Here is a 72,089-nt window from a genome sequence, read left to right on the forward strand (position 1 = left end):
GAGTGGGCACACAAGGCATACAGTGGGTTTGCACACCCCATACTATTCTCAGGCTAATGGGCATTGTCGACATGCTTGGGAAGCCTTAGGCAAAGGTGGAAAAACTCACTGTATTAGTGCCCAATGGATAATTGATAATTTTTAACTTGATGCCCGGCTTCTGATCCAAGGCCTAGTTCTGGTTTTGTTAGGATCTTGGCAGAGCAGATGACTCTGGCATCCTGATTGGCAATGGTGACCCGTATGGACAACCAAGACTTGGACGACAGCACGGTGGCAAATGAATCCTGTGAAACTGGCATCATTCAGAAGAAAGTGATTGATCTTGGTGCTTTTGTGTTAATGCCACTTTAGGTCAACATTGAAGAAAGTGGCAACAGACTTAGTTAACTGGGTATGTTTGAATCTTCGTTGTTAGAATGGTCAATCAGCTTCCTTCAGTTTTGATTGTAATACATTGTCTGGTTGGAGGGTTTTTTTTAAGATTTGATTGTATAATCATCTAAGAATGACAGTCCACGAGTATAGAGACTCACCGGGACCGCACTCCCTTTTAACCTTGGAGGCAAGAGGTGACTGCACCACCACTTGAAGGAAACCAGCCGAATCGTGACTGTAGTCACGGGGTGGATTGTGTGGCAGGTGCACCTGATACCGAAAAGCCGGTCAAGGAAGAACTCGCTAAGACTCAGAATCAGAGTATTAGAAAGCAGGCATTCTTTATTGCAGCACTGGTGGCACGGGGGATCGCTCCTCCACAAGCGTGCACACCTTGGAACAAAAAGCAGCTCCTTTCTATGGTGCAAAGCGTTTACATATGCATTATAATTCGAGAATAGGGAGAGATATTACAATCAGTTTTGAGAAATCATTAACATAAATCCCGCCCCAAGTCCCTCTCTGTTGTGCCTGCGCAGTGGCTCCTGGTGGTCTTGGGCGGGGGTCTTCAGGATGAGGATTGGAGATTCCTCCTCTTCCTCTCATGACTTTTCACCCAGTTAGGTCTTTTCAGCATTTCCATAGTCATGACAACTCAGCATTCGTTGAGTCCCAATTCCTTATCTTGGGACTCAAGAGTTGCAGCTCCTTCCTTATCTCGAGAGCCCCTCCTGCTGAGAGCCCACCCTTTTATTGCATTATCCTGCCTGTCCAGCATCTCTCTTAGGTGTCCTGCATCCATTTTGTTAAGGTTCCTCACTTCACACCGCCCAATGAGAATAGGGCTTCTTGGCTGCTGAAGTGTAGCAGCTCCTGACTGCCTTTGCTCTCGGGGCTTCACGGTAGTTGGGGCCTTTGTCCAATGGGAGCCACTGTTGACTACAGGTCAGATTCGGCATGGGTATAAATGGAGTCCTCTGGGGAACCATTTTGAGTTCGTCCCCTGGAGCAGCAGCTGCAAGCGAGGAGTCTCCCCTTGGGTCAGGACGTTGCCCAAGGAAACTCCTCGAGGGGCCTTGGGTTGGGATGCTGCCCTGAGCAGGTCCACGAGGTTGAGAGCCCTCACTTGTCAGGTGAGTGGCAGAGCGTTTTGGTTTGTCGTTAAACCCTAGGACGTTGTTCTGTTCTCACCTCACAGACATTCAAACCTGTAATGTATGGAGAGCTAGTTAATTCTGTTAATTGTGTTAATAATGAATTTTTAATTTTTGGTTGTTTATATGAGCGCCTCCGTAACAAGTTCTAACTGTGAGCTCCAAACAAAGCAACTATGCATCAATAAACCAACAGGCAAGTGCAATGTGCTCAGAGATCCTTTTAATAGACTTAGAATTTATATTCAGACTTCAGTGAACATGTTTTCACACCTGAACCGTGGACGGGAAACCACTGACGTACAACACGAACAAAGTAATTTCCAGAGCCTTTTATTCAAATCAGATAATTTTTGGTTAAAACGTCACGGTACTCCTGTATTGCCCTGCTAAGGGGATCCTGGTCAACGTGGAAATGTTTTGAAGATCCACCAGTGGGTACCATGGGAGAAGCTCCGGCAGATCCAGTTTCAAGTCCAGCAGTGGCTGGGGAGAAAAGACACAAGATTCCTGGTGTTACTTTTACAGTAGACAGGCCCAGATAAGTCCCTGTTAAAAACATTACGGGTGGCTGGAGAGGCAACAGTCCAGAAAGAGATTGAAAAACTTCCAAGGGAACAGAACAGTGAAGGGGCTAGGCACAAAGGAAGAAGCACATTTTTTCCACATTTGCTTATCAGGCAACAGTATTTCTAAAGCTAGTGAAAGACATTCCAGAGGCTACCCATTGAACATCTTCATGGAACCCACAAATGACTCCTGCCTACGCCAGTGCTAAATTTAGCCCTCCGCAGAACTCTTCAACCTCAGGGGTCTGTTTTCCTTAAGCTTCAAACCAGTGATGTGCTGGAACACCACTCCTAAAAACCAGCTTCTGCGTTTGCTGTGAAAACTTTGAGGGAATCTGCCTGTGAAGAGGCAAACCCACTTTGCACTGCGGTCAGGGCGGGACAAGTCTCCCAGCCTGGCACCTTCTCTCACCCTGGCATAACCCTTTTACCTCCATAAAAATACGTATTGAATGGAAGGAAACCCACCTTTGCCATCTTTCTCCAGCCACCCTTTTCCAGACAAGGTCCCCAAACCAACCAGACTCTACGACTCCTCGCAGATGCGCACTTATGTTCAAAACGCGCGTGGGGGCAGGGCAGTGGCCTTGTGTCCCTTTGGACACGTGGAAAGAGCTATGAAGCTACAGCTGAACGCCCTGTACGGTTAAAAGCATAAGGGAACAGAAGGAAATGCTCCCAGGGGCTACCTGCTTTGAAATAGCACCAGTCACTGGCAAAGCAGTGACTGTGGATGAACGATGATGGTGAAACAGGTGGAATTCCTCTTTGGACACCTGGCCTCATATTCTAGAAGATGCTTTAAGCTATGCATTACAAGCATTCAACTCATCTTATGTTTGCCGAAACACTACTGAATGCTCTTTTCCTAAAGAAGGGATATCTTTAGTCACCCACTCGATTCTTGCTTATTCAAAGACGACTGCAACATATCAGATACAAATACAAGCAATGAATATGAGACACAGCAAAAGGAAGAACCAACAATAGAGGAGGTGTGTGGTATGGTCTAGTGTGGAATGCAGTTGATGTAGGTGGGAGGAGAAGCAATGGCTGAGGTCTATAAAAATCTTGTCCACAATGTTTTGGTAAGCAGGAAGTTTTTGCTTCTGAGTCTAAACTGGAGAGCTAGCAGAAAAAACCCTGCGCTTAGCACAGGAACTTGACGGCTTTCGAGTCGATGTTTTCGAACTAGGAACAGTCATCTTTTTCCTTAATAATGCTCCTAACATAATGACACATTACCCTCTTCAAGTTCTTTTGTGATTTTTTCATCCAGTTCCCGCCGTATCTAGAATTATAGAGAAAATACACAGTTAATATTTCAACAGTTACATTTTTGTAAAATTAAAAGCCTAAAACATTCTTAAAACCCACACAGAGCATGTGACAAAATCTAAAGGCACCATCCCAAATAGAGACATCTTGGTTTGGGGTTTTAGTTTTGACGAAGAGAAACTCCTGGTCAGCCAGGCTGTAACATTCTTATGGCTGATCAGCATTAGCTGTAGCCCAAAACACTCTGTAACTCACCAGCTGGATTATAACTGGGCATTTAAAACTACACAGGAAGAAGGCACAGTGGAGTTATTACAGTGAAGGTATGGCTAAAGTCCCTCGCCAAATACATGAGCAGAATGTCAGCTACGTGCTGCGACACACAAATGTCATTCATAGGGACAAATCCACCTGAGACTGGCTTCTGCAGCGTCACAAGAGAAGAGGTGCAGAAGTAGCTACTGCAGGACTGACATACGCCACTGTATAGAAAAAAGCCTGCGCCAGTATTTTCCCCTCCACCTTAAGATGGAAAATTGAAAGAACTCCTACAGATCACGCCAAGACTTTTCTTTCTTGTCATTGCAAATACCCTGACACGTGTATATAAAAATACAAAATCACACGCAGTATTTTCTTGCAAACTTTGGACTACGAAAAGATAGCAACAGCTACACAGCAAGTGCTGTGGGTTTTGTTACGTAACAGAAATCAGCTTAGATTACTACAAAGTCCAAGCACTATATGCTGCTGTTCACATTTGATGATACTTGTGACTCCTACGTTTTTTTCCATCAAGTCTGTGACCCACAGAAGTGAATTTCAAAAGAGATGCTTTACATCTTCCAGGCCTGTGATGGCCACGAAGATGCTGAAGGGCTTGGAGCCCGTGAGCTGTGTGGAAAGGCTGAGAGAGCTGCGACTGTTTCTTTACTGGAGTAGAGAATAGAGTCGAGTCTCCCAGCCTGGCACCTTCTCTCACCTTGGTAAAATCCATGAAAAAGGGTGAATTATCCTCTGCTTCTCTGTCAACAACAAACTAAAAGTCTCTGTCGGTTGTAAACAAGACCAGAGAGGACTTGAGGGGACTAAGTCCTACTGACAAAACTGCACTAGGCAGGAGAAATGCAGGTATATAAAAATGCCCCCAAACTACAAACAAAACCCCAGCTGACATCCGTAATTGGAGACCGGGGCAATGTCAAACCTAATTGTTCTTCAACTTCCTTGAGAGCCTGCTCAAGGCTGAGGGGTATTTTTTGGTTCTGTTTTTTCAGATCTTCAAAGTGAGGCCTCAAAAACCAGCACCGAAACCTAAAAGCATTCCCCAGCACAGCGATCCGTCACAAAATGCGAGACATATGAGGGACTTAGAAGTGAACAAATCCTTCTCACATTTTGTTCAACCAGCAGAATACATGAGGGATAGAACACTGACTTGAATAGAGAAGCTCCTCCAAGCCTCAGGCCTATGCTAGGTGGGAAGCAGATCACAACTACTGACATCTGGTTTCCAAATCTCATGGTATAACGTTACAATGTTCACCATTCGGTGAGGGATGGGCTATCACACCAACTGCTAATTACAGGGCATAATTTGACCAGAGGTAATGCAGAGGTTGCAGCACTGCTGGGCAATTGAAAGCTGTGAAGAGTTCCTGAGGAGCAGTTAACCTTAGCTTTTCACGTAATAACACACAAGCGGGAACTCAAAAACAAATCCCCTACACATAGTGTATGTCCCTCAGTGAAGTATAAAGTGAGAAGTTAATGCGATCCCGTTCACATCATGCTATTTTTGAAGCATCCCTGTGTTGGTACGAATGTACTAAAACAAGTTGCAGTGAAGAAACTGCTAAAATGAGGAACAGTGAAGAAGGAAAAGGTGTCTCAAACAAAGATGCCTGATGGAGCTTTGCATTCATCATAAAGTTAGCCCTTTTAAATAGGCCAGACGTACTGTACGTTAAAATTTAATGAAGACCTTAACTGGGAACGGTGTTCTTTTGTAGGGAAGAGTTTCTCTTGTAGAAGAACGCAATTACACAGTTCATTACTTAGATGTCAGCATTTTTTGGTCTTTTTGTCATGGAACCCTGGAAATTTGTTCAACCCCGATGACCAGCAGTCTTCACCTGTACCTCAGCTAGTTGTGTACTGGTTTGATGATTAGCAATTGCTTTGACATGTTAGACCATATGGTTTGGAGCGATGTATGGATTCTAACTTTAGGCTAAAAAAGGCACAAAGTTCCATGGATACCCTTTAGCAGCAGTTGAGAAGGGGATTTCAAAACACTTACCTTAGCCACAAAGTCTTCAACCCTTTTACTTGATGATAAAGGGTTCCCAGCTGGGCTTAGGCAGCTTCCTCCTAGGCTCAGACTTCTGTTCAGTGCCAAACTGTTGCCAAGCTGTCCCAGTTCAGTTGAATACAGAACTGGACTTGCAGCCAGGCCTCCACTGACAGTGCTGTTGGTGATTAAAGATTTGCTTCTGTGGCGCTCCTGCAGGAGCTTAGCGTTGGATTCTGCTAGTCTCTCATTAGCTCTGAAACGTTCAGAAGCATACAGAGAATTACCTTTGGTAGTAGCACTTTCGCAAAGCTATCCTGAAGGTCTTTTACCTGATTTCTGAAAGTGGAAGGGATTAAGGGCACCCAAAATGAGAACATAATTAGGTCTGAGTTTTTTTTGGAGAGCCTGTTTCTAAGAAGTCACCCTACCTGCAAGGAGCAGCAGGCGTTAGCAACGCTTAGGACTGCTCAGCATTAGGGCTCCAAAGCAATCTGTGAGTGCCATGTGTTTACCTAGCCTCTTCTGAAAGGTACGTCACCTGCGTAAGAACTCTGGGCTACCCTCCCTTTCCCAAGGAAAGTGCAAACTTCAGGCACACCGCTAAAATGGAAGCCAACAAAGATGGTTTTTTTTTTGGCTTCACAGAATCGAGTTGTGTTCTCTGAAGGGCCTACCCTTATTCAAGCAGCAAAGGACATGAAATTTATCTTTTCTGCCATACGCAGAATAAGAGGAGGAGATTATTAGAGACGGGCAAAAAGGCTGCCTGTTAAAACACCATCAAGTTTAAAAATACCCTATGAATGGCATGATTAGTGGTGCTGCTGCGGCTGCTGGAACACTAAAGAGAAAGGAAGACAGTTCTAAGGAAGCGGAAGGGTCTTAAGGTCCTTTCCTCACAAATATGCCATTTTATGCTTACATACATAATGCTGACCAGATGCAGAAGAGGGATTTTAGGAGGAAAATGCATGAGGAAAAAGTAGTATCTTATTACCAGTCCAAAAAAGCATGGACTTACCTTTCCAGTTTATCTTCTAGGCGTCTTCTAATTTTTACTTCCTCCAGATACAGCTCTTTGTACCTTTCCGCTTCTGCCTGTGTGGATTCTTTCTGAAAAACACTTTCTTGTTGGGTGTTTTTTATCCTGTCCAATTCACATTCGAGATCTCGAATTCTTTGCTTTAGCTCGTTTCTCAGAGAAGCATGATGACTGGCTCTGATTTGTTCCTGTCTGTCCTGGGAGGCTGCCTGTGCCTGAAGCAGATAATGCACTTTCAACCACGGCAGAGAAAAAGAGAACTCTCGGGGCGGTCACTTGCACATACCCAATATCAAGGGCCCGGCTTTACTCAGCGAGGCAACTGTGCCTCCTCACCACCATCAGCAATCAAGGCCGAACCCTGGAAGTACTGTGTTAAATAAGTCTCTTCATGCAGAAGGAACCCCGCTCTTAGCCCTCTTAGTCATCAGAGCTACCAATGAAAGAACACTGTGTCTGTGGGACAGGGCATATAGAAAAGGATTCCTCAAAGAAATTATGAGGATCCCTCACCTCCAGCCACCCTCCACCTCCCCCGCCGCAGCCTGAGTGACTTTGTCCTGAGCGCTTTCCCCCGTACCATGACAAAGCAGGACTGTATGTCTGGCCATGACAAACATGAAGTTGCAGCACCCATGCAAGGGTGAACAGCGAGAACAAGACCAGCGGGCAGCGATACCTCTCAAGAGCTGCAAAAGGAAATCTACCTCGGGCACGCTTTTGATTCGGGCACCTGCAGGCACATTACACACCCAGGGGAAAGCGCTCCTGCCCAACCACATTCGCTTCTCCCGCTGCCCTTCAGGAAAGTCAGAGGCACAGCACTAACACACAGAATCAGGCACCAAAACCAAAATATGAGAAAATGACGACGATAACAAAAGGATATGACAGACACTACAGACACAAATGAGAAAATCACTTACCTGCAAAATCAGATTGACTTCTTGCAGTTTTTGTCTTAGTTCTTGGCCAGCTCGTTCTTCTATCTCTTTTTTATATTGTTCTATTTGGCTATGATCCACCATGTTAGTCTCCAAATGGTGTTTCAGATTAGCCAGCTCTTCTTTCAGCTGGCATTTGCTCTTCTCCAGTTTTTCATGGTTCCCACGCATAGTGGACAACTCTTCTCGCAAAACCTGATTTTGTGCTTCCAGCTCCATGCATTTTTTAGACTCGATCTCCAGCTGCAGGGAAAGTTCACCAACCTGCAGACAGGAAAAAAAAAAATATTAAAAGGCACTCAGAGCATCTAAAATGAGTCAATTCTGTGAAAATCCTTCAAGGGGCTGGCCATGGAGACCGTATTTGTCATCTGCTAACTCAGTATTAAAACCAAAGTGAAACCAGGCTCTTCTTTTAAAACAAGAACAGCTTGGACATCTTTTCTGATAGGATTCCTCAGGATTCCAGCCTTGCTCAGTTCTTCCGCAGTAGGTCACAGGCCAAGAGGTACCAAACTAGCAGCATTTCACCCATGGAGCTCGGCTGAAAAGCACTAGGGCTATTCCTCGGTGAGCTGCTCTTATGGTCACGGGAAATCAAACATGCCCATACCCAGCCACCTTCTGGTTTCATCCAAAACCACGTGTATCATGCTTGACGGGATTTTGTACACGCTGTCAACACAGTCAAAGCTTCATTACAGAACTGTAAGAAACAGATACTCTTACATTGTAAAGATTACGTTGAAGGATTTGTAAATAGTGGTGCAGAACACAGCGTTTACAGCAGTGGTGGAGGAAGACCACTTTTTCTCTAGATCACAGATTTCTCTAGATCAAAGCTGCAGTTTATTTTCAAAAATTTGCAGGGAGTATCAGACTTTTATGAAGCCCCAGTGGGCACTACAGCTCTGTCCTCCTCTTCCCCCTCCAGAAAGACACCTTTTCTATACCTGTGGAACATAAACCACCATGTCCCGTCTTTTATTAAAAGAAAAGGGAGGAACCTAGCATAATAAGCACTTGAAAAACTCTCTAACAGCAAGCAGAAACTTTAGACTGATTTAGAACCACCTAAATGTAACGCGCTTCCCCATCATTCAGAATAACTCTTCCAACAGAAACAAAAAAACGCTACTAACTTCTGGACCGAAGATGAGCCACTGCAAAGGCATCTGACTCATTCTACAGTACCTTCTCAATACGAACCTAGCTCTGAACCATGGCTGCTCTGGCAGCAAAGCTGAGTAACAAGCAGAGAAGTAGTTAAAGGTTACCGAACAGCCAGAGCAACCTCAAAAGCACTGCTGGGAACTCTCCTTCTGGGTCCCCGTGACAAGGTCAAGATGGGCTGAGACAGATACCAGTCCACAATAAGTTACAGCAGTTTTTCTGCGTCACCTCACTGCATCGTGCCCTGGGAAGCAACGACACCATTTAGAAAAGCAAAACCTGCACTGCCTCCTGCTCATCTCACGCCCAAGGTGGGGCTCAAGGGGTGATCTTGGGCAAAAGCCAACTTTGTACAGTTGTTCCGAGTTACGGCGGTGTTCCGTCCCTCTCTTCCCGAGCAGGAATTCATCTGTCGGCCCTAGAAGATGCTGCCACTGCCTCAGGCTGCAGCCAGGCCCGTGCCAGGCCACGTTGCTCTCAGCCCTGGCCCTCACCGCATGGCCATGATGTCCTGGTTCGACAGCAGACCTGCGCATCCCTATGGACTGGCCTGGTGATCTGCACTCTTGGCTGACCCCGCTCACCGTCACCGGACCTGTTCTGCTCTTCTTGGAGAGGGCCTGTGGGACTGCTCCCTGGCCCGTGACGTCACGCACCCCGCCAGCCTTGCTGCGACTCTCGGCTCTCTCTTCCTCTACAGGACAGCTTGCCCTTGATGTGCGCTGCACAGATACTGCTTTGCACATAATGTTTTCATCTTTGCCCGTAAGGATATGCCCACCAGGATGAGTTATAGTCATCTACTACGGTGACAGTAGAAGGAGCATCCAGAAAGGTCAGTCAGTTCCAAAATACAGCCAAGAAAATAAATCAGCAACAGGAAAAGAAGTATAAGGAAAGAGTAACACAGGTTTCAAAAGAGAAAGCACCACCACCGCCAAACCTCAAACAAAGCCGTGCTCACCTTTGTTCTTAATCTACCAATTTCATTGACTGTTTCAGAATATCTGTTCATCATTTCTCCCTGCAAATGAAGCTGGGACTCTGCCTCTCTCTCCTCATACACCCTGAGTTTCTTCATAGCTCTGTTCAGAAGCATCTTCAACCTGCACAGCAAATGGGTCAAGAAAACAATGAAGGAACAACGGGCCTGTTTCACATGTTCTCAAGTAAACAGTGCAGACGTGCCTGCCTTCATCTTTAATGTGCTTGACACACCAGGAATTACTGAGAAAAACCAGCATTCCCACACCACAAGTCACTTGTAGGGTCCAAATGTCACCTGAAAAGGGGAATAAAAGGCTTCCTTCCCTCCCAGGAAAGCCACAGGGCAATCTGCATTTGCAGTTCTTTAGTCACTACTGAAAACTACAGGTGTGTACAGAAGCACCTTGCAAGAACTAATTCAGGGGGCTTGAATTTGCTCAGGGTTACGTGCCCCTAGTTTTACACTGAACTGCAATAAAGCTTGGCTTGGGCTCAGGGATGCCTCTTCACCACACTAATCAGCCATACCTCTTACAGTCCTTCTGCAGTTTAATGTTTCTTTTCATTTCTTGATCCAGACGCAGTTTGACTGGGCGTTTCAACTCTACCAGCTTCTTCACTCTCTTTCTTTCACTCTCACACTTTCAAAACAGAAAAGATAGGTGACACAGAGAGCATAGGAACAGTGTCTCCATGCAGTACGTGCATCTAGCGTTCTCCACAGAGAAGCTGAAGTACATCTTGACAAAAAGGTGGACCCGTTTCTCCTGGGTATTGGCTAGGTGCCTGGAGAGTTTTCTGGGCTCACCTGTTCCAAGAGCTCAGCCTTTTCCCTGGCAAGCTGAGCAACACGCTCCTCAAGGTGGGATCTGAACTTCAACTGCTCTTCCCACATGCTGTGCAAGTCCTTGGATGTCACAGCTTGCTTTTGCATCTGTGAAAGCAACAGTGGCAAAAGAAAAAGCTAAGGTGACCGGAAAGACAGCGCTGCGGTAGAAAGCAGTAACTGAAATGGAAACAGGCCTGAGCTCTCCTCTCCCCGTCCAAGACCTGCAGGTGAGGCTAATGTGGAGTGTAAATCACACCTCAGGAAACACAACCAAGAACAGCAGTTGAAGCTGGTGGAAAGAATGAACGCTCCAGAAGCAACAAGACGAGGTTGAACCTTTGGGAGATGACACGCACACACACAGCCACCCTACCGCTTTCTTCTAAAGGTCCTCTGAAGGTCATGAAGATACGTACTTGAGAAAAATTCCTCCAGTGCCCACCACAGAAGATACCCTCCCCTCTCGGCCTCTGTAACAGCTGTACATCTCCTCAGAGCAAGGCAATGTTTTCAAATCGGCAATACTATTTATGCTTCTACCCAAAGGGACAAAGACTTGCCTAACAGATGGATCTGAGCGGAACGGAACTTGCTGACTTTGTTCAAGTACAAAGAATGCAAGGTGACTAGATGTTTTTAGTGGCACTCTGTACAGATCTACAGAAAGTCATGAAAACCTCAGGACAAAGGCTTAGACAAAAAATCCTCACCTCGGGCTATACAACCTTCTCTAGTGTCCTTACAGAGGAGGTGTAACGCTGGGTCTTACAACAGAAGCTAACACGGTCTCAAGCGCAAGCTGTGACAAAGCTGCAAAGGTAACACGGATCTCCCAAGTCCGGTCTCCTCTCTCAGCTTTCAGCCACAGACCTCCCTCCTGCCCACAACATCCATCGTGTGCCATGGTTTAACTCCAGTAGACAGCTAAGCACCACACAGCCACTTGCTCACTCCTTCCCGGTGGGATGTGGGAGAGAAATTGTCAGCCAAATGGTGCTGATGAGCACGAGTATCTTGTACACCACCACACAGATACAAAACACAGCAGCAGGGAACAAGGAGATTTACAGTCTTTTCCCCTGAGGGTACCTTGCTCTAAAACCAGAAAGGTATTTGCCAGCTGAACTGTGCCTGCACAGCCCACCTGATCTTTTCATCAGTTACCTGCACACAAGAAATTCAAAGACTACAACAGTCATTCACGGCAGCCAGTGACATACCTGCTGCTGGTGGTCCTCTGCAGCTGCTTGTGTTGTCCGTAAGCCAGTTATCAAGTCTTCCAGGCGGTTATGAACCTACAGAAGCATTGAAAAAAGCAAGAAGATGCACTGTGACTTGCCAGATGGAAGTTTACACCTCATTACAAAAAATAAGTATTACACACGCTTCTTCACCTCTTCATTCCTGTAGTATTTACACCCAGCACCAATGATCAAAACAGCCTTAGTTTGATGCCACTGCAACATTGTCAGCAATCATCCCCTCTGCCATTTATTTCAGGGAGAGAGAGCACCATGCGGGATACAAAGCATCTCCCATGGAAACAGGAAGGAGCAGCTTTTCACAGTACACCTGAAAACCATGGCCTGTTAAGCAAAGGGGAAGGACCAGCGCTGTGACTGCCTTCCCTCTTCTCTTGTCGGTGTCAGTACATCAAAGTTCAACTTTCATATGGAGTTATTTTCAAAATCTCTTCAGCACTAATTAACAACTCCAGTCATAACAAGAACCCTAGTTCACTGGTTACCATACAAAAATAATTTGCTTCATACAGGCCACAGACGAACACCTCACCTGAGCCAAAATTAACCACTGCGCAGAGGCAGTGGCAATTCCAAGGCTCACACTCAGTGCTGCAAATGATACCACATACATTCCTGTTCACTGTTTCACCAAAGCAATCACACAGCAAGTGGCCAAAGGAAAAGCAATTCTGCACAGCAAAGGCTCTGTGGAGTTTTTGCTCCAGCCTGATGATGCCAGACCGGCCTCCAACATGAAGCGCTTGGCATCAATATCCCCTGTGGATTTTCCACAAGTTAACTCGATGAATACCTTTAATGACACACATTGCAACAAGCGTCTGAAGTAGCATCTGATGTCACGACGGGTCTAAAGCAGACAGTAGTTACAGCAGCGTATTAGTGTCAGATCCTTACCTTTTAGAGCATTAAGTGGGACCTGCTATAGGAGTGTGGGAAAACGCTCAAAGCCAGAAAGCCGGGGAACGGGCCAGGAAAGCAGCCTGCTTCAGGCTATGTTCAGGAGAACGCAGGAACCAAGCTCCCCGAGGCTCTCCCGGAAAACCTCATCTTAAAATTTCCCCACAGAAATAGGTAACTAGGCTGACAAAAAGGGAAGCTTGTGATCAGCTTACTGAGGCAGAGGCTTGCAGGTCTCTCTGAAGGGCTTCAATCCTAGTGCTCTCTTGCTGGACTGTGGCTTCCAACCTGGCATTTTCAATTTCTAGGCTTAAAAAGAAATACAGGTCTTAATGTGGAAATCTACCAGAGCAGCAGTTCTGAAAAATCAGCGTGAAATAACATAATCTAAGACAAAAGCATCCTTCAGAGTCGTGTATTAACACGCTGTGAGGCAACAAGGCTACCCTGTCGCTCTCACACAATCCCAGAAAGCGACAGACGCCTTGCTTCACTGCGCTACTCTCTTACCGTCGCACGTGCCCTTCCAGTTGTTTTATAGTTACCCTGCAGGTCTTTGACTGTTACCTGACTTATGAAAGTGGAAGGGATTAAGGGCATCCAAAATGAGAACATAATTTGGTCTGAGTATTTTTTGGAGAGCCTGTTTCTAAGAAGTCACCCTACCTGCAGGGAGCAGCAGGCGTTAGCAACGCTTAGGACTGCTCAGCATTAGGGCTCCAAAGCAATCTGTGAGTGCCATGTGTTTACCTAGCCTCTTCTGAAAGGTACGTCACCTGCGTAAGAACTCTGGGCTACCCTCCCTTTCCCAAGGAAAGTGCAAACTTCAGGCACACCGCTAAAATGGAAGCCAACAAAGATGGTTTTTTTTTTGGCTTCACAGAATCGAGTTGTGTTCTCTGAAGGGCCTACCCTTATTCAAGCAGCAAAGGACATGAAATTTATCTTTTCTGCCATACGCAGAACAAGAGGAGGAGATTATTAGAGACGGGCAAAAAGGCTGCCTGTTAAAACACCATCAAGTTTAAAAATACCCTATGAATGGCATGATTAGTGGTGCTGCTGCGGCTGCTGGAACACTAAAGAGAAAGGAAGACAGTTCTAAGGAAGCGGAAGGGTCTTAAGGCCCTTTCCTCACAAATATGCCATTTTATGCTTACATACATAATGCTGACCAGATGCAGAAGAGGGATTTTAGGAGGAAAATGCATGAGGAAAAAGTAGTATCTTATTACCAGTCCAAAAAAGCATGGACTTACCTTTCCAGTTTATCTTCTAGGCGTCTTCTAATTTTTACTTCCTCCAGATGCAGCTCTTTGTACCTTTCCGCTTCTGCCTGTGTGGATTCTTTCTGAAAAATACTGTCTTGTTGGGTGTTTTGTATCCTGTCCAATTCACATTCGAGATCTCGAATTCTTTGGTTTAGCTCATTTGTCAGGGAGGCATGATGACTGGCTCTGATTTGTTCCTGTCTGTCCTGGGAGGCTGCCTGTGCCTGAAGCAGATAATGCACTTTCAACCACGGCAGAGAAAAAGAGAACTCTCGGGGCGGTCACTTGCACATACCCAATATCAAGGGCCCGGCTTTACTCAGCGAGGCAACTGTGCCTCCTCACCACCATCAGCAATCAAGGCCGAACCCTGGAAGTACTGTGTTAAATAAGTCTCTTCATGCAGAAGGAACCCCGCTCTTAGCCCTCTTAGTCATCAGAGCTACCAATGAAAGAACACTGTGTCTGTGGGACAGGGCATATAGAAAAGGATTCCTCAAAGAAATTATGAGGATCCCTCACCTCCAGCCACCCTCCACCTCCCCCGCCGCAGCCTGAGTGACTTTGTCCTGAGCGCTTTCCCCCGTACCATGACAAAGCAGGACTGTATGTCTGGCCATGACAAACATGAAGTTGCAGCACCCATGCAAGGGTGAACAGCGAGAACAAGACCAGCGGGCAGCGATACCTCTCAAGAGCTGCAAAAGGAAATCTACCTCGGGCACGCTTTTGATTCGGGCACCTGCAGGCACATTACACACCCAGGGGAAAGCGCTCCTGCCCAACCACATTCGCTTCTCCCGCTGCCCTTCAGGAAAGTCAGAGGCACAGCACTAACACACAGAATCAGGCACCAAAACCAAAATATGAGAAAATGACGACGATAACAAAAGGATATGACAGACACTACAGACACAAATGAGAAAATCACTTACCTGCAAAATCAGATTGACTTCTTGCAGTTTTTGTCTTAGTTCTTGGCCAGCTCGTTCTTCTATCTCTTTTTTATATTGTTCTATTTGGCTATGATCCACCATGTTAGTCTCCAAATGGTGTTTCAGATTAGCCAGCTCTTCTTTCAGCTGGCATTTGCTCTTCTCCAGTTTTTCATGGTTCCCACGCATAGTGGACAACTCTTCTCGCAAAACCTGATTTTGTGCTTCCAGCTCCATGCATTTTTTAGACTCGATCTCCAGCTGCAGGGAAAGTTCACCAACCTGCAGACAGAAAAATAAAAATATTAAAAGGCACTCAGAGGCATCTAAAATTAGTCAATTCTGTGAAAATCCTTCAAGGGGCTGGCCATGGAGACCGTATTTGTCATCTGCTGACTCAGTATTAAAACCAAAGTGAAACCAGGCTCTTCTTTTAAAACAAGAACAGCTTGGACATCTTTTCTGATAGGATTCCTCAGGATTCCAGCCTTGCTCAGTTCTTCCGCAGTAGGTCACAGGCCAAGAGGTACCAAACTAGCAGCATTTCACCCATGGAGCTCGGCTGAAAAGCACTAGGGCTATTCCTCGGTGAGCTGCTCTTATGGTCACGGGAAATCAAACATGCCCATACCCAGCCACCTTCTGGTTTCATCCAAAACCACGTGTATCATGCTTGACGGGATTTTGTACACGCTGTCAACACAGTCAAAGCTTCATTACAGAACTGTAAGAAACAGATACTCTTACATTGTAAAGATTACGTTGAAGGATTTGTAAATAGTGGTGCAGAACACAGCGTTTACAGCAGTGGTGGAGGAAGACCACCTTTTTCTCTAGATCACAGATTTCTCTAGATCAAAGCTGCAGTTTATTTTCAAAAATTTGCAGGGAGTATCAGACTTTTATGAAGCCCCAGTGGGCACTACAGCTCTGTCCTCCTCTTCCCCCTCCAGAAAGACACCTTTTCTATACCTGTGGAACATAAACCACCATGTCCCGTCTTTTATTAAAAGAAAAGGGAGGAACCTAGCATAATAAGCACTTGAAAAACTCTCTAACAGCAAGCAGAAACTTTAGACTGATTTAGAACCACCTAAATGTAACGCGCTTCCCCATCATTCAGAATAACTCTTCCAACAGAAACAAAAAAACGCTACTAACTTCTGGACCGAAGATGAGCCACTGCAAAGGCATCTGACTCATTCTACAGTACCTTCTCAATACGAACCTAGCTCTGAACCATGGCTGCTCTGGCAGCAAAGCTGAGTAACAAGCAGAGAAGTAGTTAAAAGGTTACGTGCTACCGAACAGCCAGAGCAACCTCAAAAGCACTGCTGGGAACTCTCCTTCTGGGTCCCCGTGACAAGGTCAAGATGGGCTGAGACAGATACCAGTCCACAATAAGTTACAGCAGTTTTTCTGCGTCACCTCACTGCATCGTGCCCTGGGAAGCAACGACACCATTTAGAAAAGCAAAACCTGCACTGCCTCCTGCTCATCTCACGCCCAAGGTGGGGCTCAAGGGGTGATCTTGGGCAAAAGCCAACTTTGTACAGTTGTTCCGAGTTACGGCGGTGTTCCGTCCCTCTCTTCCCGAGCAGGAATTCATCTGTCGGCCCTAGAAGATGCTGCCACTGCCTCAGGCTGCAGCCAGGCCCGTGCCAGGCCACGTTGCTCTCAGCCCTGGCCCTCACCGCATGGCCACGATGTCCTGGTTCGACAGCAGACCTGCGCATCCCTATGGACTGGCCTGGTGATCTGCACTCTTGGCTGACGCCGCTCACCGTCACCGGACCTGTTCTGCTCTTCTTGGAGAGGGCCTGTGGGACTGCTCCCTGGCCCGTGATGTCACGCACCCCGCCAGCCTTGCTGCGACTCTCGGCTCTCTCTTCCTCTACAGGACAGCTTGCCCTTGATGTGCGCTGCACAGATACTGCTTTGCACATAATGTTTTCATCTTTGCCCGTAAGGATATGCCCACCAGGATGAGTTATAGTCATCTGCTACGGTGACAGTAGAAGGAGCATCCAGAAAGGTCAGTCAGTTCCAAAATACAGCCAAGAAAATAAATCAGCAACAGGAAAAGAAGTATAGAATAACAGGTTTCAAAAGAGAAAGCACCACCACCGCCAAACCTCAAACAAAGCCGTGCTCACCTTTGTTCTTAATCTACCAATTTCATTGACCGTTTCAGAATCGCCGTTCTTCATTTCTCCCTGCAAATGAAGCTGGGACTCTGCCTCTCTCTCCTCATACACCCTGAGTTTCTTCATAGCTCTGTCCAGAAGCGTCTTCAACCTGCACAGCAAATGGGTCAAGAAAACAATGAAGCAAAGGAATAATGGGCCTGTTTCACATGTTCTCAAGTAAACAGTGCAGACGTGCCTGCCTTCATCTTTAATGTGCTTGACATACCAGGAATTACTGAGACAAACCAGCATTCCCACACCACAAGTCACTTGTAGGGTCCAAATGTCACCTGAAAAGGGGAATAAAAGGCTTCCTTCCCTCCCAGGAAAGCCACAGGGCAATCTGCATTTGCAGTTCTTTTGTCAACTACTGAAAACTACAGGTGTGTACAGAAGCACCTTGCAAGAACTAATTCAGGGGGCTTGAATTTGCTCAGGGTTACGTGCCCCTAGTTTTACACTGAACTGCAATAAAGCTTGGCTTGGGCTCAGGGATACCTCTTCACCACACTAAACAGCCATACCTCTTACAATCCTTCTGCAGTTCAGTGTTTCTTTTCATTTCTTGATCCAGACGCAGTTCGACTGGGAGTTTCAACTCTACCAGCTTCTTCACTCTCTTTCTTTCACTCTCACACTTTCAAAACAGAAAAGATAGGTGACACAGAGAGCATAGGAACAGTGTCTCCATGCAGTACGTGCATCTAGCGTTCTCCACAGAGAAGCTGCAGTACATCTCGACAAAAAGGTGGACCCGTTTCTCCTGGGTATTGGCTAGGTGCCTGGAGAGTTTTCTGGGCTCACCTGTTCCAAGAGCTCAGCCTTTTCCCTGGCAAGCTGAGCAACACGCTCCTCAAGGTGGGATCTTGACTTCAACTGCTCTTCCCACATGCTGTGCAAGTCCTTGGATGTCACAGCTTGCTTTTGCATCTGTGAAAGCAACAGTGGCAAAAGAAAAAGCTAAGGTGACCGGAAAGACAGCGCTGCGGTAGAAAGCAGTAACTGAAATGGAAACAGGCCTGAGCTCTCCTCTCCCCGTCCAAGACCTGCAGGTGAGGCTAATGCGGAGTGTAAATCACACCTCAACAAGTGTCTGAAGTAGCATCTGATGTCACGACGGGTCTAAAGCAGACAGTAGTTACAGCAGCGTATTAGTGTCAGATCCTTACCTTTTAGAGCATTAAGCTGCTATAGGAATGTGGGAAAATGCTCAAAACCAGAAAGCCGGGGAACGGGCCAGGAAAGCAGCCTGCTTCAGCCTATGTTCAGGAGACGCAGGAACCAAGTTCCCCGAGGCTCTCCCGGAAAACCTCATCTTAAAATTTCCCCACAGAAATAGGTAACTAGGCTGACAAAAAGGGAAGCTTGTGATCAGCTTACTGAGGCAGAGGCTTGCAGGTCTCTCTGAAGGGCTTCAATCTTAGTGCTCTCTTGCTGGACTGTGGCTTCCAACCTGGCATTTTCAATTTCTAGGCTTAAAAAGAAATACAGGTCTTAATGTGGAAATCTACCAGAGCAGCAGTTCTGAAAAAAACAGCGTGAAATAACATAATCTAAGACAAAAGCATCCTTCAGAGTCGTGTATTAACTCGCTGTGAGGCAACAAGGCTACCCTGTCGCTCTCACACAATCCCAGAAAGCGACAGACACCTTGCTTCACTGCGCTACTCTCTTACCGTTGTACATGCTCTTCCAGTTGTTTTATAGTAGCATTATTCCTAGAAGATGCCAACAGGAGGTCCTGCAGTTCCTGGGAAGAAGCGATGACTTCCCTTTCCTTATTATCCAAGGCCGTCTTCAAGTCGCAAACAAAATGCTCAGACTGCAGATGCTGTTCTTCCAGCTCCTGCAACTGTAAAATCACAGCAGGAGTCTGCAGTCATGAGGTGAGCTTTTCTAGAGAGGAGTCACCTGCTGCTGCAGAATTCAAGTACTGCATATAGCTGTGCATAGCTGCAACCCAACGTAATGCAATCATTTCAAGTCCGTTCAAACCCTCACTCCTACTAGCAAACGAAGACAAACTGTGTTACTGCATCAGCCTTTATACTGGCCTCTGCCATCCCTGCCGTGGGCGCTACAGCACGGCTCTAAGCACCGACACGGCCCTGCCACCCTTTCAGTGACTCGTGACACTCCTTGTATCCACCTGTTTGCTCCTCCATGAAGACACAAATTAAAAAGTTCATCCTTCTCCTAAGGTGACTTCCCGCCTCCCTCACAGGGAGGTGAAGATGATTTTTCTTTCTGAGCTCTGAGGCCTCTATACTTCGGTTTTTGTAAGAACACTGCAAAAGGTGGTCCCCGCCTCAGAAAGTAGCTTACAGGCCACTTGCAATAAAGCTGCTTAAGGCAGGCAAATAACTGCAGGGCCAAGGAAGGGGGAAAAAAGATGCTGAGATGCTGCTTTGCATATACAGTGCAAACATCTCACCTGCAAATGAGCTCTGCTTCTTGCTTAGTTCAATCCAGATGGTTCTGTCACCTGTACTATTCAAAACCCCCAAAACCCAAACCCTAACAACTCTTTAGAAGTTCCTTCAACCATGAAGAAGGTCCCCAGTGTGCTACACACTGTGCACCCAAAGCAGAGACAATGACCTCACACGTATTTAGCAAGCTACAACTCAGGATCATCTGTTGTGTACAGGGCACGATAAAGAAAGAATGCAATATCCTGACCAGGGAAATCGTGCCTCAGAGCAGAGGCGATTTCTGAGAGAACAAACTGCTCTGTTCATACCTAGCCACCAGAAGGCTGCTCCTAACACACCGCCTTGCCTCTCCAGCTTGTGAGCAGTTCCCCGAAGGGCCAGCTGTGTTTATCACCAGGGGAGTTGAGGAAGAAGGGAAGAGAAGGGACATTGCTGCAATACTACCCCAGAGCCTGAACAAGAGCTTCTGCTGTGGGCTTGAGGAGCAAGACTGTCTCCTACTTGCCACAGAAGCCAGCCGGCTTTTTTGATGGTTCAGGTAACACTATCTTGCACACTGGAAGGGGAAGACGAGGCCACCGGCCTGAAGGTTTCACTGGCTGCATGAACAATGTCAGGCAATCCTTGTTAACTTCCTTAGACCTCTTTGCTACTGGCTCCCAGAATACTCTTTTGTCCTTTTTGACGATGTACAGGAAGAAACAGTCACCCACAGGTTTATTCCTATAGTGACAGGCTTTCCATACCTCAGCTTTAACTCTGTCCAATTCCTTCTGCAAGTGCAGGTTGTCTTCCTCCAGACCACTGTAGCCCTGTGTAGTAACGTCCAAGGAAGCTTCTGACACTGATTGATTTTCAAGAGCATCAGGAAGCTCCTGCTGCTGCCGTGCGACCCAGTCCTAAAGAAATGTTGATACGTGAGCGCAAAGAATTTGATGAGAACATGAGAATATGAGGTGTGCTTTTACTTCTCAGGTTACGTAGTTAGGTCATTCCAGGTGAATTCAAAGAACAGAAATGTTGCCCGTCACCAGCAGGCACCTGCAAAACTGATGAGCCCTGTCCATCTTTCTCAGCTGAGCACCTCCAGGCTACAGGGGAAGCAGGGGCAACTTCACTGCTTCTGTGCTATATGGGAAATGAAGCTCAGAGGCCAGTCGCTGTGAGACCCAGGTCATTAGCTTGACCTGCCTTTGTCCCCGTCCTAAATGAAAAAGTGGCCTAGAGCACAAGCATTTCAAGGGCCCCCAGTGACAAATGTGTGGCGGGAGCGGCAGAAGAGGTCAACGAGCCCATAGGCAAGTAAGCCCAAAGGGGAGTGAACCAAGGGGGACCCCACCGCATCTCTCACAGAAAGGACCTCAAAATCCCCAGACGATTCTTCATCTTCCTCTCGCTCTGGCCGTCCCGCTGGCATGGCACCTACAAAAGAGGGGAGAAGCGACACACTGTGAGTGTTTACCTCACTGTGCTATTTCCCATCATCCAGGCCCAGCATCCAAAAGACGGGGAAGGGTTCTACTACAGGTCATTGCAATTCTCCTCACTGTCTCTTCCACAGTTAAGGATCCTACCTCCTCTGTCCTGAGCAAGGGCAGCCCGGGTAGGGTCAACAGTCCTCACAGGGTAGGGGCTGCTGAGAACTGACTTGTCTTCTGCACCACCTGCAGAAGATTCTTCCGTGTTTTTGCCATCCGTTGTTTCCAGCAGTAGCTTGCTGAAGATATATACACAAAGAGAGGAGATAGAGTCGGTAAAAACAACCACATCTTTGCATACACGCTTGACTAGGACAGCAACAGCCATTCCTTTCCCAGCCTCTCCATTTTCGATGCCAACTGAGAAATGGTAACACACACACCCACCCCCACACACCCCTCGTGTCGCGGTACTCGTGCACTGCTATTACACGAGGAAATACTTGCTGCAGGCACATTCATTCTCTACATGCATATTGGTATCTGTGAAGCACTTCAGCCCCGCTGGCTCCTTATTTTTCGAAACTCATTCACACGCCTCTCATCAGTCACACTTGCAGACAACTAGGGAGACCTATGTGCCGTTTTGACAAAGCCCTCACCTTTCACGCTGCTCTCGAGCATGCCCGTCAGCTCCTTTTTTCTGACGAAGCCTTTCCACCTTCTCCTGGTATTTGGAGAGAGCAAGATGAAGGGGGGTATATCCCTCCTGAAAGGAGAAAGAACCTTGGTCAGAAAAACACTGCCAAGTTCAGCACCTTCTCGAAAGAGCAGCTTTACCCAAACGCCAAGGTTACCTGGTTCTGAGCATCAGCATTGGCATGATACTCAAGTAGCAGCCCTGCTACAGCTGTATTAGCAGCCAGGTGAAGGGCAGTGTTGCCGTCAGCGTCTGCCACATTTGGGTCGGCACCATGTTCTAGTAGAATAGCCACACATTCTTCTTGCTGGCACTCTGCTGCCTGGGAGCAACACACAAAAAGGGAAAGACTGCCAACATTTACGTTTCACTCTGCCACAACTCGCCTAGCTTCTGAACGCTGGCAAAGAAGAGCATCTTCAAAGACTAGCAAGCATTTGCCTATTCCACGTCGATCACAACATGCCTGTTTCTACACAGGTCCGTGCAAAGTATCCTGCCAGACACCTCTCACTGACTGGACAGTCGATAAGCCCTGCTTTCAAGAGCATAACATATTCCACATACCTTCATCAGTGGCGATCTCCCGAAATTGTCAACAAGGTTCAGCTGGCAGTTCTCTTGCACTAGGAATCTGACGACATCTGCATGGCCGTTTGCACAAGCGAGATGCAGAGGTGTCCTAAAAATTAAACACAAGCTTAAACGAGACAATGAAAGAACCAGAGCTGTGTCGCCACCCAGCCCTGGGGACCCTCTGCCCAGGCTCTGCTCCTCCCGCTTGCTGCTGCTGCAGTCCTGCAGTGACCACCCACAGGGCAGAAGAGAACTGCTGATACCTGAACAGCTGCAAAACCACCCTGCAGGGAGACCATGACCCAGCAGCAGGTCAGTCAGTAGCACGCACTTCCAACAGCACTCGAGCTGACCCGGCAGCTACAAGCAATGAAAAAGCTCTGGTGTGCGCCCTCCCAGTGGACAGGGCAAAGCTCACTTTCCAAGCCATGAGCTTGGATGGGATCCCGCACAAAGCCTTAAGGGGGGACGCTTCCACGTGGCACCCAAAAGCTGCCAGGGGAGGGAGGGGGTTGTTTGCGCCATGCTGATGCTCCTGTGGGATCAGTAGGCTCTGCGTTTTAACACACTCCTTGTGCTTGAGAGAGAGGTGCCAAGGACTGGCAGAGCGTAGCTCAGAACCTCCCGTAGCCACACCTGCCAGAAGCAGCCAAGGCATCCCATCAGCAGCCCACAGCCCTCACCGATTCTCCTTGTCTTGCCTGTCGAAGCCAACTCTCTTCAGCCACCAGCGCCACCGCCTCAGCCAGGCCAGGTCACCACGGGCAGCCATGCGGTGCAGCCTGCCCAGGTCCTTCTCCTGGAGCTCATAGGCACTGGTGGCGCTGGCGCAGGGCTGCCGCAGAGTGCTGCCGGAGGGCGACTCCTGCCGCTTCTTGCTGAAGAGGCCCACGACCCTCTCCACGCTGTGGTGCACGCTGCGGTACATGCTGCAGTGTGGGCACAGCACCGCTGGGAGCGACCGGCAGCCGGAGGCACCTGGTGGATTCTGTCGAGCCCTGGGCGAGGACGAGGAGGAGGAGGAGGAGGAGGAGGAGGAAGAGGAAGGCTCCCAGGGGCCCTGGGGAGAGGGGGCTGTGCCCCAATAGGGACAGTGACAGGGCGCCCCGAGGCAGGGGCCTTGGCTGCTCCTGCCTGGCGCTTGCCTCTGACAAAAAGGCGGCCTGAATTTCCTGCAGTGTGGCGAAAATCGAGGGTCCCGTCTCACCGTGCTGGCGACGGCTGCTCACCCCCTGCACAGAACCACAAAGTGGCTAAGGTCCTCTGTCCAGGCCCTCTGTTTGGGCAGGGTTACTTAGCAACGGTGTTCCAGGACAACGTCCAGCCAGCTTTTGTCCAGGCCCTCTGTTTGGGCAGGGTTACCTAGCAACGGTGTTCCAGGACAACGTCCAACCAGCTTTTGAGTATCTGCCAGCATGGAGATGCCCCAGCCTTCCCAGGCAAGTGGTGCCAGTGCTGCCACTCTCAGTCAAAACGTGTTTCCTGATGCTCAGAGGGAACTTCCCGTGTTACAGTTTGTGCCCATTGCCCCTCGTCCTGTCACTGCGCATCACTGAAAGACGCTATGGGGCCTCCCTTCGGGTATTTCTGGACACTGATGAGATTTCCCGTGAGCTTTCTCTTCTCCAGGCTGACCAGTCCCAGCTCTCTCAGCCTTTCCTCATGTGAGACGTTCCAGTCCCTTAATCAGCTTAGTGGTCCTTGTATGGGCATGTCTGCCTTGTAGTGAGGAGCCCAGAACTGGACACCATACTCCCCTCACTAGGGCTGAGTAGAGCGCAAGTATCTCCTCCCTTGCTGTAGAAGTTTATCAAGTCGTCAAGCGTGTCTTCCCCTTGTTGGAGCCATTCCGACTACTCCCGATGCTTTTCTTGTCTGTCCTGTGCCTGGAAAAGTTTTCCAGGATTAGCTGCTCCATCCCCTTCCCAGGGGTGGAGATGAGGCTGATTGGCCTGTAGTTCCCTGGGTCCTCCTTCTTGCCGCCCTTGAAGATGAGAGTGACCTTTTCTTTCCTTCCGTCTTTGGGCACTTCTGTCAGTCACCAGGACTGAGCAAAGATTATTGAGAGTGGCTTCACAATGACACCAGCCAGTTCCCTTGGCACCCATGAGTGCATCCGGTCAGGGCACGTGGACTTCCGTATGTCATAAGTGGGGTTCTGAAACATTAAAAATTTGATATGAAAAACATCATTTCACACAGACCCTGTCATTATTGTTATGCCTACTTGCTCTCCAAAAAAAGTATTTTCCCCCATTACTTTAGAATGAAAGAAAGAAAAAGCAGTTTCATTAAGAGCAACAATAACATGGGAAAGGCAATCAAAACAATCGAATCAGACAAAGCTTCCACGTAGACAACACTTACATACAAACTATGCTGCTACGCGGGAGATGGTTTTTTGAGTTGAGGCAGTGCTGCTGAGCTAAGGGCACGTTTCCTGACAGAAGGGCCATCACAGACAGTGCCTTCTTGCAATCCTCAATGCAGGAAGCGTCCACTGAGCTATGGCAGCAGCCACCTCCAGACCTGCCTTCACAAGTCACACAGAAATAGCTCCTTCTGTGAGGCTCCCTGTTGGTTTCTTTTCAGCTCAGCATAGTTTGCTCTGAAAGCAGATTGCGCAGACCCAGTGCATTTAGTGCAGAACGAGAAAATCTCGTCAGAGAGTTCCCGACAAAATAAGTCTCCGATGAAATTCGTGTCGTTTTCGAAGTCTCCGATGAAATTCGTGTTCGTTTGTTTAGCAGTGCTGCTTGAGGGCTGTTATTTGGCTTGGGTGAATGGATGCCAAAGGAGCAAACAGCAGGGGTCTATGTAGTAGGAAACGGGATGGGGGGGGACCTCAGACATCGTGCCTTACCCATGACAGAACCAGAAAGTTACTTTCCGGTAAATGTGGCGGAGTTGGCACCGCCACGAAAGAGTACAAACACACGCACGCTGACTGTACGAAAACATGGTACAGAAGTCAAAAGACAGGTCACAGCTTTGGGATAGATATTGTAATACAGATACAGTTGGGAATCGTTCTCAATATTGTACTGCTGCAGCGGTTGCAGTGCTAGGCCTGGACAACAGGCCCAAGCCAGAGCTGACCTAGGGATGAATCCTGTATATTTTATAACCCATAACCATTGTGCTAGTAGGTGTGGTGCTAGGTTGTAACAAACCACCTCTGCTGACGTAAAAAGTGCTGAGGTGTTGCAGTACTGAGGCCTGAACAACAGGCCCCGAGCCGCAGCTGCTAATTTAGTACGCGACCGTGCGCCATTTTAGGTGCCTGCTTGATTCAAGCACAGGATTATTTCATAGCAGTGGAGAAAGATACCTTAGAGGAGCGGTGGGAAATTGATTATTTGAAGACAGAAGTGTGACCAGAAAGATAGTGAAGGCGGTTATTAGAAAATAAAACACGGAAATTATGTTGGCACAAGCAAAAAAGCCTCCTAGTGTGGTTCAGGTTCCAAAGTGAATTACAAGTGTAGATCTTGAGGGGTGGCATTGGAGGTATTTGGGGAGAGTCTGATGAAAGTGGCTTGGAGGAAACAGAGGAATTGGGGGAAAGAAATGTGCCATCTCTCATGAAAACAGAAAGGCAAAGAGGTCCACAAGGTGGGAACCCCTGAACCACGGTCCGTACAACCCCCTGGACAGGACCTGAGCTTAGTGAACTTCAGGTTAAACATTCGCGTAAGCCGGGTGAAACTGAAACGGAGTATTTGTGTAATTATTAAGTATTTAAGTATTCTTTATTAAATTAATTAAATACTCATTAAAGTATTCTGGGCTCCGGGAGTGTTTTTAAGTGACGGAGCAGCGGTAACCAGTCGGTAACATCTCGAGTGGCTTACTGGGCAGGGGGGGTGGACCCTAAGGAGAGGGGGGAACCTGTTACCGTTAAGGTGAAGGGACTGTCGGAGCTGGCGGAGGGAGTACAAAAGGAGGCTGGCGTTCAGGCGATGGGTGAGAGGAGGCGGTACAGGAATAGCGCTTGCTGCGCAGGTGGATGGATCCCAGCCACCTTCCTAGAGCTGTTATTAGAGGGCTCCCGGCTGCCCCAAAGATACATGTCCAGTCCCTTAAGAGAAAGGGTGCAAACAGCTATTGATTGCAGCCAGCGGACCGCCCCCCGCCCCGGCCCTTCCCGTGCAGGTGTTAACGCCGGCAGAAGTGTTGCAGGATCTGGTTGCTGAAACTCCGCCCTGAGGGCAGAACTGGAGAACAAAGGAAAAATACTGGGGTTTTGGCAGGTCAACAGTGGTGTTTACCAGATGCAGAGTGTGGAGTTTTGCAGTTAGGGGGAGAGAAGGTAACCTGTGTCTCTCAATATGCCTTGCCAACTGCTGCCAAACAGGGCCTTTTTGAGGTGATTAATGATACTGAAAAAAGATGATAAATCTTACACATTCCCCTTACAGTTCTCCGGTGCGGCCAGCCGGCAAACCAAACAAAAGCTGGCAATTAACAGGCGATTATGGGCGGCTGAATGCCCATCCGGGCCTTTTGTCAGCTGCAGGGCCTGTCTGGGCTGGGCGCAGCCCTGCAGGAGTGCGCTGGCCAGGTCTGGGACGGGCTCTTTGTGGGGCCTTTGTCGGAAGCAAAGAGAGATCGCTTTGCTCCGACGTGGGAAGGCGGCACTCGCAGGCAATTGCTTGCTATGCACTTGCTCAAAGCTCGCTAAAACCACGCCCGAGGAAGGGGTTAAGATCTCTGGAAACACCCCCCAGCCCCCCACCCCTCCTGCCGCAGTCTGGCAGTGAGAAACTGCAGGGAGGCGCTATGTGCAGTTGGATCATTATTGCCACACGCGGCAGGTAGCGAAGGAAACACCCAAAACAATTTAATCAGGGAGCGGGAGCCGCTTTACTGCCAGGGTGATCCAGGAGTGGGCACACAAGGCATACAGTGGGTTTGCACACCCCATACTATTCTCAGGCTAATGGGCATTGTCGACATGCTTGGGAAGCCTTAGGCAAAGGTGGAAAAACTCACTGTATTAGTGCCCAATGGATAATTGCTAATTTTTAACTTGATGCCCGGCTTCTGATCCAAGGCCTAGTTCTGGTTTTGTTAGGATCTTGGCAGAGCAGATGACTCTGGCATCCTGATTGGCAATGGTGACCCGTATGGACAACCAAGACTTGGACGACAGCACGGTGGCAAATGAATCCTGTGAAACTGGCATCATTCAGAAGAAAGTGATTGATCTTGGTGCTTTTGTGTTAATGCCACTTTAGGTCAACATTGAAGAAAGTGGCAACAGACTTAGTTAACTGGGTATGTTTGAATCTTCGTTGTTAGAATGGTCAATCAGCTTCCTTCAGTTTTGATTGTAATACATTGTCTGGTTGGAGGGTTTTTTTTAAGATTTGATTGTATAATCATCTAAGAATGACAGTCCACGAGTATAGAGACTCACCGGGACCGCACTCCCTTTTAACCTTGGAGGCAAGAGGTGACTGCACCACCACTTGAAGGAAACCAGCCGAATCGTGACTGTAGTCACGGGGTGGATTGTGTGGCAGGTGCACCTGATACCGAAAAGCCGGTCAAGGAAGAACTCGCTAAGACTCAGAATCAGAGTATTAGAAAGCAGGCATTCTTTATTGCAGCACTGGTGGCACGGGGGATCGCTCCTCCACAAGCGTGCACACCTTGGAACAAAAAGCAGCTCCTTTCTATGGTGCAAAGCGTTTACATATGCATTATAATTCGAGAATAGGGAGAGATATTACAATCAGTTTTGAGAAATCATTAACATAAATCCCGCCCCAAGTCCCTCTCTGTTGTGCCTGCGCAGTGGCTCCTGGTGGTCTTGGGCGGGGGTCTTCAGGATGAGGATTGAAGATTCCTCCTCTTCCTCTCATGACTTTTCACCCAGTTAGGTCTTTTCAGCATTTCCATAGTCATGACAACTCAGCATTCGTTGAGTCCCAATTCCTTATCTTGGGACTCAAGAGTTGCAGCTCCTTCCTTATCTCGAGAGCCCCTCCTGCTGAGAGCCCACCCTTTTATTGCATTATCCTGCCTGTCCAGCATCTCTCTTAGGTGTCCTGCATCCATTTTGTTAAGGTTCCTCACTTCACACCGCCCAATGAGAATAGGGCTTCTTGGCTGCTGAAGTGTAGCAGCTCCTGACTGCCTTTGCTCTCGGGGCTTCACGGTAGTTGGGGCCTTTGTCCAATGGGAGCCACTGTTGACTACAGGTCAGATTCGGCATGGGTATAAATGGAGTCCTCTGGGGAACCATTTTGAGTTCGTCCCCTGGAGCAGCAGCTGCAAGCGAGGAGTCTCCCCTTGGGTCAGGACGTTGCCCAAGGAAACTCCTCGAGGGGCCTTGGGTTGGGATGCTGCCCTGAGCAGGTCCACGAGGTTGAGAGCCCTCACTTGTCAGGTGAGTGGCAGAGCGTTTTGGTTTGTCGTTAAACCCTAGGACGTTGTTCTGTTCTCACCTCACAGACATTCAAACCTGTAATGTATGGAGAGCTAGTTAATTCTGTTAATTGTGTTAATAATGAATTTTTAATTTTTGGTTGTTTATATGAGCGCCTCCGTAACAAGTTCTAACTGTGAGCTCCAAACAAAGCAACTATGCATCAATAAACCAACAGGCAAGTGCAATGTGCTCAGAGATCCTTTTAATAGACTTAGAATTTATATTCAGACTTCAGTGAACATGTTTTCACACCTGAACCGTGGATGGGAAACCACTGACGTACAACACGAACAAAGTAATTTCCAGAGCCTTTTATTCAAATCAGATAATTTTTGGTTAAAACGTCACGGTACTCCTGTATTGCCCTGCTAAGGGGATCCTGGTCAACGTGGAAATGTTTTGAAGATCCACCAGTGGGTACCATGGGAGAAGCTCCGGCAGATCCAGTTTCAAGTCCAGCAGTGGCTGGGGAGAAAAGACACAAGATTCCTGGTGTTACTTTTACAGTAGACAGGCCCAGATAAGTCCCTGTTAAAAACATTACGGGTGGCTGGAGAGGCAACAGTCCAGAAAGAGATTGAAAAACTTCCAAGGGAACAGAACAGTGAAGGGGCTAGGCACAAAGGAAGAAGCACATTTTTTCCACATTTGCTTATCAGGCAACAGTATTTCTAAAGCTAGTGAAAGACATTCCAGAGGCTACCCATTGAACATCTTCATGGAACCCACAAATGACTCCTGCCTACGCCAGTGCTAAATTTAGCCCTCCGCAGAACTCTTCAACCTCAGGGGTCTGTTTTCCTTAAGCTTCAAACCAGTGATGTGCTGGAACACCACTCCTAAAAACCAGCTTCTGCGTTTGCTGTGAAAACTTTGAGGGAATCTGCCTGTGAAGAGGCAAACCCACTTTGCACTGCGGTCAGGGCGGGACAAGTCTCCCAGCCTGGCACCTTCTCTCACCCTGGCATAACCCTTTTACCTCCATAAAAATACGTATTGAATGGAAGGAAACCCACCTTTGCCATCTTTCTCCAGCCACCCTTTTCCAGACAAGGTCCCCAAACCAACCAGACTCTACGACTCCTCGCAGATGCGCACTTATGTTCAAAACGCGCGTGGGGGCAGGGCAGTGGCCTTGTGTCCCTTTGGACACGTGGAAAGAGCTATGAAGCTACAGCTGAACGCCCTGTACGGTTAAAAGCATAAGGGAACAGAAGGAGATGCTCCCAGGGGCTACCTGCTTTGAAATAGCACCAGTCACTGGCAAAGCAGTGACTGTGGATGAACGATGATGGTGAAACAGGTGGAATTCCTCTTTGGACACCTGGCCTCATATTCTAGAAGATGCTTTAAGCTATGCATTACAAGCATTCAACTCATCTTATGTTTGCCGAAACACTACTGAATGCTCTTTTCCTAAAGAAGGGATATCTTTAGTCACCCACTCGATTCTTGCTTATTCAAAGACGACTGCAACATATCAGATACAAATACAAGCAATGAATATGAGACACAGCAAAAGGAAGAACCAACAATAGAGGAGGTGTGTGGTATGGTCTAGTGTGGAATGCAGTTGATGTAGGTGGGAGGAGAAGCAATGGCTGAGGTCTATAAAAATCTTGTCTCAGGGCTTCTTTTATGTTTGATGTTTGTGCCTGAGGATTAACTCTCATGAAAGGTGACTTCAGCTTAAGCCAAGTGTATCTGTGTGGGGGAAACGGGTTAGTTTTCTTTGTGCCTGGCTATTTTCAGGCAACTGCATAACATGCTCCACAATGTTTTGGTAAGCAGGAAGTTTTTGCTTCTGAGTCTAAACTGGAGAGCTAGCAGAAAAAACCCTGCGCTTAGCACAGGAACTTGACGGCTTTCGAGTCGATGTTTTCGAACTAGGAACAGTCATCTTTTTCCTTAATAATGCTCCTAACATAATGACACATTACCCTCTTCAAGTTCTTTTGTGATTTTTTCATCCAGTTCCCGCCGTATCTAGAATTATAGAGAAAATACACAGTTAATATTTCAGCAGTTACATTTTTGTAAAATTAAAAGCCTAAAACATTCTTAAAACCCACACAGAGCGTGTGACAAAATCTAAAGGCACCATCCCAAATAGAGACATCTTGGTTTGGGGTTTTAGTTTTGACGAAGAGAAACTCCTGGTCAGCCAGGCTGTAACATTCTTATGGCTGATCAGCATTAGCTGTAGCCCAAAACACTCTGTAACTCACCAGCTGGATTATAACTGGGCATTTAAAACTACACAGGAAGAAGGCACAGTGGAGTTATTACAGTGAAGGTATGGCTAAAGTCCCTCGCCAAATACATGAGCAGAATGTCAGCTACGTGCTGCGACACACAAATGTCATTCATAGGGACAAATCCACCTGAGACTGGCTTCTGCAGCATCACAAGAGAAGAGGTGCAGAAGTAGCTACTGCAGGACTGACATACGCCACTGTATAGAAAAAAGCCTACGCCAGTATTTTCCCCTCCACCTTAAGATGGAAAATTGAAAGAGCTCCTACAGATCACGCCAAGACTTTTCTTTCTTGTCATTGCAAATACCCTGACACGTGTATATAAAAATACAAAATCACACGCAGTATTTTCTTGCAAACTTTGGACTACGAAAAGATAGCAACAGCTACACAGCAAGTGCTGTGGGTTTTGTTACGTAACAGAAATCAGCTTAGATTACTACAAAGTCCAAGCACTATATGCTGCTGTTCACATTTGATGATACTTGTGACTCCTACGTTTTTTTCCATCAAGTCTGTGACCCACAGAAGTGAATTTCAAAAGAGATGCTTTACATCTTCCAGGCCTGTGATGGCCACGAAGATGCTGAAGGGCTTGGAGCCCGTGAGCTGTGTGGAAAGGCTGAGAGAGCTGCGACTGTTTCTTTACTGGAGTAGAGAAAGCTCAGGGAGTCCTTATCTATGTGTATAAATACATGGTGGGGGGAGTAAAGATGGTGGAGCCAGACTCTTATCAGTGGTGCTAAGTAAAAGAAGAAGAAGAATGATCACAGACTGAAATAGAGGGCATTTCATTTTAACATAAGGGATTTTTATTTCTTTTTAAAATTACAGGCATGGTCAAACACTGGAACAAGTTGCCCAGGAGAAGTTGTGGAGTATCCATCACTGGCGATATAGAAAACCTGACTGGACATAACCCTAAGCAACCTGCTCCAGCTGACCCTGCTTTCAGCAGGGATGGAGTTGAACTAGATGATCTTCAGAGGCCCTTCCACCCTCGTATGGTCTTTGATTTTAGTACTGAATCCCTGGGGCATAAGTATTTATTTTCTGCAATGAGCAGGCTCACCTAACATACTAACAAAAGAACCCCCAAACCTGAAACACTGTACAATGTCCTCAACAGGCCGGAGGGAGCCAAAGCATTTGGAAGGGAAGCACTCTGCATACCCTCACAAGAGGAACAGTAACAGGCAGTAACTCCAAGGGCCAAAGACGTGAGGCCATAAACCAGCAAAGTGGAGGGAAGGGCCCTCTCTCCAGGACTACAGGGATAGCTATGACCAAATTTACCAGCTCCTCCAGGAAAAACACCACCCAGTGGTGCTTCGATGCTATAGCCTGTGCGTTCAAAGCTAGGTGAGGTGAGTAGAGCTGAAAGAACAATGGAAAAGGACCCCCAAAATCTTTTTTTTTTTTTCAAGCACGTACATGTGGCAGCAAAATCCATGGGAGAAGGGGGAGAAGGGACCCTCTAACACATGAAATGAGACATAGGTAACAAAACAAAACAAAAATAAAAGGAAAACTAATGCTTGGATGAAAAGATGACCCAAAACCAGGGCCAATCCTTATCAAAGCAGTAGTAGTTGAGGTGTTAGAGGAAACCACTTTCTCTGCTTTCTGGAGCCTTCACAATGACCAGAAGGTCCACAGGACCCTCTGCAACATCTGTGGATGAATCAAGAGAAGAAAAATATCTTCTCTTCCTCTTAGTCATTGCATTAACATCTTAGTGATTCTCATCTATGCCTGAGGAAAGAAAAACAGGTGGAAAAAAAGCCAACATAGATTTCTGAAAAGGGAATGAAGAGCCAGGCAAAATACACCTTTGAGGACTATAACTTGCCTCCAGTGTTCTCTTTCTCCTCAAACCCCTAGAAAAGGCATCACAGCTGACTATCCCAAACCTCCTGAGCAGGTATTTCTCATCTAACTGGACATCTCTTTAGGCAGTAACATACTGGGTTCCCTTGCAGCAGTCACCTTCTCAATAATTCTTTTTCAGAAAGCAGTGTTGATTTGCTACTTACCCACATGGGTTGCCTGAGCACAGAGTAAGTTGGAAGCTGTAAGACTCCATGAGATGATACTTAAAGAGTCTAGGAACTCAACTTCAGAACAGCACTAGTACTCCAGACATAACTGCTGTTACTACCAAGAACTTTTTGAATGTCAGAACTGGCAAGGAGGGTAAACCAGCTTACTTCTAGAGTTTAAAGAAGTTCCATTATAGCAGATGCAATCCATACACTGTCATCCTACAGACAGTTAGATACCACAGAAGCCATACTACTACAAATACATAAAGCATGGAAGTACTGTGCAGCAGTCATTCTTTCACTGGGACAAACTAACAAGTTCTAAATATTTGCAGTATCAGGAAAATGTGAATTCATCAGTAAGTGTTAATCAAACCTAACAGCATAAATAGACAAAACATCTCCAGTATAAAATACCACCCAACATTAAACGATAGGGGCTACAAACCTTGTCATGTATCTGGCTGCAGGGAAGAGAAAGAACAGATTTGTGATTAAGGAGCTGAAGAAGAGGGAAAAACAGCCTTAAGTTCAAAGGTCTTCAGTGAGAAATAAGAACATGGCTTACTTCTAAGTGAAGTAAGTAAAAAAAATCTAACAACAGAAAGGCTGCTACAATACAAGAGTGCAGATGGAAAATGAAATCAGAAAGGAACAGAAATTGAGAGACAGAGTAGGAAGCAAACATTCTCTTTTTCACATTATGTAGGAAAACTGGTTTCATAAATCCACTAATTCACACTGCTTTCTGCTAGCACAGTTCACTATTATTTTTTATGTCAAGACACTAACATTCATTTTGACCCGCCTTTAGCACAGCTGTTGGGATTTCAGCTTGACATTTGATAGACCTAACAACAGGACTCCAGTCCCAAAATCTCCTTGCAGCACTTGCAGCAGATATTCCTTGCCTTAGTCTATGGACTAAGACAACTAACAGTAGTAAGAGGTACTAAGACACCACTAATGGTACCTCATGTTTGTGTTTCAACTGCTTGATTCAATTAGTTCTGGATAGTGACATGTCAATTCATGAGCAGTTTGGGAATCAGTAGACCAAATTATAAAAAGACAGACCCCATCCAAGATCTCTTTACTCCTGTAAAAGACAGGCAATACACATGTACATCCTTCTTATGACACAAGTCCTACTATCAAACAAATTTCAGCCAACCTCCTTCCTCCTTAATGAACTGCTAGTTGCTACAGTCACTGTAAGTAGATGCACAGAATTTTTCAAGTACTTGTAATTTATTCCTTATTACTGGAGCTCTAATGAAAATAAAAACTACCAAAAAACCCCACAGGCATTTGCATGTGATTGGGATTTTACTGACTAATGAGCTTGTGTCAGTATGAACTTTTTTGTTTTTTTCAAGATATTTTTGCACTTCCATTTCAAGGTTATTAATTTCTGCAGCATATATATATTTGATAAGGGGGAAGGGTCTATACTGTAATGGAACACATTTCTTTATTTTTTTAATAAGAATAAAATACTCATTTTTTTTCTGAGCTTGCAACATGAACATCTGCAAAATATGCATAATCACTGACATTTGTGTCTCATGTTAAGCAGTGTTTTAGGAAAACTGCGAAACCCTTCAAGCCTTTAAACTCCAAATTCTTTCATTATGTCTAAAAGAAGCAACTGCGTCCACTTACCAAAGGAGCACTTTTTCCTCTTGTCTGTAATCAGCATCATTTACCAATTTTGTTCCAACAGTTACATAGACAAAGAATTAATACCAACATTTTCAATAATATCAGTGTGAAGTTATTTTCACTTCCTTGCCCTGAAGCTCCTCCAAAGCTTCTGCACAAACCAGATTTTACATAAACATCTTCCTCTTAAGAATGGCATGTCCTCTACTTCAAATAGCCCTTTTCACCTTGAGGAAGCTACTGTGAGAAACACCAAATCTGCACAGAGAGTTTGGACTAAAAAAAGAACCGCAAGACGACTACCCGAGGCACACTGCAACTTAAGCTCTTTAACTCCCTGTCATTATAAGCTTTAGTGCAGGAGCACTTGTAATCTCCGGTCAAGAAGGCACTGCTCAGATTGAATTTAAAGGCAAGACAAATTCTGCAGATGGGAACCAGGTTACTGGGAAAAAGTCTGAGGCATAACTGAAGCAAACAGTGGAGTGAAAAAAAGGCTTAGAGACACAGAAACTCTTCTGCCTTTAAATAAACTGGTGAACAGGCAGAGTACTGAGCAGGACAACCGACAAAGCACTTCAAAAAAGACTACAACTGTCATCTCTGAATTCTTCCCTCATGCTCCAACTTGTTTCTGGAATGGCACTGGACTCCTGCAGAAATGACAGCACAGACAGTGCATCTGGTAATTCTGCATTTGGAAACAGATTGCAATTCACCACCCATTGTTGTACGCAAAGGGATACATGCACTTTTTCTCTTTTGTTACCTCCTAACTTAAAGCCCTATTTTCCAATTCAATCCCTTTTTTTTTTTTTTTAAACACACGTCAGCAATCCTTACTTTCAGTTCCTCAGAGATACAGTATGGATTCAAAGACTGTTAACTGCACCCAGCTGAGGAAACTTCAGCCACCAGTTCTGAGTGAAAAACTCGCTTAGATACATGTCCTCCAGCAACTACCGCACCTCCGAGAACACACTTTTTTGTTACTGAAGAACTCTGAAAGAGAACACCAGGCTTTAGACGATCCTGAATACATTGAACACTGAGTGACTCAGGTTACAGACAGTGACATTAAAATTAGTCTCACTTGTTCCCTGAGTGGTGATTAACAGGAGGAAGCAGTATCACAGAAGGATGTGCAGCTGGATTTCCTAACAGGAAGGATAAAATCACAGCACTAACTCTGAGTCTTGGAAACCAGCCTTCTGCTTTGAAAGAGGGAAAACAGGCATGCTGAGATTTACAGCTTCTTCTTAAGATAACCTGGTAGAAAGGGTAAGAAATTGGTAAATTCTCTGAGGATTTAGCAATGGTTTTATTCACCTTCATTCCAGGAAGAGAATTTGAGAATATCTAATACTGTATTAGACTTAAAAGCTAATCCCAAGAAGACAATCTCTGTAGAGCAAGAGCGAAGAATCCTCTGTTGGCAACAAACTAAAAGTCTCTGTTGGTTCTAAATGGGGCCAGAGAGGACTTGAGGGGACTAAGTCCTACTGACAAAACTGCACTAGGCAGGAGAAATGCAGGTATATAAAAATGCCCCCAAACTACAAACAAAACCCCAGCTGACATCCGTAATTGGAGACCGGGGCAATGTCAAACCTAATTGTTCTTCAACTTCCTTGAGAGCCTGCTCAAGGCTGAGGGGTATTTTTTGGTTCTGTTTTTTCAGATCTTCAAAGTGAGGCCTCAAAAAACAGCACCGAAACCTAAAAGCATTCCCCAGCACAGCGATCCGTCACAAAATGTGAGACATACGCTCTGAAAAGAAACCTTATGGCTTCTGTGGAAGTCAGGGCACTGAGCGAGAACAGCAACACCACTCTCAGATCCAAGGCAAGCTTTTCTTGCAGTTACCTCAAGTGTTTTTCACAAGTAAATTTGGGAGCCATTTTTCACAAAATGTTGAAGCAGCCTATATAAGGATTTGAAATAGGTATTTGAATACATTAGCAACTGGATAAAACCGGTGAGCTATGAAATAGCCTTTTAGAATCTTGAATTTCTGTAATATACTTCAGGGAAGCTAGTAAATTAGTAAAGGAATCTCTCTGGATACTGGTCATCTCAAAGTTTTGTCAGAGAGTTCAAGTTTCTTCTGGAAAATTAAAATGGAAAGTACCCAAAGAATGTTGCTGCAATTCAGTTAAGAAGATGCGAGTACTCCCGCTTTCTTTCCCTTCACCATCTTTCTTCCTGTTTCTTCTTTGAAACAGGTGAACAGCTGTGCACCCTTTTCTTTTAAACTAGGGCAGCTTTTTTCCCCTAGAAGTGGGTTGGGTTCCTCCTTTGCCTTTTCCTTCTTTTAACACCTTGCTCCCAACTCTCCTTCCTTTTCCTCACTTCTCCCCTGCTCCCTCCTGGTCTCATTCCCTTGTCCTGGCCTTCTCCTTATTTCACTTTTGCAGTGGGTCCCTGAGTTTTGCCTCCTTTCTACCACCTGCATGCAGAATAGCCCCTGCAGATGGTACAGTAGTAATTGCCTCCCGAGCTCTTTCTGTAATACGCGTCCACCCGTCTGACCTGAAAAGCACAGTCACGGTGAAACAGAGAAGTTAATCTCTCTAACTGCCACCGCTATGCATTGCCTACCCTGCTTTGTCTGGTTTTGTTTTGTTTTTTTCCCTTAAACCAGGTGCAGCATGCAGACATATTGTTGAAATGGGTTGTTTCCAATGTGGGTGGGACCACTGAACGGAGAGGGACTTAGAAGTGAACAAATCCTTCTCACATTTTGGTCAACCAGCAGAATACGCGAGGGATAGAACGCTGACTGAATAGAGAAGCTCGTCCATGCCTCAGGCCTATGCTAGGTGGGAAGCGGATCCCAACTACTGACATCTGGTTTCCAAATCTCATGGTATAACGTTACAATGTTCACCATTCGGTGAGGGATGGGCTATCACACCAACTGCTAATTACAGGGCATAATTTGACCAGAGGTAATGCAGAGGTTGCAGCACTGCTGGGCAATTGAAAGCTGTGAAGAGTTCCTGGGGAGCAGTTAACCTTAGCAGTGGAGCAAGATACCTTAGAGGAGTGGTTGGAAATTTATTATTTGAAGACAGAAGTGTTACCAGAAAGATAGTGAAGGCTGTTACTAGAAAATAAAATACAGAAATTATGTTGGCACAAGCAAAAAAGCCTCCTAGTGTGGTTCAGATTCCAAAGTTAATTACAAGCGTAGATTTTGAGGGGTGGCATGGAGGTATTTGGGGAGAATCTGATGAAAGTGGCTTGGAGGAAATGGAGGAATTGGGGGAAAGAAATGTGACATCTCTCATGAAAACAGAAAGGCAAAGAGGTCCACAAGGTGGGAACCCCTGAACCACGGTCCGTACAACCCCCTGGACAGGACCTGAGCTTAGTGAACTTCAGGTTAAATATTCGTGTAAGCAGGGTGAAACTGAAACGGAGTATTTGTGGAGCAATTCTTTAAGGGAGGTGGGTTGTGGGGGGGATCGAATTCTGTTGAGTGATGACGAGGCGGGAGGTTTCTGGGCTCCGGGAGTGTTTTTAAGTGACGGAGCAGCGGTAACCGGTCGGTAACATCTCGAGTGGCTTACTGGGCAGGGGGGGTGGACCCTAAGGAGAGGGGGGAACCTGTTACCGTTAAGGTGAAGGGACTGTCGGAGCTGGCGGAGGGAGTACAAAAGGAGGCTGGTGTTCAGGCGATGGGTGAGAGGAGGCGGTACAGGAATAGCGCTTGCTGCGCAGGTGGATGGATCCCAGCCACCTTCCTAGAGCTGTTATCAGAGGTTTTTTTTCAGAGCTGATTCCCATGCCCCTCATCAATGTAACCTAAAGAATACTAAAGATCCCATGCAGAGTTTTGACAAACTCCTCACCTTTCACACTGATCTCGAGCATGCACGTCAGCTCCTTTTTTAAGGAGAAACTCTACTATCTCTTCATGATGTTCAGAGACAGCAAGAAGAAGCGGGGTATATCCCTCCTGAAAGGGCAGATAAATAAATCAAGTTAAAAATCAAATTAAAAAAACCCTTCCAGAGAGATATTTTTAAAACTTTTTGAAAGAACTTTCTTAACATGTATAGAAATTTACCTTATTCTGGGCATCAATACTGGCATTATGCTCAAGTAGCAGCCCCACTACAGCTGTATTAGCAGCCAGGACTGCCAGGTGAAGGGCAGTGTTGCCATCAGTGTCTGCCAGATTTGGGTCAGCATCATGCTCTAGCAGAATAGCCACACATTTTTCTTGCTGGCACTGTGCTGCCTGGGAACAACACACAAAAAGGGAAATACTTCCAGATGTTACATTTCACTCTGTTACAATTCCACCAGCTTCCCAATGCTGGAAAATAAGAGCATCTTCAAAGACTACCTAACATATGTCTATGCCACGCCAACGACAATATGCATGTTTCTACACAGATCTATGTAAAGAATCCTGCAATTACATAATTAAGTGCATAATGAGTAATCCCCACTTACGAGAACATAACACATTCCACATACCTTCATCAATGGTGATCTGTTATCACTGTCAAAAAGATTCAGCTTACACTTGTTTTCTACTAGATATGTAACGACATCCACATGGCCATTTGCACAAGCAAGATGCAGAGGTGTCCTAAAAATTAAATATATTAAATTAGAGAACAGTCAGATGACTAAAGAAATCATTTCAGGCTGTGATATATGACCACAAGTTTCACTTTGCAAAAAGCAAGGTTAAGAAAAGATTTCCCATTCCATTACCAGTAACAGCAGTTGCACACCAAATGCCTGAGGTTGGCCAGCAAAACCCCTCCATTACCTCTGCTTGGCAAGGTGACATTTCCTTCAACTGTAGAAGTGAATCTGCACAAACAGATTCCTGTGCCTGTGCCTGGGCACTGCCTCCAGCAGGACTACACAAATGGCGCAGCAACAGAGAACAAAGCTTGGGAATCTGAGGACTATGGCAGGCAAATCCTTATATTCTTCTGTGTTCATTCATGTGCCAGAAGTGTATCAGAGATGTAGGAGATGGGTTTTATAGCAAGAATATTCGTGTTTCCCGGTACTTTGAGAATTTCTGCTTTTTCTCTAGCTTGCTTACTACTGCAGCAAAAGCAAGAACACACCTGCACCAAGGTCTACTGAAAACATAGCAACCAGGTACTCTGATAACATGATAACTATGGTAACCAGGTACCCCACCTTGTTAAGCAGCAGACCCACATTTTCCGAGGTCATCCTTTTGCCACCTATGTGCTTAAAGAAGTACTTCTTGTTGTCTTTGACATCCCTGGCCTGTTTCAATTCCATTTGTGCTTTCGCTTTCCTAACTTCATCCCTGGATGCTTGGACAATATTCCTCTGAGATTACCCGTCCTTGCTTCCACCCTCTATGCTTCCTTTTTGTGTTTGACCAAGGAGCTTCTTGTTCAAGTCATCCATGCAGGCCTCCTGGCATTTTTGCCTGACTTCCTGCTTGTTGGGATGGAACTTTCTTGAGCTTGGTGGAAGTGCTCCTTGAATATTAACCATGTTTTTTGAGTTCCTCTTCCCTTCAGGGCCTTATCCCATGGGACTCTTCAAAGCAGATCTTTGAAGCGGCCAGTGTCTGCTCTCCTGATGTCTGGGTTTGTGAGCTTGCTTTTCACTGCCCTCTGTACCATCAGGATGTCCACCATCTCGTGGTCCCTGCAGCCAAAGCTGACGGTGATTTTCACATGCTTGACAAGCTTCTTGTTGTTAGTGAGTATGAGGTCCAGCAGAACATCTCCCTTTGCTGGCTGCTCTATCACTTGGAGGAGGAGAAGATTATCATCAATGCCCTCCAGGAACCTCCGGTATTGCTTACGTCTTGCCTTGTTGTCCCTCCAACAGATACCGGAATGGTTGAAGTCCCCCATGAGGACCAGGGCCTGTGAATGTGAGGCTGCTCATGTCTGCCTGTAGAGGGCCTGATTTGCTTGTTCTTCCTGGCCTATGGCAGACAGCCATTATACTGGCACCTCTACCAGTCCTCTCTTTAATCCTAAATCATAAGATCTCAGTTGGCTCCTCATCCTTCCCCAGGCAGAGGTCCAGGCACTCCAGCTGCTTCCTCCCATAAAGTGCAGCTTCCCCTCCTTGCCTACCCATCCTGTCCTGTCTAAAGAACCTGCATCCCTCCAGTGCAACACTCCAGTCATGGGAGGCACCCTGTGTCTCTGCAATCCCAAGGTCATACCCACAGATCTCTAACTCATCCTGTTTATTCCCTGCAGTCTGCATGTAAAGGCACTTCAGAAAGGCACCCCAGCATGTTAAGTTTATGGAGAGGGTTTAGGGGATTTCTCCATAATGGTGCCTTGTAGCACTTCCTTGCTTATGTGCAAGTACTGGAGGTGTCCTTGCTTAAGCCTCATTTTATTGATTTTGTAGTTTCTTCCTGTAACATCGCCCTGTGCCCTTTGCTTAGGGATCCTCTCCATTACTCCTGCACAACACTGCTGTTTACTCTCTCCCTCCCCCATCATTCTTCGTTTAAAGCCTTCCTTATGAATTCACCCATCCTATTGGTGAAAATAGCTTTGCCCTGCTTAGTGAGGTGCATCTCATCTCTCTCAAGCAGACACTGATCTGCAGACAGGGTCCCACAGTCACAGAACCCAAAACACTGTCGCCAACACCAGTTCTGCAGCCAGTTACTGACTTGTCCTCACCCGCAGGATTGAGAACATCACCTAGTCCTCATGCCCTTGACTGCTGCTCCCAGAACTGGAGTAGTTCTTGCCTGTTTTTTTCCTCAGCGCTTGGCCAAAGTGCCTCAGGACACATGACCCCAAAATGAGGCTCAGGGTGAGGTCAGAACCCAGCTTGAGCATGCAGGGACCATGGGAGCACTTAACAGATGCCTACCGACCACCCCAAGCCTTCTATGCTGGAGCTCCAGGAGGGTTCCCCAGCTCCTCTCTCTTGCCCTTTTGGAAGATGGTATGGACACTTCTGGTCTTTTAGTCCTCAGGAGCCTCCGACTGCCATGGTGTCTCTGAGATCATCAAGAGTGTCTCCACAGTGACTCTGGAGATGGATTTTGAAGAGAAGGAATTGATGGGACTTCTCTTTACCTCCTCAGCCCCCACCCCATTGTAACTGCTATCAACTCCTGTTATGCCATATGCCAACGCTGAATTTCCATTCTGCTGCTCCACCAGCCAAGAGCTTTCCTCTCTCACTGACAACCAGCAGCACAGAGCAGGTTAGGAACAAACTTGAAAAGAGGTCATGTCCAAGTTTATCACAGTGACAACACAAAATGAAGGCCGAGACATTCCACAACTGCTTTCTCTGTGGAGAGACACTAGAAAGTACCAAAAGCTGAACTTCTCTGTGGCCGTTCTGGTGCAGGCCAGAGAAATTTCTTAACACCTTTTCCTTTGTGGGTTGCAAATTGGTCAGCTTCCCATTGTGGAATGGCTGGAAGACAACAGACATATTATGAGCGACCCAGACCAAGTGGCCTCACTGTAACAACCGGCTGTAGCTGTTGTGAAGAACACCTGCAAGGCCAAGGGGCTGAGAAACTGCGTGCCTCGCAAAAAGATAAGGAAGCTGGACTGTTGAAAACAAGATGTTTGCCTAGCAGGAGAATGGCGCATGGACACCACTCCGGGACCAATCATAGAGGGCAAAAGGGCACGTGGACGAATAGCCTTAGCCTAGTAGCAATCAAGTAGCTGCGCGTGTACTTTATGGTAGTCTATAAATTGCTGTGTATCCTTTAATAAAGTGGCATTAACTTGATCACATAGGTCCTATAAGTTGTGTCCCGAGCTTCTGCGTCAGCAAGTGGTGCCCGAATAGGGACCGGGACCCTCCCGTCGGTGCTTGCCCGAGCAGGAGCAGACGGCCCCGAGGGGCAGACACCAGCCGGAGCGGGCGCGGCCCCGGCGCCTGGGAAGACGCGCGCGTGCAATCGTCGGGAATCTCGCCCTGATGAGGAGAGCAGCTGGGGAGGAGATGGGGTCCACGCCGAGCAAGGAAGAAGTGGCAGTGGTTAAGCTCTTCCAACATATAGTCTCTAAGAGAGGATTATTTTATGATGAGGGGAACCTGAGGAAGTTGCTGCCATGGGCTGGGCAGCATGGATTAATCCCCACAGCGAGCGCAGCCTTTGAATTAGTTACTTGGGAAAAAATCGGCGCGGCAGCGTGGGATGACATTAGTTCAGGTTCCAAAGACAGTGGGAAATTCTCCACCGTGTGGAGATTGATCCTAGAGACTCTGAAAGCGATGAAAGCAGAACGGCAGAGCATCGCCTCTGCCTTCGCTGCCTTGTCAGCAGCGGCAGAAGGTGCTGGCGCTAAGGATTCCGCTACTGCTGTGGCGTTCGCGGGATCCCTGTTCCCCAAGGCAGCTCCTAAAGGGAGCGGTCGGGATGCCTCACACGCACGACCCGTGCGGCAGGAAATTCAAGGGCAAAAATCAACAGATTCGCCGCCGCCGCTCGAGTCTCCCCTTTCAAGCTCAAGGGAACAATCCCCGGAGTGCCCCGCCTGCCCCGCCCCGCTCCCGCCGCCTTTCGCCCGAGCCTGCGCACTGCCACCGCCGCCTCAGCAGAGGAAGGTTGTTGGAGAACGGCTTGCAGAGAGCAAGGCCATGGGTCTCTGCAGAAGCTGATTGCAGCCATCTGAGGTAAACAAAGGAATAAACCCAGGGTACAGTTATGCCAAACAACAGACTGTTATGTTAACAAAGAGAGAAACTGAGGTACACAATGGCCTTGATGGTAAAAACAACCTTGGGAAAGGAGGCAGGCCAGAAGAGGGAAGATGTTGTGACATGTCTGAGATGCCAGAGGGGGCTGGGATATTATAATGTAGCTTTTTACATGTATCCAATAGATTTGTGAGTAGTATGCATGATTATTGTAGAGTGCTTATATAAGGTGTGATTTCTGTCAATAAAGTTGAAGCTTGCTCTATCATTCACATTGAATTGGCTGCTTGCTTCCTCCGCCCGTCGCAAGTGGCGCACCGAACAGGGTTACCCGAACCCTGCTTTTCCACCGAACGGAACCCGGGAAGCGACGGAACGGATTTTCGGAGCAGGAAGGCGAGAAGGTCACTGCCTGGTGCAGGAGATGTGTGCCGTCTCCTGAAGCGCCGGGATTTGTAAGTCTGACATTGGAGCAGCGGATCCACAATATTGCTTCAGGAGATACTGCGGACCGAGAGGGCTACTGAGGAATAGGCCGAAGTGGTATATCCAGGAAAGGCCATAATGAAGGCTGAATTTGGGGAAACCTAGGAAAAGCCAGCACTGGTCGTTAGCTACTGATTGGATACTGCTGAAGGTCGTCAAGCTACGATACAGGAAAAGGAATCAAAACAAGTCTGCCCGGGCAGGACAATGGAACAAGAGGTAGCCCTCAAGCTTTTTGCTTTTTAGAAAAGCGGGGAGTAAGTCCGATAAAAAACTTAGCCGCGCTGATTGGTCTGGGCAAGGCTAAGGGACACTTTAAAGAGCCAAATTTATTGTTTGAAGAAGCAGAATGGTGTGATAATCTTTTAGACTCTGATGCTGTAAATCCTGAAAAAGAATCTGAACTGTCTGGTCTGTATCCTCCCTTAATTGGGGATGATCTGTAGATAAAAGTGAGGCGAAAAAAACCCGTAAAAGTGAGGCGAAATAACTTTGGTGCAAGGGAATATGGACATGGCAAGAAAAATTCTTACTCCTGTAAGCTATGAGCCGAGTCATCAGCCACGTTGGGAAGAACGGCATTTTTCTGTTATTAAAGATTTAGAGAAAAGCATTAATAAGAACAGGCTGCAAAAACTCAGACTACAACAGCTGTACTGGAGGCGATGGCTCAGGGATATCGATTGGCCCCATAAAAATTGGCTAACACTTTTAAGAAGAAAAAACGGCATTCACGCCGGGACAGTATTCTATCTGAAACAACGAGCGTGTGGATCTCCGTGCTCAGCGTTCGGAGCTGGCGGCGGCGGCCCGGGGCCTCCCCGACCCCCCCCCCGCGGAGCGGCCGCCTGCGGCTGAGCCCGGCACTGCGCTCTCAGCACCCCCCCCCCCCCCCCCCCCGGCAGCACAGGCGACAGGGTTATGCAGCACAGGCTTTAATATGTTCTTAATGGAATCTTCGTATTTGTAATATTTGTCATTTTATGTTGTGAATGATGAGTGTCAGGAGCTCCTTTCTGTGTGTGAGTGTGTGTGTGTGTGAGACGCGGCCCGCTGCAGCCACGGAGTTCTCTGGCCAGGGAAGCGGCCGGCCAGGAACTGCAGGGTCCTAGTGCCCGCCCGCTGGGGCATCGGTGCTGCGGTTGGTTTGGGCTCCGTGTTCTCAGTGTTACAGGTGAAATACCTCCTCTAACGGGAGGCAGTAATTCTGTGTTGATTGTTGTTTTGAATTTAGGTGCATACTCTGCGGGGAGAGTGCACCTCTGTACCATCTGCCTAATGAAAATATTGTCAAAAGGTCATCTGCAACCTTACAGGGGTTGTTTGTTTTACCAGGGGTCGTAGATGCTGATTATGAAGAGAAAAATCAAAATTATGGTCTGTACCCCTATGTTCAGTAACAAAAAAAAAAAAAAGTAAAAAATTGTTCAGCTTGTTAAAGAAGCTGCAATTACTCAGGATTTGGATCAGCAGGTACCCCTTAAATATTTTTGGACTAAAACAGTAACACAAGGTTAACTTCTGGTAAAATGTACTCTCATTAAAGCTAAAAAAATCTGTCGAGCTGACGTGCATTTTAGATACTGGTGCAGATGTGACCATAATATCTGTGAGCAGATTGGTTGTTAGCCCTGGTACCTCAAATGCTTTTCAGGGTTGATGTCATGCTGTAACAATTTAAAGCAAGGATCTCATTCATGTAAGAGGCCCAGAAAATTGGGTAGCAAATATTCATCCATTTATATTGGAAAACCCCTATTGCATTTTGGGGTCATAACTGTATGAGTCAATGAAGAACTCAAATTGGATCAAATTTGTCTTAATCACCACTGTAGCACAACCCACCCTGAAACCCACCCTGACACTCACCTTGTGAACCGAATCACCTGTGTGTATTGTCCTGCAACAACTTAAAACTGTTATTAAGACTTTAAAAGATTTACAAACACTGTTAGGAACCATAAATTAGATACAGCCGTCGTGGGCCTAACTCATGATGATCTGCATAGCTTATTTGATATTTTGTGAAAAGATCCTTCACTGACATCACCCAAAGTACTTACAGAAAAAGCAAAACAAGATCTTCACCATATAGCTAATAAGCATCGCAAGTACACTGCATTCCCCCACAGGACAAACCATCGTAGAAAGAGCGCACCAGACCTTGAAAGCGCTTTTGCAAAAACAAAAAGGGGGAGAGAGCTTGGCTCCAGGTCAACCATTTGCTCTGCTGTAAAACGCATGCATTTTTTCCACCAGAATGTCAGAGCAATACAAAAACAGTTTTCTTTATCAAGGTATCAAGCTAAAAACATCACTGCAACTTGCCCTGAATACCAGAAAGACTCCATCTCTTCAAACCTTTTAAACATCTCCCCTGTGTTACAGGTGTCACCAATATTGTGTCATTTTTCATCACAGATACCAGATCAACAAGAAGTCCAGAGCAAAGCTCAAGTGTTAACAAAAACCTAGAAAGGGGTAACTGGGAAGGACCATTTTCTTTAATAACCTGGGGAAGAGGTTATGCTTGTGTCTCCACAGGTCTCAGTCTCCAATGGTCACCAGCAAGGTGTGTGCAACCACACCTGAGGGTGAGAGGCAGCCAGCACTCAGGATCCAGCTGTGGGTGCTGTGAGTGCCCCTGTGCCGACAGTTTGCGGTCTCTTCGACTGATCATTTAAGCAGAATGTCTGAGTAATGTTTGCTACTTCAACAGGACAAGCTACACTACAGTTGCCAATTCTTTTGGGAGAAAATGCTAACAGTAATTGTAACTCCTCTATGAAATATCTAGGCTTACTAGTCACTTGTGCAAAATGTAGTTTAGATAAAATATAGTTAATAATAAGATGCTGTAAGAATATATGTATTCCACTTTCTTTGTTTAGTAATATTAAGAATTAAGAGCTCAAGTATTTAACCTTATTTAGAAACTCCCTTGGTTTTCCCCCTGGAGTACTGGCCAGGCTCCAGGTGGAACCCAACAGGAGGATGAAATCAGATGTTTCCGCTCAAAGAAAGTTGCCAGTTATTTTGGCCTGTTACTTTAAAGGCTGGACCTGCTTGCAGCGACTTTGGATGCCTCACCTACGGATGGACGCATCACGTAGGGTTTCCAGTTTGTAAGGAAGGGCACTCTGAATTCTCGCTGCATCCAGGGTTCCCTAGCGATTGCGGATCTGAATGTTAGTACCGTATTTTCCTTACTGTTTATTTGTGTACTATTTAGTCATATCCCTTAAATATGGATAGTGAAATTAGTCTACTCTTTTTAATTAGAACTATTCTAAGTATGCTGTGTTTTGAAGTTTGTCTAACCCTTAATTGATACAGCTTTCAAACAAGTCTTGCAGGTGCCACAGCAAAACAAAGAAAAGGGAGGGCTGGAAGGCATCGGCCTCACACAGCTCCTGACAAACAGCTAAGCTTTGATGAAGAACAGGCCTCATAAGATAGATAAGAAACTGCAGAGTTGTGCCAAGGTGGCAGGGAAAGATCAATCAGGACAGTAGGCATTTTGCCTGGGCTTAGCAACTGCTGCCGACCCATCTCAGACCTGTTTGGTATGCCATTTGTACTAGTCATTATGGTTGGTATAATCAGACAATCTGGTTGAGATGGCAAGATGTGACTCCTTCAGCAGTACTGGTGAATAGCACTAGGTTTTGTAGTGATGTTTATACAATGAATTTACATCTTGAAGAAGGAAGAAGGTTTAATAATGATTTGACTAAAAGATTACCAATTATTAGATGGTTAAAAATTCTTTTGTTTTTACATTGAATAACAGTTCAAATTGTCATTGTAATCCTTTTAATGATATTAACCTGTGTGTGGAAGTGTTTTATGAGAACGATGGACTGAACAATAAAAGGGATCTGGATCACTCAAAAACAAAAAGGGGGATCTGTGGAATGCCTGGGAAACAACGGACATGTTATGAGTGATCCAGACTGAGTGGCATCACTGTAATCAGGCTGTAGCTGTTGGGAAGAACACCGGCAAGGCCGAGAGGATGAGAAACTGCGTGAGTAGCAAAGAAATAAGGATGCTGGACTGTGGGAAATAAGATGTTTGCCTAACAGAAGAACTACGTGTGAACACCATAACGGGACCAACCATAGAGGGCGTGAAGGCTTGTGGACAGTAGTATAGAACCAATCATAGTTTGTTTGCTTTCATGTGATTGCTCTTCGATAGTATGTGGGATGCTTTGTACTTGATAAGGTACCTTCGACAGTTTAAGGTGTGCTGTATTACAGAGTCGAGCTGCCATACACTTTCTTTTGCTTGCCCAGGGGCATGGATGTAAAGATTTTGATGGGATGTGTTGTTTTAATCTATCCGACCACAGTCAATTAATTCAAAACCAATTACAATGGATGAAGCAACGTTTACAAAAAACACAAGTGGTTGTCAATCCTTGAGACAAATGGTTACAATCTGTGTTTGGTCTGTCCCTATGGCTACAAGGTCTGTTACAAGAAGGATTGCGGTGATTAGGAATAGTACTATTGATTGTAGCAATTATTAAAATAGCATATATTTGTATAATGACAAATATTAGTAAATTTATGCTTGTGCAGCCTGCATAAAAAGAAAAAGGGGGAATTGTTGGAGAACGGCTTGCAGAGAGCAAGGCCATGGGTCTCTGCAGAAGCTGATTGCAGCCATCTGAGGTAAACAAAGGAATAAACCCAGGGTACAGTTATGCTAACAAAGGACTGTTATGTTAACAAAGAGAGAAACTGAGGTACACAATGGCCTTGATGGTAAAAACAACCTTGGGAAAGGAGGCAGGCCAGAAGAGGGAAGATGTTGTGACATGTCTGAGATGCCAGAGGGGGCTGGGATATTATAATGTAGCTTTTTACATGTATCCAATAGATTTGTGAGTAGTATGCATGATTATTGTAGAGTGCTTATATAAGGTGTGATTTCTGTCAATAAAGTTGAAGCTTGCTCTATCATTCACATTGAATTGGCTGCTTGCTTCCTCCGCCCGTCGCAGAAGGTGCCCGCCCCCCCCCCGCACCCGTCCTCGCCTTCGTCACCCCGAGCGGTGCGTGAGCAATGTCGTTATGGCTTACGAGATTGGCAGTTACCAGAGCTAACGAGAGAACTAGAGCAACTTGAAATACAATGAAGGAATCGGCTCAGCCTATTCCTACGGCACCGCTGCCACCCCGTCTTGCTATTAACCCCCTTTCTCACGGCAGTGGCAATCGGGCCGCTGCCGTTGTCGGCTCAAATGGGAGGGAGGGCACTGGGAGGCGCAGGTGGTAATGGTAATCCAGCACATCGATGGCGGGGAGTTATTCGGGATGCAATAATTGAGGGGCAATGAATGGGAAGCCATAGATTGGAAAATGATCAAGGAGGTACGAGAGCAGTCTATCGATGGAAAATCACCCGGGAGAGGTGATCGACTTATACTCTCTAAGAGAGGGATAACTTATAACAAAACTTCTGTGCGCAGGTTAAGGTTACTTAAATGGTGCAGAACCTACGGCTATCCTGCCGATGCTGTCACAGCCTTTGAAACAGCAAAATGGGCTGAAATAGGTGAACGGTTGTGGGATGCTATTTCCAAGAGGGATCAGCATGCCAGTGAGCTGGCAACTACTTGGAAGTCGGTTTCGCACACTCTTAAGGTGTGGAGTTGGCAACGGCGGCCCAGGGCCTCCCGCCTCCCCGAGCACCCCCTTGCCGCAGAGTGACCACCTGTGGCTGGGCCTGGCACCATGCTCTTGGCCCGTGCCCTCCTACCTCCCCCCCCCCCCCCCCCAGCCAAAAGCAGCAGTTTTCACAGAGAAGGTGCTGATGCTGTCATGCAGCATCCCTACTCTGGCAACACCACATAATTAATCAACAAGCAATGGCTTTATATATTCTTAATGGTGTTTTCACGTTTGTAGTATTTGTCGTTTTATGTTGCGTCAGTAATAAGTATAAGGGACCTCTTTGTGTGGTTGTGTGATTGTTTCGCGTGTGTGAGATGCAGCCCAGCTGCAGCTGCTGAGTGTGGAGTTCCTTGATGCGCGAGGGAAGCGGCTGGGGAGGAATAAAGCACAGGGCAGACTCTGTACCAGTGCGGGGGTAGTGCAGGATGAGTTAACATTCCTTAGTGCAGAGCCCTAGTGCACACCCACCGGGTCATCAGTGCTGCTCTTTGTTCGGGCTCAGTGTTTTAAGTGTCACAGGTGAAATATCTCTTCTAGCGGGAGGCAGTAATTCTGTGTTCATTGTCGTCTTGAATTTAGGTGCATACTCTCCGGGGAGAGTGCACCTCTGTACCATCTGCCTGAGGGGGATATTGTCAAAAGATCATCTACAACCTTACAGAGGTTGTTCGTTTTACCAGGGTCGTAGATGCCGATTATGAAGCAAAAATCAGAATTATGGCCTGGACCCCTGGGCTCCTGTGTTCAGTAATAAAAAGGTCAAAAATTGCTCAGCTTGTTTATTTTACTGCAGCTCCCCTTAATAGTAAAGCCATGGTGACTCAGGATTTGGATCAGCAGGTACTCCTCAAATATTTTGGGCTCAGACAGTGACACAAGGATAACCTCTGGTAAAATGTACCCTCACTAAAGCTAAAGAATCTGTTGAAATGACAGGCGTTTTAAATATTGGTGTGGATGTGACCATAATATCTGTGAGCAGATTGGCTGTTAGCTCATGTAACTCAAATGCTTTTTTGGGGTTGGCGGTCATGCTGTAACAATTCAAAGCAAGGATCTCATTCATGTAAGGGGCCCAGAAAACCAGGTAGCAAATATTCATCCATTTATATTGGAAACCTCTATTACATTTTGGGGTTGTGACTGTATGGCTCAATGGGATCAAACTGGATCAAATTTGTCTTAATCACCACTGCAGCACAACCCACCCTGAAACCCACCCTGAAACTAACCTGGAAAATGGAATCACCTGTGTGGGTGGGTCAGTGGCCCTTGCCAAGGAAAAAGTCGTGCCAACTTAATGATTTAATTCAGGAACAGTTAAGTTTGTTATTTTAAAGAAAAGTGGTAAATAGTGACTTTTACATGATCTCTGACACATTAATGATGCCATGGAGGATAAGGGTACTTTACAAACTGTACTGGGTCTGGCTGAGGTGGAATTGGTTTTCCCCTATAGCAGCCCTCACAGTGCTGTGTTTTATGCTGGGAGCTGGCAGGGTGTTCATAGCACCCTGGTGCTGTGGCTACTGCTGAGTGGTGCTTACACAGCACCGAGGCTCTTTCTGACATTTTCCCCCCCGCAGTGGGACGGGGTGGGCAAGATCTTGGGAGGGGACACAGCCAGGACAGCTGACCCAAACCGACCAAAGGGATATTCCAGACCATGTGACGTCTGCTCAGTATAAAGATGGGAGAAAGGAGGAAGGGGGTGGGGTCACCCTTGGTCCTCCGAGGCAACCACTACGGGTATGGGAGCCCTGCGTCCTGAGAAGGCCCGACATCGCTTCTTCATGGGAAGTAGAGAATAAATCTGTTTTCTTTTTTTTGCTTCCATGCATGGACCTTTGCTTCACTTTGCTTATATTAAAACTGCTTTTGTTTTACCCACAAGGGTTGGTCTATCTTATTTTCTTTCCCCTCTTTGCCCTGTTGAGAAAACAAGGGGAAAGGGAGGGAAGCGATAGAGTGACTTGGTGGGTACCTGGCATTTAGCCAAAGTCAAACCACCACACAACCATGAATGCCCTCCTCAACAATGATTACGTGAAACTGGCATCGTGTAATAATTGATCTAAAGGATTGATTTTTTTACCGTTCCCTTGCATCCAGATGATGCACCTAAATTTGCCTTTTCTGTTCCCAGTATTAATGTTAGTGAACCTGCAAGATTGTACCACTGCGTTGTTTTACCATAAGGCATAAAAAATAGTCCCACAATGTATCAGTGGGTTGTTGCAAAGGCTTTGAGCCCTGTTAGAATGCAGGTCCCCCAGGCTGTTGTATATCATTATACGGATGACATCCATATAGCAGCAGAAACACAGGAGGTCATGGAAAAGGCTCTTTAACTGAAGACTTACTCACTATCTCAAATGGAGTTACAAATAGCACTTGAAGAGGTACAGAGATCATCACTGGGCAGTACCTGGGCTGGAGAATTTGTGAACAGACTATTGTCCTGCAACAGGTTAAATTTAAAATTGATGTTAAGACTTTATATGATTTACAGAAACTGTTAGGAGCCATAAATTGGATACGGCCGTTGTTGAGCCTAACTAATGATGATCTGCATAGCTTGTTTGATATTTTATGAAGAGATCCTTCGCTGACATCACCCAGAGTACTTACAGAGAAAGTGAAACAAGATCTCCACCGTATAGCTAACGCCATCTCAAACAGACAAGCATCACGAGTATACATCACATCACAGGTATACCGCATTTCCCCACAGAACAAGCCATCGTGGAAAGAGCGCACCAAACCCTGACAGCGCTTTTGCAAAAACAAAAAGGGGGAGAGAGATGTCTTGCCTCCAGAGCAGCCATATGCTCTGCTGTTTCAGTGGGATAAAACACTTAGTGACCCTCTTGTTATTATTGAATAGACTATTTTTTGTCACACCAACTGTGCAAGACGGTCACTACTTGTCCAGAAATGTTTGCCAAACTGAAAGGTAGGTAGCACCTACTAGTACTTGCTGGTCAGGAACCTGTGTGTATCATTGTTCTGGTTACTATGCACATGTTACAGTGGCTAGTACAAATGTCTTCAAGCAAGCACAGCTTTCTCATGCATTTTTTTGACCAGAATGCCAGGGCAATACAAAACCAGTTTTCTTTATCAAGGCATCAGGCTAAAGACATCATTGTGACTTGCCCTGAATACCAGAAAGACTCCATCTTTTCAACAGTGAAGTGGTATCGACCTTTGGGGACTCACCTCCTCAGAATTATGCCAATCTGATGTCACTCGGCTGCATTTGAAATGTTAAAATATGTACATTGTCTGTTAATACCTTTTTGGAGCACTGTTTGCATCCTGCCATAAGTGGAGAGTCAAGCCTCTGACTGGCATTCCTCACTCACCAGCCAGACAGGCCATTGTGGAGCACACACCTGGCATGCTAAAGCATCTATTACAACAACAAAAAGGGGGAGATGCAGGGTATCAATATACACCTCACAAAAGGCTAAATAAGGCATTATATGTCATGAACTTTTTAAACATTCCCCCTGTCTCACAGGTGCCACCAATATTGCATCATTTCTCGTCACAGATACCAGATCAACAAGAAGTCCAGGGCAAGGCTCAAGTGTTAACAAAAAACCTAGAAAGTGGTAACTGGGAAGGGCCATATCCTTTAATAACCTGGGGAAGAGGTTATGTTTCTGTCTCCACAGGTCACCGTCCCCGGTGGTTACTGGCAAGGTGTGTGCAACCATACCTGAGGCGTGAGAGGCAGCCAGCACTCAGGAGCCAACCGTGGGTGCTGTGAATGCCTCTGTGCTGACAGTTTGCGGTCTCTTTGATCATTTAAGCAGAATATCATGGCTAATGCTTGCTACTGCAATAGGACAAAATACACTATCTCTGTCCTTAATCACACTATGGTTGGCATTTTTTTAAGAGAAAATGCTAACAGTAATTGCAACTCCTTAATGAAATATATAGGCTTACTAGTCAATAGTGAAAGATGTAGCTTAGACAGAATGTAGTTATTAATAAGGATGAAATATTGTAAGAATGTGTGTATTCAACTTTCTGTGCTTAGCAATATTAAGCACTTAAAGTGTTTAACCTTATTAGAAACTCCCTTGGTTTCCTCCCCTTGAGTGGTGGCCAGGCTCTGGGTGGAACCCAACAGGAGGATGAGATCAGATGTTTCTGCTTAAAGAAAAATGCCAGTTATTTTGGCCTGTTGATTTAGAGGCTGGACCTGCTTGCAGCGATGTTGGATGCCTCACCTACGGATGGACGCATCGCCTAGGATTTCCGGTTTACGAGGAAGGGTACTCTAAATTCTCGCTGCATCCAGAGTTCCCCAGCAATTGCAGATCTGAATGTTAGTACCCCATTAAGTAAATGTGCTACTGAAGTGCTAAGGCTTGGACAACCGGCCCAAGCCAGAGTTGACCTATAGTTGAATCCTGTATTATTTTATAACTGAAAACCATTGTGCTAGTAGGTATTGTACTAAGTTATAACAAACCACCTATGCTGATGTAAAAAGTGCTAAAGCATTGAAATACTGAAGCCTGAACAACAGGCCCCAAGCCGAAGCTGCTAACTTAGTCTGTAATTATTAACAAAGTATGTAAACTCGCTAGTGAAAGAGGCAGCTTAGACAGAATATAATCAGTAGTGAGGAGAGAATGTATCCAACTTCCCTTGTTTGGCCTTGTTCAAGGCTGAGAACCCAAGTATCTGGCCTTGTTAGAAACTCCCTTGGTTCTCCCCCTGAGCCCTGGCCAGGCTTTGGGTGGAATCCAACAGGAGAATGAAAACAGAAATTTTCTGCTCAAAACAAAGGTGCCAGCTATTCTGGCCTGTCGATCTCTGGTATATAAGGCTGAGCCCGTTTGCAGCGACTTTGGCAGCCTCACCTATGGGTGGACGCACCGCGTAGGATTTCCCCCTTGCCGGGACAGGCTCTCCAAACCCTCGCTGTAACCGGGGCTGCCCAGCCACTGCGGGGCTGGATGATGGTAACGTGTGCAAGTGGTGATGTGTCTTTCTTAATCACTGTTCTCTCTCTCTCAGGTAGTAATGATTTGATGCATTACCCTGTATTTTCCTGTTTGCTGCTTTAAGTGCACTATTCTGCTTTTCTTACTGCATGTTTTCTGTATTACACTGTTACATTGGTTATCACCAGTAAAATACACCTACTCTTTTCACTGTGGTGTCTGAGTTTAATTGGTGTCCTTAATCAGCAAAACAGCTACTCCATATTTTCCTTACTGTTCATTTTTGTAGTATTTAGTCATATCCCTTAATTATGGGTAGTGACATTAGCCTACTCTTTTTAACTAATAATTGTAACTGCTGTATTGTTTTTGGACTTCTGTGAAACTATTTTAAGTATGCTGTGTCTTTTGAAGTTTGCCTAAACCTTAATTGATAAAGCCTTGAAACAAGTCTTGCAGGTGCCGCTGCAAAACAAAGAAAGGGGAGATCTAGAAGGCATTGGCCTTGTCAGCCTCTGACAAACAGCTAGGCTTTAATGAAGAACAGGCCTCTGAAGATAGATAAGAAACTGCTGAGTTGTGCCAAGGTGGCAGGGAAAAATCAATCGGGACAGCAGGCATTTTGCCTGGGCTTAGCCCCTGCTGCCGACTCATCTCAGACCTGTTTGATTGGTATGCCATACTTTAGCACTCAGGACTTGTGGGAGATATGAACACGCACACGACCAATATGATCAAGCAATGCCAATTTACTGAAGCTAAGCAAGCCCTTTTATAATGTTTTCTCTTGTACACACGAACGGTACGTGATATAATTCTTTATGATTGGATAGTTAACTTTGTTCACGTGCTTCAAGCCTTCTTGCTATTGGATAATAAGCGCCACACCAGCCTTGCTTAATGTCTTTCTCTGCCCAGCCCTTTTCCTGGAGTTGTTTGTTTGTCGAGTTCTTTGTCCTCCCTTCAGGGCTATGTCTTTGTCATGTCCTTGCTGAGGCTGAGGCTCTTATCAGTCTTGCTCACATGCAGGATTGCTCACATGTCCATTATCTCACAGAAAGTCCTTTAGGATCCCTACAAGGACTTTAAAGGGTTTGTTAAAAATATAGTAAGAATAAATAAGGGAACAGAGGACATCAATGGGACGTGTTGGGCATTGTATACAGGCAGAGGCTAATTGTCCACAAGCAGGGGCATATGGTGAATTATCTTAATCAGACAGCCCCCTTCCTTTACAGGAGTTAGAGCTGAGAGGCTCTCTTTCTCCAGTAGATGGGAATAGCATGCAAGATCAGGCCTGGGGATGTATACAGTTTGGTGGACAAAAAGCCTATCTGACTAGCCATCATGACTGGTATAATCAGATAGTCTGGGTTGGATGGCAAAACGTGACTCCTTCAGCAGTACCGGTAAACTTTGTTTTGTAGTGACGCTTATACTATGGATTTACATCTTGAAGAAGGAAGAATATTTAATAATGATTCAGCTAAAAGGTTACCAATTACTGGATGGTTAAAGGATTTGTTTTTACATGGAATAACAGTTTTAATTGTCATTATAATATTTTTAAAGATGTTAAGCTGTGTGCGGAAGTGTTTTATGAGAACGATGGACTGAGCAATAAAAGATCTGTATCTGGTCTGGATCACTCAGAAACAGAAAGGTCGATTTGTGGAATGGCTGGAAAACAACGGACATATTATGAGCGACCCAGACTGAGTGGCCTCACTGTAACAACAGGCTGTAGCTGTCGTGAAGAACACCTGCAAGGGCAAGGGATTGAGAAACGGCGTGCCTCGCAAAAAGATAAGGAAGCTGGACTGTTGAAAACAAGATGTTTGCCTAGCAGGAGAATGGCACATGGACACCACTCTGGGACCAATCATAGAGGGCAAAAGGGCACGTGGACGAATAGCCTTAGCCTAGTAGCAATCAAGTAGCTGCGCGTGTACTTTATGGTAGTCTATAAATTGCTGTGTATCCTTTAATAAAGTGGCATTAACTTGATCACATTGGTCCTATAAGTTGTGTCCGGGACTTCCGTGTCAGCATCCCATGGGAACCAAACCTGTGGGATTTTCCGGCGTTTCATGGCTACCAGAAGCTCACCCACTACCTTCTGCCCAGACCACAAGAAGGATTGCTCTAAAATACAGGAAGAGTCTGGGAATTATTAGCAATACCTCAAGTCCAGTCCATGATCCTAACCCAGTTGTGCTTCAAGCCTACCCAGAGGAAAAGGACACAGACTCATGCTGGCCATTTGCCCGGCCTCCGGGACAGGCTGAAGATACAACCGTGAACAGAGCTGAAGGGTGCAGAGGAGAGCTCTTGCTTGGACTTATGGCCTTCCTTCTCTATCACTTTTGGAGATGTCTGCATGAGTGATTTTTACTCAGATTGAGGGTAGAGAGAGAAGCATTAACTGTCTGCTTAGGAAGAAAGCCTGAATAAGCTTTCAAAAATGTGACTTACCTCATCCATACCAGCTATGTCCACAGAACTCAAATTCTGTGACAAAACACAGCAGTTCTGAAATGTCATGACAGTTCTAGCAACCATCACCATTTTACGTCAATCAGGTTCTCGTTTGTACCAGTGGCAAGCAGAGGGAATAAGAGGGTGCAGCCACATGAATAGGGCATGGGAGATGCAAAGCCAGCTGAGGGAACAGAAGGAAACAGAGGCACATACTAGATGACACAGTTTCTTAAACACCAAGTTGGAACAAAATACTTGGAATTAAACTCAGGGTGTTAGCAGCACAAAACTGTTGTCTTCCTGCCAGTGTGGTGACCATGGCTGCTCTTCCTCTGCCTGGCAATTGCAGTCCCTGACTTAGTAGGTGGAAGGCAAATGTTTTATCTCAGTATAACCACTTTTTGTTTTCTGGAATTGGGATTTCTTTGCTCCAGCACCTTCTGATCAATAATGACATTGTCTCTTCAGCTGTGTAAACAGGGAAAAGCAGTTGAGTCATTCTACAATAATACTTTCCAAAAATGAAGGTAGCTCTGAAACAGGGCTGCTTCAGCAACAAATCTGAGTAATAAGCAGATAAGTAGATAAAAGTTACATGCTACTGAACAGCCAGAGCAACCTCAAAAGCACTGCTGGGAACTCTCCTTCTGGGTCCCCGTGACAAGGGAGAGATGGGCTGAGACAGATACTATTGAGCAGTAAGTTACAGCAGTTTTTCTACATCACCTCACTGCATTGTGCCCTGGAATGCAACAACATCATTTAGAAAAGCAAAACCTGAACTGCATCCTGCTCAACTCGTGCCTAAGACGGGGTTGATCTTGGGCAAAGACAACTGTTGGTCTGAGTTTATAGTAGTGTTATTTCCCCTCCAGAGAAGGAATTAATCTGTCGGACTGAGAAGATGCTGAGAATATGTCTCTCATCTTCTCTCTTGCCTTCCTGATCATTCTTCTCTCATTAAGAATGTTTTCTCTAATCCAAACTATTCCCCATGAAGAGGGTAAGAAGATGGTGTGTTGTTTTCACACGTTTCTTTGCATGTGTTCTTTAGTGTGTATCCAGAGTGATTTGTCAAAATTGTAATGCTTATGTGTCTCCTTTCATTTGAAGAAGTGGGGTCTGGTTAGGTGGACCTTGGTAATTGGCTGCTGCTACTCCTACCTGGTCAGATGTGAAACATGATTAACTCTTTCTACTCCCAGATGTCCACATACACAGTAGGATACAGAAGGTGCTGAAGTACGAAAACGGAGCAGCATGTGAAATTCTGTCATGCTGAACAAGTCTAACTGTAAGCAGATCAGTACAGCCATGTGTGGAGAAAATACTGAGACTAGAACAGTTCCCTAAATGACAGTCAAGGGTTTTGATAGAGCTGGTTTGTGGAGATGTGCTATAAGGGGCTGCTTTCTCCAGCCGCTCCTGTGCCAGGAATTCCTCCTCCTCAACTGCACAGGACTGCACAGCACTGAGCTTTTGTGTTGGTACAGGAGTCAGTACAAGGAAGGTGTGATTTAGTGCTTGAGTGCTGTGGAGGACAAAAATGTATTAATCAACAACTAGATTCATGAAAGCTGTCTCTCCTCTGACATGCCAGTGATTGCCCTAGCATGGCCCTAGTGCAACTGAGAGTGGGGTCTCTTCAATTCACTTTTTCTTGTGTCACTGTGCTTTGCAAGGTGTTGCAAAGGCCATTAAACCCAAGAAGTATCGAAAAGGCATTTTGTTGTGAATAAAGTTAGTAGGTGCAAGAAGAGGACAAATGTACTCTGTCTGTAGTGCTGTGCCAGATGAAATAAAGCTTACCAGTAACATGGTCCTTTGTAGCCCGTATAGCACAGGTCCTTGCTGCCATGTAACTTGTGAGCCTTGCAGTCATTCAGCCCCCCAGGACAGCTCATTTTGTGTTCACAGAGATGCAGTGACAGTAGGAATCACTGCCCAGCCTAGTGTTCAAACGAGATGGTGCTGTATAGATGTATTGTAACGCCATTTGTTGGCAATTAGTGTTTAGTGCCAGTGTTCTCCTAGGTGACCCCCACAGTGCAGTCTGTCCCCAGGCCTAGGGTGGGTGAGGTGATTTTGTATTATTTAAGTCTCTGTCCACATTGCATGATGTGTCCCATAATCACTCCACAGGACAGCAAGGAATCTTGTGGAGTAAATCCTAAATGGCTAAGGATTTCCTGCTGCCCCCTTCTGTTTCACTCTCCCCAGAGGTTCACTGTCTCTTGCAGCCAGACTTCTGAACTCTGTTGAGCCCTGTCCTCAAAGCTTCCCTATGCCCCCTGTGGGGGCTCCAGCTGTAGCCTTTCGTTTTTATCTTGGTAGCTATCTTTACAACACAACTTGGTGCAGAGGGAGGTGGGTAATTAGGCAGCGTTGAGACGCACTGCAGCTTTTTCAAAGGGGCAGTGCATGCTTGGACAGGGCTTTTGTGCTGCCTTGGTGCCCTCCTGCCAATGCTACCCATGGAAGGAATAAAATCCCCTGAGTTAAGAGAGTAGCTATTCTCTCATGTGCGCTTTTTGCCATCTAGTGGCAGCAACGTATTGGTGTACTGCTTGTGTCATAACTGCGCTTTCTAGGCATGCTACAAAATTGTCTGTGCTGTAGGACTCCTCGATCAAGCAGCAAGGTACAACTATCCATACACACTACTGACTGTACTGCTGTGATGAAGGGTCAGGAGACTTGCTGTTCCTGGCATGGTCACACTGGGGGGGAGTATCCACTGTCAAGTAAAACCACAGGAATGATCAAAATCAGTGCTTTTCTGAAGCTTAATGGAGTTTCGAGTTATTTAAACAAATACTCATTATGTGCTGTGATCACATGGATGCCTTGTTGCTGATTTGGGGATGTATAGTGAAAGATAATATTGTGGGGCCTCTAAAATGAAAAGCTGTATTTTGGTGGGAATGTTTGTTCCATCGACCCACAGCATAATTAGATATTCTGTATCTCCGAATCGCAGCAGTTGTGTTGGGGATTCAGGTGGTTAAACCAGCTCCAGGCCACTGATGCCAGATTGCTTTAGAGGAATTTCCCTCACTGAATTACAGTCCTGCATATCTGTAGTGATTGTATGTGGCCTTCTTCCTGAGCTTCTACTCACTTTTGCAGTAGGCTATGACTTAGAAATGAATTTGTCTTTATTGATGGCTTGTTCTTAGCTCCTGATCGTGAGGCTATGAAAAGTGTCTTCTGGCACCCAGAAATTAGAGGCCTGCTGCTGGTCACCTCACATCTGAATGTTGCTATGATCCCACCAGTTTGCAAGTATGATAGGAATAATATCCATCCGTATTATGGCTGAGCTGAGTCTAAAGCAACTGTTAGCAGGCTTCCGCATGGGTGGTATGGACCGAAAGGAAGTAGCAGGTATGTCCCAGGTGCTTTGGGATAGATGTTGCAAACAGGAGTAGACATGACAAAGTGTAGCTATTCGTGGAGTGTTTCAGGCATGTCCTGATGTCCTGGAAAGTGATCTTGGAGTGGTCCTTTATTAAAACAGCTTTACCAGGGCAACCCTCAGGAGCAATCTTGCAGAACAACACTGAAATGGCTGAATATTCTCCAGTAGGTTATAACGTCTGAAGAGTACTATGCAATGCATGCCTTTGTTAAGCAGGCTTTTTTGACAATGCATTTTTCTTTGCTCCAAGACAGGCATTATTTCCCAAGATACAGAAACACTGTGCAGAAAACAGTACAGTCAAAGGCAATATTGAAATCGCAGCTCAAAGTAGCAGTGCACTGGAGATGGGGAACTAAGACAGGTCTACGTTCCCTGGTAGGATGTCTTTTTAGCATGATTAGCTTATGTTGCCATAGCTAGATTTGCTCCCATAAGCAAGTGAGCTTGTTTAGCAGTATCTTCGCCCTGTTCACCAGGATGCCATGAGGACAGACCCTTAATCCCTCTGATGTGTGTCTACAGAGCTGTTTCCCCACTGAGCTCTGGTTGCTCACCTCTCCCATGTGTGAAACCTGCTAATTTGCTTTCCCCTATGGAAACTTCACAGATGGTTACTGCCCCATTACTACACCATTTCCAGATGTCTAGTTGATAGATGTTTGTTGAGCAAGCATCTGTGGTGATTTATGGTGATCTTGCCTCCAGCTGCTTGCTACTGCCTTTAATTCAGAAGGAAAGAGGTTGCCTTTCACCTTTGTGGTACATATAAAGCATTCATTCCCTGATGGGCTTCCCTTTTAAAGTGGTCACTGGGTTCTGTCTGAAGCAGGTTAGGAAGTACTCAGCAAAGCAATCCACAGGCTAGAGGTTATAACTTTAGATGAGGATACTGGCTGCTCTTTGCAAAACTACTTCCTGCTTACACCCAGCTGTGAGATACAATAATTCTGAGGGCCAGTAACCGACAGCTGGAAGTAGTGTTTGGAAGTTCTCCTGTACCACTAAAGTGTTATTCTGTTGTGTCAAAATCTCTCTCTATATAATACTTGATGATCTGGACGAGGGGATTGCGTGCATCCTCGATAAGTTTGCAGATGACACCAAGTTGGGTGGGAGTGTTGAGGTGTTCGAGGGTAGTGAGGCTCTGCAGAGAGACCTGGACAGGCTGGAGCCATGGGCTGAGGCCAACTGGGGGAGTTTCCATAAGGCCAAATGCCGGGGGCTGCCCTTGGGCCACAACAACCCCCAGCAGCGCTACAGGCTTGGGGAGGAGTGGCTGGAGAGCTGCCAGTCAGAGAGGGACCTGGGGTGTTGATTGACAGCCGGCTGAACAGGAGCCAGCAGTGTGCCCAGGTGGCCAAGAAGGCCAATGGCATCCTGGCTTCTGTCAGCAATAGCGTGGCCAGCAGGGACAGGGAAGGGATCTTACCCCTGGACTCGGCACTGGTGAGGCCGCCCCTTGATTCCTGTGTTCAGTTTTGGGCCCCTCACTACAACAAGGACATTGAATGACTTGAGCGTGTCCAGAGAAGGGCAACGAAGCTGGTGCAGGGTCTGGATCACAGGTCATACGAGGAGCGGCTGAGGGAACTGGGGGTGTTTAGTCTGGAGAAGAGGAGGCTGAGGGGAGACCTCATCGCCCTCTACAGCTCCCTGAAAGGAGGGTGCAGAGAGCTGGGGATGAGCCTCTTTAACCAAGTAACAAGTGATAGGACAAGAGGTAATGGCCTCAAGTTATGCCAGGGAAGGTTCAGACTGGATATTAGGAAGCATTTCTATACAGAACGGGTTGTTAGGCATTGGAATGGGCTGCCCAGGGAGGTGGTGGAGTCCCCATCCCTGGAGGTGTTTAAGAGTTGGGTCGACATAGCACTGAGGGATATGGTGTAGTTCGGAACTGTCAGTGTGAGGTTAATGGTTGGACTGGGTGATCTTCAAGGTCTTTTCCGAACTTGATGATTCTGTGATAATGCTTAGGTTTTTTTGGGGTTTTTGCAATTCAATTTCAGTTTCTTCTGTCCAAGGAAATTGATTTACAATACTCTGAAAATATTCTTCCTATAGAAATATTTTTTACACGGCTTAGTTTAAAATTATAAGATCATAGAATGAAGGTAAAAGGCTTGTTTAACCATTAAACCTTGTATTGGTTTAAGCCTCAGCTTTCATTCATTGACATTGACTGTAATAATGGTCTGTTAAGTATCTGAGAGAAGCTGAGAAACTGTCAGGTACCTCTAAGAAATAAATTAAAATGTGTAGCTAGAAATGGTTAAATAACCTTTCTGTGGCTGGTGCTCAGCTGGCTGTATTTGGTATTCTCAGACTTACACAGTTACCCTGGTTTATGGTCTTTGGGTTTTTTGGTAATGAATAGCATGCCGAATGCATTTAGCTCTTCTGTTCAGTTCTGTTCAGTTATTATAACCACTTCTTGTTTCTTATCTCATATTTAAATAGCAAACTGGCTTGCCATGGCTGTACAGAGCTCACTGCAAAAGGCATTGAGTACTCCATGGCTATTGTATGGTTATAATTTAGGTTTTTTCCCTATACAAGTTTAACCCATAACTATAGGAAAAAATTTGATATTTTTATAATTTTATTGACCTACCAGTAATTATTAGAAGGACAACTATCTTTTCAGTAACTAGAGTAAGAAGTAAAGAAGCAATGACTGCTAAGGTGTCTAATGGTGCAACATTTCCCCAAATTGCAGGATTGCAATTGGACATTGCATTTTGTCAATGTAATTAAAAGGAAGATAAGAAAAGAATCCCTCATGCAGTATACAAACTGGAAAGTGTAGGTTAAATTTATTTTTCAGCATCAGGTTTTTAAAAATATTGATTTCTGTATTTGCAGATAACTCTAAATAGTGTTGAGTTAATGAAAGACAGAAAATACAGGGTATGAATTTTACATGAGCTAATGAAAGGATTACTTTTGATAATGAAAATATTAATTGTCTAAGAAAAATACAAAGGTTGTGAAGTAACTGGGTACATTTCTTTGTTCTGTCTTTGGGTACCACTGTTATGTCACGTATATATTTTTTTGTCTGATTAGTTTCTACTAACAAGATTTTTAAGTGAGTAATCACCAATCAGTCATTTTCTTCTTCATTACAAACACTAGAACATTGCTTGCCTGTTATGATACATTTCAAATTATAGTGGTTTATTGTATACACCCTGCACTATTTGTGGCTTTCTTTATATACATAATACATATGCACATATATAGTTGACTAAGTATGTATAAAATACAATTGATAGGCTATTTACAATGTGTTAGCAACTTTGGAATACAAACCTTGTTTTTTTCAGAGGAATTGTCATTGTAGACTACTATGTTGTCCCCTCATTTTTTGTTTATACAGAAAACAAACAAATGAACAAACAAACAAGCAAATTCAGTGTTGTAATAATTAATTCTAATTCACCAAGGATCAAATCCAGAAAATAATAATTTTTCTCCTGTTCCCTTCATGGGAAAAGGGGAGAGAAAGAAGTGGTTTTTCTTATATAGAAGTCAAAGTGGGATAGTTGAAGTGCCTTGTTCATCGCAGATAACATAACCATTTTAGAATAATATCACATATCAGAAGGCTCTCATCTGGACCTAGCAGCTACATGTGACAGAGGGTGGGTCAATAGTGAATCCTGCTGCTGTTCCCAGGGATCCGATGGCTATTGTCAGCCTCTTTACCAGCCTGCTTGTGTTTGTTCCCAAGGAAAGATGTTATGGATATGTTATTTCCTTTTTTAAGAAAAAAGAAACAATACTATTTTCAGAGAAATGTGACACTTTTACTTTTCTACCCTCAAGCTTGATCCTACTTGATCTCAGTAATATGTCTCTAGGCTTGACCACAGCAAAAAGAACATCACCATTACTGTCATTCTCCTCTAGGGAAAGTTTGTCTGCCTTGTTCTGCACTTTGTCTACAAAATGCTTTGGCTTAGTCACATCCCAACATAGCAGTAGGAGCAGCTAGGTAGCTGATTTCCTCCAGTTCCACTGGAGATTTTTGTTTGTATATTGTGCATTTGTTTGTTTTCTGAACTTCTGTTGAGCTCCAGCTGTGGGTGAACCCACATATCTGCTGAAGAACCAATAGCTTTCCATATTATTTAACATCAGCTTAATGCATCTTAGTATTTCCTAGGTTTTTACTTGGCTGGCCACTTCTCCACAGAAGTATACACAGTGTACTTCACAGAAGTACACTATGTAGGCCTCAGTAGAGTATACAAGTTTAATGATTTCTTCCCAATGCATTTTTTTGCACAAGTTCCCAGTGACTGTGACCTACCACTGAACTGCTAGTTGTGCCATGTCTGTCAAACAGCTCTGGAGTAATTGTTTATGGCTAAATAACTAGCTATACAGCAGATTATTTAAAATTAATAATACTGGACTCCATCTTGTCTTGTACATTGTATGTTCAGGTTCAGCTGAGTGGCAACACAAGCGACTTACCAGGTGCACTGGTCTAAAGAGAGCAGACAAAAACAGTTACAGAGAGACTGGAAGAGAGAACATGAGATATGGAGTCTGCTGGTTTTGGCTGGGATAGAGTTAATTTTCTTCATAGTAACTAGTATAGGGCTATGTTTTGGATTTGTGCCAAACCCAGTGTTGATAACAGAGGGATGTTTTTGGTACTGCTGAGCAGTGCTTTACACAGAGTCAAGGCCTTTTCTGCTTCTCACCCCACCCCACCACCAAAGAGGCTGAGAGTGCACAAGAAGCTGGGAGGGGACACAGCCAGGACAGCGGATCCCAACTGACCAAAGGGATATTTCACACCATATGACATCATACTCGTCAATAAAAGTTGTGGGAAAGAAGGAGGAAGAGGGGGGAACATTTGGAGATGTTGCGTTTGCCTTTCCAAGTAACAGTTACACATGATGAAGCCCTGCTTTCCTGGAGATGGCTGAACACCTGCTGGCCTGCTGATGGGAAGTAATGAATGAATTCCTTGTTTTGCTTTGCTTGTGTGCATGGCTTTTGTTTTACCTGTGAAACTGTCTTTATCTCAAAACACAAATTGTCTCACTCTTACCCTGCCAATGCTCTCTCCCATCCCAACTGGGAAGGACTGAGCAAGCGGCTGTGTGGTGCTTATTTCCCAGATGGGTTTAAACCACAACAGGCAGTACTCAAGAGAAAAATATTCAAAAGAGATCAATAAATAGAGTTTGTAAAATGTTAGTCATTTGGATCAGTCTTAATTGTAAAGATGAGGATCAGTAAGGTTGTGTTTCTACCTAGGGCAGAACTGTCCTGCATTTTAAGGGAAGAACATCCTATCTTTTTCAAGGTTGTCTACTTTCGAAGTAAAACCCCAGGCACCTTAGAGAAATTGTGTGCAGGCTGAATGTTGGCTTCAAAACTCCATGAAATGAAGACAAATGGGAATGAAAATGTACAGGCTAGTCAATAGCAGAGTAAAACCAGTCATTGTCCACGGAGCCAGCAGGGGTAACCAGTGGGGTTACTCTGGCCCCCACAGTCCCTGGGATCTAGTAGGCAGGCCACCCACTCTGTTTTCCTTGGGATTGTTTGGGAAAAGGGTCTCTTTGTCCCTGCCTTGGTTGACAGGCAACCACACAACCTAAATTGAAAGTTTACCAGTATCTTCCTTATAGGAGGGAAGTGGGGAGCCCATCAGAGGCTGCTCTGAGATCATGTGGGTATGATGCTTTTAAAACATGGAAACCAGCTGATCACAGAGCAGTATGAAGACACGTGGGGTGTGAGCCAAGAGTCATGTTCCTGGGTCAGCAGGATGAGGCAGGAGTTAGAGCTGTGCCTGTAGTACACAGGCTCCATGCAGACCTCACGATGAGGTCATTTGTTGTCAAGTGCACAGATGGGATGTTCTGCGCTGTGTCTCTGGGAGTTTTCACCTGAGGTCATCAAAGGAAAACGTTTCACTGTCTTACCTGTTTTCTTCTAGAAAACATCCATTAGTCATGGAATTCCTTATAGATTCACATAAAGATGCATATGGCTGCTATTCTAAATTTACTGATTATAATATTACCATATAGTGCATCAAATCCAGGGCAGGCTTTATTACTAAAGATTTTTTCCCAAACATTTCATTATGTAGATTTTAAAACCCCTTGAATTCTCAGTAAATCATAAATCTAAGTCAATGACAATGGGACAATACTGATATCTTAAGAATACCTTGGTAACTTCCCCAAGTCATGGTAGGATCTAAGTTTTGCCAAAGTACATTAGCTAATTTTTTATGATACAGATGTCTCTGGGGTAGATCAGGTGATGAGAGCTGGTGCAGCTCCCTCTATAGTGGAATTTCATTTGCTGTCTTTCTAGGATTCTTTTGATTATTATTTGAATAAATGAGATTGCTGATCAGGTAATATGATGCAACTAACGTACAGGAAGAGAACACTGTCTAGAGGAGACTCCGGAGCCTTACATTCATTGGCAATTTAACATCTATGGTGTTCTTTCCTTGCCCTCTGCTCTGATTTTTCAAGCCACACCTCTCCCAGAAATATTAATGCATAGAAAGCAAGTGCGTAAGTCATGTTTTGCAAAGCCAAATGTGACATCCTCATGTTACTCAAAGTGTTGAGAAAAGAGATCAGTTTAACATAGGAGGAGTGTTACAGAAAGATCTGTCATGATAAATATTAGTCATGTTTCCAAATCGTACTCTGAAATACTTACTTTTTACTTTTTTTAAATTGGAAAGGCATGCCAACTTGTGAGATGACACGTACTACAGCTTCTAGTAAGTTTGAGCTAACAAGTGTGCTGGGCCTAATCAGCCTGTGGTCAGGATTTATGTCCTTAGGATCAGTACAAAAAGAGGCCAGAAGCAGCAGCAGGGAGACTTCACCATATTCAACAAAGAGCATCCTAAAGCAAATAGTTACCATGGCCAGCCCAGTGCACCCATTTGCACTACCCAGCTCCTTTGGACTCTGCAAAAGCTGCTAGCCTCAATTCTTTTTATTAAACATCATCATCATCATTATTTAGTATTACTTTATTACTATATATTATAATGTTTTCTTATTATATTTACTATTTCCTCAACTTGTGTGTCTGATTGCTCAGAAAAAGTAAAAGTTCTCACTATGTTCAACACAATATTGAGCTGGTGGAAAAAAGGACAAGTCTTGTTTTGTAGAATATGCCAGATACAGAAATATAAAGAAAGCATCATTTTTATTGAAGTGTCTTCTGTAGTCTCTTCCAGTCTCTAATTCAAACTATTTTCTGTTTCATTTTTAACCCTGTCATCTCTATGCAGTAAATGTCCTTGATGGCATCCATTTTCTAGAAGGTTTCCTATAAGGTCAGATTACTGTCTCTGGGACCAGCATCTCCTCACACGTTCAGTGTTATATAGTGATCATACTTAACTTTCTGGAACATTTGTTTCACAAAAATTAACACAACAACCTGTGCATAATGGGCCTGGATGAATGTGTAACAGAAACAAGGAGAGTACTAGGATCCTCATCCTTCCTGAACACAAAAGAAACCAAAAGTGAGTTGGTGAGCACAAGCAGGCCTCCCTGAGTGCTGGCAACCCCAGCCACAGTGCAAGTACAAGACAGTGAAATACTCCTTGCAATGGCAGCTGTCACACATGACAGGCAAAGGCCAGAGCCGGGGCTCAGGCACTTTTGACCTGAGGATGCTGTAATAATGCAAAGGCAAACTGACAGGTTGATAAGAAAATCAAGACACTTCTAGCAACAGATACCCATTGTTACCAGAGACGCTCCACTGGACTATATGCTTCCCTGCTACAGTCCCTCCTTTAAGTCTTCTTAGCATCTGCTGGAATTGCACCCAACCAATGAGATTTAAAAAGTTGTATTGTGGGACCTCTCTACTTCCATCATATGTCTCATACATCCCTTCCAAAGGCAGAATGAACTCCCTTAATATTCAACACAAAAATAGTTCTGGCCCAGAATTCTACTTCCAGGAAATAGAAGAAAAAGCCTTTGGATATATTAGTCCCTTGTCAAATATCATACAACAGTAAATCCTGCAAGGGAATAAGGGCAATTTCTCAGAAGATGTGAATGGAAATTCAGTTTTTAAAGGTTTCTCTAGAAGCATACTCTGAGCAACCTGATCTAGTGGAAGGTGTCCCTGCTTATGGCAGGGTGGGTGGACTAGTGTGCTGGTTTAAGCCCTGCTGGGACCGGAGACCACGTTGCCGTTGTCCCTCCCCCACCCTTGGACTGAGTAGGGCACAAACCCCGGGGTTGAAATAAGGAAAAATGTAATACAATAGTGTAATAAATAACAATCTGAACAAAACCAATAGCAATAATAATAATAACCAGTAATAATAGTAAACAAGACAAAAGATATACAGAGAAATACCGCAGTGAACACCGCCAGCCTGCCACGTGTGCTTCCCTGGACCAAAGCCACAAAGGAAAGATTCCCGCGCTGCTGCGCCGGACCTGACGTCAGCATGGTATGAATAATACGGCTGGAGATCCCTTCCCCCTCTCTGCTGGGGAAACTTAACCCTATCCTAGCTGAACCAGGACAACGGTGTATAGAGAATTCATGTTTGAAGGACATTAATAATCCAGTTATATTCATTAATGCACACCCTTTTACTATTAATAAATAATTGCAAGACTTCTTACTTTATTGTACATATTTGAGCACATACTGCACTACCTGGACCTTTGGTTGAAGGCAATCGATGAGCAGATGCATTGACTCTGGCAGCTGAGGTGGTGCCTAATGTCTTTGAGCAAGCACGGCTTTCACATGCATTTTTCCAACAAAATGCTAGGGCAATTAAAAAAACGTTTTCTTTATCAAGGTGTCAGGCTAAAGAGATTATTGCCACTTGCCCTAAATGCCAGAAGGACTCCTTCTCTTCAACAGCTAGTGGTGTCAACCCTTGGACTCACCTCCTAAGAATTATGGCAATCTGATGTCACTCATTTCACTTCATCTGGAATGCTAAAATATGTACGTGTGTCTGTTGATACCTTTTCTGAAGCAGTGTTTACGTCCTGTCATACAGTGGGTAGTCAAGCATCTGACCAGCATTCCCCACTCACCAGCTGGACAGGCCATTGTGGAGCATATGCATGGCACACTGAAGTGTCTATTACAACAACAAAAAGGGGGAGATGGAGGGTGCCACCAATATTGCATCGCTTCTTGTCGCAGATACCAGATCAGCAAGAAGTCCAGGGCAAGGCTGAAGCGTCAGCAAAACACCTGGAAAGTGGTAACTGGGAAGGGCCATATCCTTTAATAACCTGGGGAAGAGGTTATGTTTCTGTCTCCACAGGTCACCGTCCCCGGTGGTTACTGGCAAGGTGTGTGCAACCATACCTGAGGCGTGAGAGGCAGCTTTTGGTGGACACTCAGGAGCTGGCTGTGGGTACTGTGGATGCCCCTGTGCTGACGGTTTGTGGTCTCTTCGGCTGATCGTTTGCCGTGAGTTTGGGACGTGTTGGAGGAAGAGAGAGTATACAACTTTCGAAAGAACGTGTTTCCAAGTTACAGGTTAAAGATAGGTGGCTTGATGAATTTTTAGGGGGATGGGGAATAAGTGACTGGCTTAAGTCTACCTTAAATTCAACTTTGATAGCTGCTGGAACTTTCTTATGTATTATTAAATGTATACCATGTATTTTACAATGTGTGCAATGCTTGATTGATAGAGCAATACGGCTGGATCGATGTCTGGCCTGTCTTTGGAACACAACAGCACTAGTGACCTTGTTGAATTAGCCGGCGGTAAGCCTTGGGAGCAGTGAACAGTGAAGAAGCATTCAGAAGAAACATTGATAAAGAAACTGAGCTAACCGCAAGTGAAAAACAGGAACCCTATTGCTGAGCATCAGACCTCAGTCGATCCCAGTGAGATGGGTGCAGCCTGCCTTGTCATCATTGCCAGCACCATCCTCACAGGTGTACTGACTATCCCCTGGATTCCAAAGCAACCAAAGCAGAATGTATGGGTAATGCTTGCTAATGCACTAGGACAAAATACACTATGCCTGTCCTTAATCACACTACAGTTGCCAACTCTTTCAAGAGAAAATGCTGACAGTAATTGAAACTCATTAATTAAATATATAGGATTACTAGTCAATCATGAAAAGATGTAGCTCAGACAAAATGTAGTTACTAATAAGGATGAAGTGCTACAAGAATGTGTATATTCAATTCCTTTGTTTAGCAATATTAAGAATTAAGAACCCATGTGTTTAACCTTATTAGAAACTCCCTTGGTTTCCCCCCCTTGAGTGGTGGCCAGGCTCTGGGTGGAACCCAACAGGAGGATGAAATCAGATGTTTCTGCTCAAAGAAAAGTGCCAGTTATTTTGGCCTGTTGATTTAGATATATGAGGCTGGACCTGCTTGCAGTGACTTTGGATGCCTCACCTATGGGTGGACGCAGTAGGATTTCCAACTTGCAAGGAAAGTTACTCCAAAGCCTTACTGCAACCAGGGTTCCTCAACAATTGCAGATCTGAATATTAGTACCCTATTAAGTAAGTATACTATTCTGTATTTTCCTTACTGTTTATTTTGTAGTATTTAGTAATATTCTTTAATTCTTGGCAGTGAAACAAGCCTAAGCTTTTCAATTAGTAATTGTAACTGCTGTATTGCTTTTAGTCTTTTGTGGAATTATTTTATGTATACTGTGTTTTCTGAAGTTTGTCTAAACCTTAATTGATAAAGCTTTGAAACAAGTCTTGCAGGTTCAGCTGCAAAACAAAGAAGGGGGAGATGTGGGAGAGAGGCAAATGGACATCGGCCTGTCAGCTCTGCACAGCCCCTGAGAAGCAGCAAGGCTTTGATGAGAAACAGGCCTTGGGAGAAAGATAAGAAACTGCCGAGTTGTACCAAGGTGTCAGGGAAAAACAACAGACAGCTGCAACACTGAACTGTGGAAAAGTACTGAACTGTGAAAAGTTACTGCTGCATGAACAGCGCGTGAACAAGAAGATGATTGGTCTGCACAGCACGTGTTAGAGTGATCTTACGCTGATAGGAGAAAAGGTAGATAGTTGTATAATTGACGGTTTGCTAATTATGAAGTAAGAGCTTTAACCAGAGCATAACTATGTACTATTGTAAGAATAAAGGGTCTTTCCTTCTGTACTTCACGGAGAGCCTGTGCCTCAATTGCCACATTCCAGTTCATTTGATGGTTGGGTAGTGCAAATGTTGCTGGTTTTAATGTGCTAAGAGTGGGCTGTTCTGGTACCATGCTTTTATATTTTTTTTGTATCATCATTATGTCAGCTTCTGTCCATAGTATTTTAGTCATTTATATGCCTGAATGCTGTACTAACTTGTTTTGGGTTTTTTTTTTTTTGCTTCTTAGCAATAAAGAACCTAAAACTGTCTTATTATTCTTGGTTATATGTAGGAAACTAAGAGAACAACTCCAGCAGTTCTACACCCTTTACTATGATTCCAGACCATAAGTTGCAATGCTGCAACTCTCGGCATTTCTGTTGCTGTTCGTCAGTAGCACTGAGAAAATAAATATGTATTATTGCATGTCTTAAACTGTCCTGTAATAGTTTTTGCCTTTTATTTTATTGAATTATGAATAGCTGT

General features: G+C 45.4%; 1 protein-coding gene and 1 long non-coding RNA gene across 3 annotated transcripts; both read right to left on the bottom strand.

Annotated features, from left to right (window-relative positions):
- Nucleotides 1–705: 705 nt before the first annotated feature.
- Nucleotides 706–4,304, bottom strand: LOC141958696 (uncharacterized). 2 transcript variants are annotated; one of them, XR_012633313.1, is made up of 3 exons: nt 3,347–3,447; nt 1,806–2,018; nt 706–1,586 (listed from the first exon to the last, which is right to left on the bottom strand). It is a non-coding gene; the product is annotated as an uncharacterized LOC141958696 (long non-coding RNA). The 2 variants fall into 2 exon arrangements; XR_012633312.1 differs by lacking the exon at nt 706–1,586 and having other exon boundaries at nt 1,741–2,018; nt 3,347–4,304.
- A 34,106-nt stretch (nt 4,305–38,410) lies between these two features.
- Nucleotides 38,411–39,250, bottom strand: ANKRD7 (ankyrin repeat domain 7). The gene is made up of 3 exons (XM_074901561.1): nt 39,235–39,250; nt 38,819–38,992; nt 38,411–38,707 (listed from the first exon to the last, which is right to left on the bottom strand). Exons 1-3 carry the CDS (start codon nt 39,238–39,240, stop codon nt 38,597–38,599), a joined length of 291 nt encoding a protein of 96 aa, XP_074757662.1. The 5' UTR covers nt 39,241–39,250; the 3' UTR covers nt 38,411–38,596.
- Nucleotides 39,251–72,089: the final 32,839 nt, after the last annotated feature.

This window comes from Athene noctua, chromosome 3 (assembly GCF_965140245.1).
Source record: "Athene noctua chromosome 3, bAthNoc1.hap1.1, whole genome shotgun sequence".
Taxonomy (NCBI): Eukaryota; Metazoa; Chordata; class Aves; order Strigiformes; family Strigidae; genus Athene; species Athene noctua.

Bases quoted from the DNA above. Each gene is read 5' to 3' on its own strand.
- ANKRD7 (XM_074901561.1), bottom strand. The intron at 38,708-38,818 runs GTAAATTTCTAT...CTGCCCTTTCAG, and splicing joins GTATTGATGCCCAGAATAAG to GAGGGATATACCCCGCTTCT.